We start from the raw sequence: 58,630 nt of genomic DNA, 5'->3' as shown, positions 1-58,630 counted from the left end.
GGAGCTTTTGGTTTGCATTTAAGCGATTTCATAATTGACCTAATATGACCACAATGCAAATAAATAATAAGGCTGCTGCTGGTCTTCGGAAAAAAATTAATTTCAGAAAACAGACCCGCTCAAAATTCTGTCTTCCTCTGGCTAAAAGAAAACACTTTTTCATAGCATTCTGAATAATAAAATGTCCTCGGCTCAGCTTTACAGTTGAGCTTTTCCCTTTCAATCTTATTCCAAAGCAAAGTGCCATATGTTTTATGCTTAGGATCTCAGAATTTTATCATGCTTGAAAGTCATTTGGCACTGGAGCATCTGCAGTGGTCTGAATTTCATTTTTTTCCAGAGTGAAGCGAAATATCTATTTTGTGGAAACTTGCTAAAAAGCAGCACCCCCCACCCCACCCCCCCCAAACCCCAGCAATCTAGGTTAGAAATCAGCCTGGAGGGAAATGCAAATATTTTTCTTGCAGATTTAGCTGGAAACGTTTCCTGTGCTTTCCTGGAACGTTAATGCAAAATTAGGCAGTTTGTTGGATTGGAGGGCCCACTGAACCAAATAGCTTTAAAAAAAGTAAAAAAGTTAAAAAAAAAAAAAAACAACAGGCTGACTGAAAGGACTATTCACATCCTCTGTGGACAGATGCCCTGCATTTTGTGTCACCTAATCTTACGTGGCCTTAAAGCTCTTTGGAAAGAGACTTTATGTAAACGTCTCAGCAAAGCCATGTGGGGGTTTAGCCGTGGGATCAGCCTGAAACTGGGCTCACCAGCTGGGGCTGGGCAGGGCAGTGACCCAACAGGCTCACCGCCGTCGTGGGGTGCCTCCACCGAAACCTCCCTGCCTGGGTTTTGGGGTGGAGGAGGTGGGCGGGTGTTCGGCATCCCCAAAACTCAAGGCTGATGCAGCCCAAGGGGGATGGAATGAAATGAGATGGGGAAAAAAATAAAAAATAAAAATAATTAAAAAAAAGAAGGTGTAAAACTTCTACCCTGTGCTGTCACTAAAACTTTTCTGGTGGCTTCTCCAGGCCACACTGCTCCTCTTGGAGCTGCCCAAAGCGGTGCCAGGAGCATCCCCTGCTCAATCTCACGAGCTGGCCTCACCACCTGATCACAGCCCTCGGAAATCTCTGCTGGGCACTGCCATCAGGCTGAAAATGATGGAAAAAAATCCCCCCTGAGCCAGCTCCTGCCCCAAAAGCTGCTGCTGCTTCGGCTCCGGGTGCCCACATCCCCAGTGGGGGGCTCGTGGCGCAGCCCACCCAGCCTCAGCCCCGTTCCCCCCCTCAAGGTCCCGGTGTCCCCGCGGGCAGGGAGGTGGCAGCAGGCCAGGGGATGATCTGTTCCTCATCGAGGTCATCCTGCAGCTCGCTGCTGATGTGGCGTTCGGGGGCTGGAGCAGAGAAGAAAAAAAACCTTCCCCTCCTTGCCTGGCCTCGGTTCCAGGGCTCCTCGGGGGGGCTGATAACAAAGCGTGAGATGCACGAGGCCAGCAGAGGAAACCCAACTCTTCCAGGTAACCCTCTGCACCGTCCCGTCCTGCCCCCAGCTCCCGGACCCGTGGCCAAGAGCTGCGGCATCTCACCGGCTGGGCACGTGGCCAGGGAGCTGAGGATTATTTTCCTTCTCCCTCCTCAGGCTTTCCAAGGGCCCTTTTCTTTTCTGCTCTGTCCCCAGTCACTTCAGACAAGAGGCTTTCCCCTCCCGGTGCCGTTGGCTCCCCTTCCCCGCGGAGCTGCTGTGTCATTTTAATGACCCAGCTTTATTGAGCGCAGCTGCCGCTTCCAGGCGGTTTCTCGGATTCTGGTGAAAAATCACAGCTGGCTGAGAGTTTCCTGTTGCTCTGCCTCCCCCCTGGCAGCCCCCCTAAAGAGGAGGAGGTGGGGGAAGCAGCAGTGCAAGAGCCGGGAAGCCTTCGGAGCTGGGGAGTTTTTGTCTTCCCTCCAGTGCCCTTCTTCTGCCTGCCCTGTGCCACGTGGGAGAAAACAGTGGCACATTTGGGGATGCTGCCTGTTCCCAAACCCCTCCCTCACCCAAAGAGCTGGGATCTGAATCTCTGATACCCCAAAATCTGAAAAGATTTGGCTCCAGCAGTAACTCTACGATGTCCCATTCAGTCCTGCTGGGGGGTGAATCCCGAGTTCATCCTATTCAATAATCCTTCATGGCAGCAGGGTGGCGTGAAGGAAAACCAAAAGGCAGAGCTGGGAAGCCCCCTTTTTATTGCCCAGGGCACTGTGGCACGAAGCTCAGAGCTTGGTGAAGGACAAAACCTGATATTGGGCAGCCTGCGAGCCACTGAGAGTGCCAACCCTACGAGGATCCATCACACATTGCCGCAGGAGGTCTGCAGCCCCAAATCAATGGGGCTGCCCCAGCTCCACGGGAAGGATCACATCCTCTTCCCTTCCCAGCTCTTGGGGCAGGATTGCAAGAGAAAGAGGATCCGGGACTGGCACGGAGCCACAGCGGGGTCGGGGCAGCCTCGTCTGTATCAGGGAGAGACGAGATGCCTTCAGCTCGAGATAAGAGGCGCTGGGGCCAGCAGGGGGGCGGCGGGGCCGGCGCTGTGCGGGGCTGGTGGCGCACGTCCTGTACCCAGAGGGATGCTCACAGGGGCCCCGTGCCCTGCTGGCTGGCTCAGAGAAGGTTTTTGCAGCAGGGGGGTGGATTGGCAGGGAAAGCTGCCCCCCCAGGGATGCCCAGCAGGTTTGTGGCACCACTGGCAGCAAAGTTGGGGGTGCAGAAAAATCAATCTCATTTCGTCCTCAGTGACGCCAGGAAGCTGAGGCTGGGGATTTCCCTTATCCTGACCCAAATCTGTTCCCAAACGCAGGCCCAGCTGTACCAGGAGGTGAGGGCAGACCCCTGCTCCCCCTCTCCAGGAAGCTGCCCCCCAGTTTATGATTTACAGCCCCTGGTACGCGCACGGCGGCCGCTGCGTGCTCATCACAGCTGAGGACGGGGCCAGGGGAGGCAGTGGGTGTGTGGGGCTGAATTCCCCTTCCCGGGTAGGAAGGGAAGAGGCGCAGACAGCCGCTGAGTCAGCGTGGGGTCAGCAGGGTGAGGCCGGGCAGGCTCCCATTCCCCAGCAACTGGTTTCCAGCTGGAGCCTCTCCTCTCCCCTCCCGGCACGGCCCCTGGCACAGGACGGGGTGTGCGAGGGGAGCCAGCTTAGCCCTTCACCTCCCTCTCTTCCCCCGCAGCCTTCGCCGAAGCCCTTCCCCGCAATCACGTGGCCAACGTGGCTGCGTTTCAAGGGACAAAGTGCAGGAGTTTCTCATTAACAGGGAAGGAAAGCTGCCTGCTGCGGCCCAGCTGCAGGAGCTGCTGGAGGAGGGAGAAGGAGCCCTGCGGGGGGAGAAAGGGGCAGGAGAGGAACCCAAGCAGCCACAGCCACCCCAAAACCCTGCACTGAGAGCCCTGAGCTTTGGAGTGATGCCCCTGCACCCCACCAAGCCCCAGACACGGCACGGGGCAGAGAGAGGAGCTGGTTCTGCTCCTCGGCTCCCCAAACCCCTCGGGGGACCACAGCTGCGATGACCCTGACTGCAGCTAACGCCCAGCAAAACCCCTCCGGACCCAAAGCATCCGTCTGGGGCTTCCTTCCTCTGCCCGGCCACCTGCAGCCCATCCCCGTGGGGGAGCAGGAAGGGTTTTGCCTTCCCCGGGGTTGTTCTGGAGCAGGGCACCCGACCCGGAGGAAGAGCAGGAGGAAGGGAAGTGGCCGCTGCCGTGTTTACAGCTCCCCCTACTACCTCCCCCCCCCAAATAAAAAAAAAAGAGAAGAAACTGAGATTTGATTTCCCTCAGGCAGCTCTCAGAGAAATTACCCGGCATTCAAAGGAAAAGGCTTTTTTTTTTTTTTTTCTTGCTTTTTTTTTTTTTTTCTTTTTCCCACCTACAGACTTGGCTGCAAAGCCAGCCTCTTGCTCTAGGAGAGGAGAAAACCCCACATTGTTAGCCAGAGCCCACTGGTGCTAAACAGGGAATAAAGGGTCCTTTATCTGGGGCTGGGTGCCTGGGCTGGGGGGCGAGACAAGGCTGGGAAGGTCAAGGTGCTGGAAAAAGGGGGCCTGGGGAGGGAGGAGAGGCTGATGAGATGGGTGGGTGGCACTGGGTGGCACTCGCAGGGCAGAGGGGTTTTTAGTTCAGCTTTTTACCAGTGGGGTCATCGCCTTGCACGTGGCTTTTCCGCACAGCAGGGAAAAAGAGGAGCTGGTGGGAGCCACCCTGCTCCTTCAACAGCAGATTTCTGGGCACTTGGGATGAAAACGGGGCAGAGATGGGGATGGACATGGCGCTGGGAAACTGGATATGTGGGAAAGGGGAGGCAGCACAGGGCGGAGGGGAAGCGCTGACCGGGGCACAGTTCTCCTTCCACCGTGCTGGCTCAGCACCAGGGAGGTTTCTCTGGGGAACTGTGTGTGTTTGTGACTGTTTAGGGTGAAGTGAAAGGGGCTGCTTTCCTCTCGCCCCCAGCACACGTTCACTCGCCGGGTCATTTATGCTGCAAACTCATCTAAACCGAGCACTGACCTGCTGCAGCCTCCTCTCCCCAGGGAATGTTGCAGGGAGCAGAGCCAGCCCTGGGCTTTCTCCCTCTGCTTTCCCCCAGGAGAAGGTGGTGGCGTGGGCCAGCGTGGCACCCTGGGCCCTTCCCACCTCCTGGCGGGACCCCTTGTTGAGGGTGAAGGGCAGGTTGCGAGAGACAAAGCCCCGATCCCATTGCCATGGCGATGTTAATTCAAGCTGAGTTCAAAGGAAATTGTTCCAGCTCCAGCTAACAAGGCTGGCAGGAAAGCCCGCTGTCAGCTGAAAGAGGCCAGCATCTCGGAAAAGGGGCAGGGAGGTGGGGTCAGCAAGAGGGGGCTGTGTTCAAAACACAGCCCCAAACACACCCGGACCCGTTCCTGCCTTCACACACAGCCTCTCTGGGACCAAATCCCGGCCAAACAAAACAGCAGAAGGTCCTGAGCAAGGAACCAGCAAACACAGCAAGGAGGGGAGCCCTGGCACTGGTGGCAGAGCCCCTGCCACCCATCCTGGTGCCAGGAGCATTAAACACATGTGTGGCAACCAGCACCTTGCTCCTGCGGCCACAAGGCACGGGGAGGGCAGCGCAGAGAAGGGAGATCCAGCTCGAGCTGGTCACTGAAGGCATTCGGGTTTTTATATGCTGTGCTTTCAGGCTTTTGTGGAAGCATTGCTTTTGGGGTAATGATTAATCCTGCTGGTGAGACGGAGAGAGTGCAGGGCCCTGCTGGGACACTTTGAACCAGATTTCCCCCGAATCAGGAGAGATTTCCCCCAAATCAGGAAAAAAAAAGTTTTCTCTCCCTTTCTCTTATCTTTTTCTCTCCTCTTTTCACGCCTTCCCCTCTCCTGCCACCTCTCCCTGCCCTCCTCCTGTGGCTGCCAGAGTGTGGGGCTCCTGGCCTGCTCTGCAACGTGCTCGGGCACGAGGAAAGTAAGGAAAAGGGGAAGGACAGACTCGGGCTGCTGCCAGCTCTTAGGGCAGCGAGAGAGCGAGCAGGGAAGCGGAGGAGGCAGCCCCGAGTGTGCTGCAGTCAGAAAGCATCGGTGCTTCTCGGAAGCCTCCTCCTCCGGCAGCAGGAGGGGATCTGACACAGTCGCCCTAGGAGAAGCCCTGCTGGGTGCTCCCTTCCTGGAAAGAGCTCGAGCTTCACCCCCTGGAGCAAGCTAGAGGCTGGTTTTTTTTTCAGCATCCATCTAGAAGTTGAGTCATCTCAGGAAAGAAAAACAAGTAGTTCATCCGAGGTGGCCGCGGAGCAGTTCGTTTCCCATCCACAGGCTCCCTTCACACATCTTGCTCCCAAAGTCGTCCCTGACACCCCGCTGAGGATGAGTTAGCATCTCTGTGCTCAGCTAGGCTAACCTCTCCCCACCCCTTTTCCAAACGTAGGCATGAAATTGGGTCTCTGGTGCCATGGCGGTGCTGAGAAGAGGCAGACTTGTCAGAAATCCCGGTGAAGGATCTGTGATTTCCTCCACGCTGCCTCAACCAGGGGGCAGAAGGTATTTCCCTACACCCCCAACAAAACAAGCTTTTAATTTAATTTCTACCAGGAACTTGGCAATTTTCTCCTTGATACCCTTGCCTTCACTTGCCCCACATTTAGCCCCATTTTCCCATTAATGAGTCCTTCCAAGGCGATATTTAGACATGCCTCAATCTCTACCCCGCACTGACTGCAGAGCATCACCATTTCTTCCTCCCTTGCTCACTCCTTTTGTTCTGCACCCGAAGAACTTGGGGCCGGCCGTTTTAATGCCCAGGGTGGGATTACTCATCCAGCTTTTGCCAGCCCCATTTATTCCTCCACATGCCGACCTCTGAGCTGCTGCCTTCTCTGCTGACCTGGCCTGTTTCTACATCCCTCGCAGGCATCCTGCTGCCAGCATTCCTTTGAGGTGGTTTCACAGCTAGCTGCAACTGGAAACCTCCCGGGGAAGGTTCTCCCTGCCCCCACACCTCTCACCCATTTTCGACTTGTTTTTTTTTTTTTTTTTTTTTTTTTTTTTTTTTTTTTTTATTTGGGGCTTTGAAAAATCGCAAACCTCTCTGAGCTCCCAAGTCCAGTTTTCATTCCTGTGGATTTCCCTCAGTCAACAAAGATTTGCCTATTTGAAACCAAGAGCCCGATTTGCAGGCTTTGTTTGTCTTTCCATTTCATGTTAATTGAATTAGCAGCTAATCTCTGAATCCAAGGTTGCTTTCTCAGAACTGTGCCCTCTCTGTTTATCTAAATCCAGTCCTGGGGAACCTTTCCTCACAGGTTCAGGGAACGCTGGTGAAGAAATCCACCCCCTGCCACATGCCAGAATATTCCCTACAGTTATTGGCGACCTTGGTTTGGTGTGCTGAGTAAGAGTCTTTCACTTCCTAAGTCCTAACGCACCTTCTCAATCTGTGTCAGGTAATAATTGTTGCAGGACCCTATCCATGTCCCAGCCTGACCCCAAAAACCTCCAGCACAGCCCCCTAATGATGCCAGGCTCCCCTACTGACCTTAAGCCCAATAGATTCGTTTTATGATGTGTCAAGACTTGGAGGACTCTCCCTGTAGAGCTCCGTGCTGTCTCTACCTGCAGGGAATTGTGCTTTCAGAACTCATCTCCGAGCGAAGTTTCTGCACACCTCATCCCAGGCAGACGTTGCACGGCGTGGTGCAACACATCCTCTGCCTGGAAAGCAAGGCACGCTGCGAGAGGTGATGAAATGCAACTCCCTGAATGAGGGCTCCACCAAAATCAAGGTTCAGCACAGAGTGGGCAAGGCTTTACCTTTGCTTTCCTTCCCCCAGCCCCAAAAACAGAGTAAAAAAGCAAGGGGCTACGCTTGGATTGCAGTTCCTATGAAACCTTGCTGTTAGTTGTAGCAAGGGCAGCTGCCAGGTATCTCAGTGCAAAGGGCTAGTGTGGCCACAGGGCAATAGTACAAGGCATGCCATGCACGAGTACCATGCTCTGATGCGTCACAGGGGTCACCATGGGGCACAAAAATTACCTCCGATTTTATTGCATCACCTCTGCAAAAAGAAACCAAGCGAAGCAATCGATGCAGAGCATCAGGGGGATTTTCTTTCCCCCCCCCCCCCCCCCCTTTAATCTGGATTAAGATTTCCTCTCTGCAAGCCCTCCCCTTCGTCTCCTGATGCTCCTGCCCTCCTCCACGATCCTCACAGCATGACTTCAGCCTGCTCAGGTGGGCGCCAGGCCAAGGCTGCTGAATGAGGCCGCTGGCTGAGCTCAGCGCTGGCTGCGTCAGGAGGAGCCCTGCTGGCTGAGCACACCGTCTGTGGCCATCGCTGGGGTTATTTACACGCGGAAGGGAAGGGGAAATAAATCTTTGTGAAATACGAGCTGGGAGAAAAGAGGGAGCCCCAGACAGAGCCGGGTGGGAAGGAACCCATCCGAGAAAGGCAGCCCAGCCCCGGCTGCAGCAGGAGTTTGCGGAGCTGGGAGAGCTGAAAGCGAGCTGCAAGGCTCTGCAGCAAAGCCTGTAACGGGAGAGGGAATTGGGCAGCCTTCTGCAATCGGCGCACGGAAGCTCTGCTACCAGCTGGGAGACTAATTTAGTTTCTGTTTTCTTCCCTTCACCCCATTCAGCCTCCCTCTCCCTCTGAATGGAAGGCCAGCAATGCGGCCAAGCTGCGCGGCGCTCAGCCCCTGGCAGACTGTGCCGGCTCCGACGGGGCAGGCTGGATCTCTGCAGGGCTGTAAGCAGCAGGGGAGGCTGCAGGGGCTTTCTTTGGCTGTGCTGGGGCTGAAATGCTGAAAAGCAGAACAGGAAGCACTCGAGATCCCCAGCAGGTCCCGGCCTGCCTGCATCCAGCTGCATTACCTGTTGCGAAGCAGAGCAGCCTGAGGACTGCTCGAAGCCCCGTAGCAAGTAATGAACGTGGAGACGGGCAGGGGCTGAAGCTGGCAAGAGCTCCGGCTCTGCTATTTTCCTCTGCTCTGACCAGAGCCCAGCAGCATCACTGCGATTCTCTCAGCCACAGCAGTGCCCATCTCCTCCCAGCACAGCCCATCTCAGCATCCTGGAGGTGCCCGCTTTGGAATAAGCTGTAAAACCGACTGCCTGACAGCCTGGACTGGGAAGGTTCCCCTGGCAGCTCCCTCCGGAGCGTTATCTTCCTCCCTCAGCCAAATTCCAGGTTAGAAACTGAACAAAGCAGCGGCGGTGAGCTGCCAGTATTTTAATGAGCAGCTCTCAGACACCTTCCTACCCCTGCTTGTGATGAAATTCTGCCGAGCAGGTGCACGCATGAGCTCCCAGAAAGGGAGCTGTATTTACCTCGCACTTGTTCAAACAGCAGCAGTTACAGAAATCCTCTCTCATAACCATCACTCAAGCAGGGAAGTGGCTTATTTGGCAAGGAAATTGTCATCGAGTGCAGTTTGCTGGCGATGTTTACACTGTGTTTCTGAGGGTATAATGAGTGTGCTGATAAGATAGTGAGGGGGGGACTCGCTGACTCCAACGAGGGGGAATATGCTGACGGGGAAGCTGCTAGCTGTGCTCTGCAAGGTGTTTGGGAAATACCCTGCTGACACCCTACAGAGGCAAGAGCGTTCACTCTCGAGTATTATTTCTGGGACACTTAAGGAAAAGGTCTTTTAGGGAGAGAAAAACAAGGCTGGGAGAGCTGGGATTTCCAGGAATAAACCCAATTTCCCCATCCCATCATCTGGGGCTTCCCATCAGGAGGGAGGACTCCCTGTCAGCCCCTGGCTACCTGCTGCAAATAATCACAGGGAGTCACCTGGCCAGCCCTGCTTGGGACCCTGGGGGGCAGACAGGGGCTCGGGGTGCATGATGGAAAGATATTTCAGATATTTTTGCTCCTCCTGTGCTGGGTGAGCTCAGCATCTCCCTGTGCTGGCTGCACATCACTGGCAGGGGATGCGTTTAACTTCCTAGCAGAGCTCACGTGGGCTGGGAAGATGAAACCCTGCAAAGCTCCAGCCTCATCCTCTGCCTCCCATAGCAGCACAGGAAAAACCCTTTCTCCTCTCCCCACCAGCACCCAAAGGGATGGATGCAGTCAGGCATCCACCCCACAGCCAAATCTGGGGGCTCAGCACCATGCCCCCCCCCGTGCAGCCCCCGGGGGAGCAGAGCTCTGCCTCGGGGCAGGGTGGTGAGGGAGGGGACACCCATCCTGTCCCGGGGGTTTGCCCACACCCCCACGTTTCTGGAGCCCCCGGATTCCCCGTGGGGCCCCCGACACCCGTGTGCGGCCCACGGAGGACATCTAGCGGCTGGAGAGCCCTGCCACGGGGATGCTGCCCTGCCGGAGAAGATGCTCGCCCTGCCTTGGAGATGCTCGCCCTGCCTTGGAGATGCTCGCCCTCTCCCTCTCGCCCCCCAGGAGCTCGCCCATCCCCAGCTCCCTCGCCCTGCCTCCCCAGCTCGCACACAAACCCCAGCCCTGGGGGATCCCTGGGGGCAATTGGGGCTCCCATCTCACGTCTGGGAGGTTATTGTACCAGCCCTGGTACAGTACCAGGTCCCTTACATTGAGCACTTCCCGCTGTCAGGATGCTCAGAGAGTCCTGCTCTATAAAAAATAATAATAATAATAAAATAAAATCAAAATTAAAAAAAAAAAAAAAAAGAAAAAGAAAAAGAAAAGAAAAAAGAAAAAAGTCACCAAAAGTGCACTGGGAGGGACCTCCCTGGTCACAGTTTAGTTTCCCCTTGCTGCATGAACAAGATGCGAGCACCACGTGCCCAGGAAGAGCTGGGTGCCAAAATCCCTTGGGGTAAGAGATGTGGGATCCCTCCGGCGATGCCCCTCAGACCTTCTCACAGCCACCCTGTCACAAGCCATCAGCTCTTCCCACAGTGCAGGGCAGCACAAGCTCTCCTTAGCCACACAAAGGGTGCCCTGTGTGTGTGCCCACTCTGCACAACCACCCCTCTCCCCCCCCCTGCAGCCCCACAGCCCCAGGAGAGGCACAAGCACATGGGTGAGGACAGCTCCTTCCCTCTCCTGCAGCCACGGAGGTGTCCCTGGGTGGCAACCTGTTCCCCTGACGTGTGGATCTCACCCCAAATCACTGCCCCTGCCAGCCCCAAGGGCAGGATCGTCACAGGGAGCAGGGCAGGGAGCACGAGGCACGGGCAAGCGCGCCCTTCCCTGCGCCAGGAGAGCTGCAGCTCCCCGGGACCCGCCGCTTTCTCACCCAACCTTCCTCCACCCCCTCGGCTTTCCTTCCTGGGTGCCAGCCAGCCCCGTGACGCTCCGCGGGGCTGCGTTTGGACTTGACGGAGCCTTAAAGTGCAACGCAATTAATGTAATGAAGACCAGCAGCCAGCGCACGCACGGAGCCAGGCGGAGCAGCAGGGACGGCTCCCGGCGTTGCCCAAGCTCCGGGTGCTCCCTGCCCGTGCAGGACCAGCAGCAGCTCTGCTCCCTTCTCCCCTCCCTGGCATTCCTGCGGCCCGTGGAGCTGCAGTGCCAGCCGCCTGGGAATCTCCCCCATCATTTTTTCCTCTTTCACAACCGTACCACCAAGGAGGAGGCCAGGCTCCTCCTGGGTACTGGAGAGGCAGGCTCGGGCTCTGCCAGGAGGCAGCGAGGTGGGGAGGCAGGAATGCAAGAGCTTTTGGGCCCTCTGGCTGCTGGGCACCTTCCAGAGCTCACATGCAGCTGCAGGAGAGTTTCCCAACCCGGCTGGCCCCCCTGCTCTGCACGGCAAGCAGTCACAGCCACCCAGCTGGGTGGCACATGGGGAGCTTGGCAGGTGCCTGGCCGGAGGCTGTGCCCCTTGCTGCCACTGTCGGTGTCCTTTATGCCACCCTGTGCCTCGTCACGGGCATTTAGCTGACCACGGAGAGCTGCTGACACGCTGACACAGCTGCCACCAAGTCTGGAGGAGAGCTGCTTGTGCTAGCCACACAGAAAGCCCTGCCCTGGGGTGAAAGGATGGGATGGGCAGGCAGGTATCCATGGGCAAGGGTGCAGGGGGTGGCCGTGGCCCATGTGTGGCACCAATTCTGTCCTCTGGCTGTGAGCTAGGTCCTGCTGGGGGGTTTCTTCAGCTGGAGAAGCCTTCAGAGGTTTGCTTCTTCTGCCTCTGGGCCACACAGGAGTGGAGCAAAGAGGCCTCAGTGGGGTTGGGAGGAAGGTGGGAGCTGGTTGCAGGGAGGGCTGTTATGGGATTGAGGGTGCAAGGGAGCCTTTGGGCTGCTCACAGCACCAAGGATGCAGCCAGAGGGAGGCAGGAGGCAGGACAGAGAGCTGGGGTAGCAGGGGGACGTGGGGAGGATGAGCAGAGGTGGGGGCTGAGCTCCTGTCATTTAGCAGTGGGGCTTGGAAGGAGGTGTAAACAGGTGCTGAAGGACCATGAGCTCAGTGCCGGTGATGTAAGAGCTACCACGATCAGCCTGTCCCCAGATCCTTTCCAAGGCAAACATCAGACATTTTCCAACAGGCGCTGCTCGCCCTGGATGCCAAATTTCACTCCCTTTTGTGCAAGCCAGGGCTGGCGTTTGGATCGCAGAGCCCTTCCCAAGCCCCAAACACCGGGCCACGAGCAGCCAAGGGACCGAGCTGTGTCAAGGGCTGCCTGCCCCCTGCTCCCATCCCCACCCAACACAGCCAAACCACCAAAACGCAGCCCCTGTGCTGCTGCCGAGGGAAGAGCAACCTCTCTGGCCTCCCCGGCAGCTTGCTGACCCTGCTGTTTTTCCCCTGGAGAAGGGGACGGCGTGACGCAGCCCTTTCCCAGGCGGCTGCCACCACCCTAAAACCAGAGGGTGGGATTCGGCTGCCGAGGGATACTGCTGACCAAGGACAAGCAAGTCCGGGCACGGCACGCAGCAGTGTGCTGCCGATGAGTAAGAGTGGCGATGCTCAGCCTCCTCGAGGTCTGGGTCTGACCCTGGCCCTGCCTCGGCTCCTGCCGGGTTATCCCACAGTTTTTTGGCAGTGAGCAAGGCACGCTCAGGCCCCAGGCTCACCCTCGTATCTAGATTTTATGCTTCTCCCTCAGCATTGCTCAGCCCTTTCTCCTTCCTGCTTCCCTCAGCGTTGTCCCTCTCCTTTGTCTCTCCCCCTCCAGCTCTCATTTCTCTTTTTCTGCCCTGCCATTTCCCTGTTTTTAAAGAGGAGGGGAAGGGAAGGGGGGGAGTAACCCAAGACATGCACGCACACACGCTGGATGTTTGCCGTGCTCAGTCACTCGGTGAATAAGCGTCCTTGTTCCAGCATGTTTTCCCATCTAACTTCCCAGGGGCTTTTCAGCACAAGAACTCCTCTGAATGCCCAGACACGAGAGCCAAGCTCGCCGCCTCTTCTTGCGTGTGGTGGCCTCGTTACGCAGGCTTCCCTCCATCCTAAGCTCAGGTTTCCAGGAACCCCAGCGATGACACAGACCGGGGCCACCCCTGGCCTCCCCCAAAGCCACCCTGGAGGCTGGGGAGGCCGGCTGGGGCAGCCTCCTGCCCCTTTAGCCCTGCTGGGCCCCACAAACCTCTGTAGGTAATTGCCCGAGACTCCTCTGCCCTCTAGGCACCGAGGGGAGGCAGGTCTCAGGAGGCTGAGCCTTCCGTGGAGAGGTGAGACTCAAGACACTGAGATTCTTGAAAGAGGTGAAGAGAGATTTTGGGGAGAAAACACTTGTTTTTAGCCTGGAAGTTGCTGATCCCACAAGGCCCTGAGCTTGCTGCCACCCCCAGCCGCTCACACAGACCGTGAACAAGCACAGCACCAGGAATTGCCCCATCCTGCTCTCCATCCCATGCTAGTCTGCCTGGGGACCACGCACACCAGGTCACCTCGGGAGGGACGGAGCCGTGGTTTCTGTCTCCAGGCCAAGGAGAGCTCCTTGCAGTGCCCTCTGTGCTGCCCGTGCTAGGACCAGCCATGGCCTGGAGGGAAGCTTGCTCAATGTTGCCAAATACAGAAGATTTCAGAGTATTTAGCGTGTTTGGGAAACTATTAATAACTCTCTGCCCTTTTTCTGCCTTGTCTGGCTGTCCTTGCTCTGCCCTTCTTCACCCAGCCACGTTTCTCCTCTTTCCACCTGCCTCCTCCCAGGTCAATGTCAGGAAACCCACCAGTCCCACCAGTCCCTTGACTTGTCTAGTATCTCCCACCACAATAAAGTCCTTACAGCGGTGCCCACAACCCTTTCCCAACCTGGGATCCTGTATTTTGACTCTATCAGAAATCCCTTCGTTGGCTCACTTCCTGCGGTCGTGTCTCATGGACCACTAAAATAGGCTCTGGAGGGGAAGCGTGATTTCAAGCAGTGGGACAGGGACAAAGATATCTCTGTTTGGGGATTTCCAGTCCCTGCTTTTGGACAGCTAGAAAGCTGAAGTTTTTCAGCTTTGACACGCTTTTGTTTCCTGAGGCACGCAATGGAGATGGCATTCCCCTGCCTTGCAGACTGACGGAGGGCATTTTTTGCTGGGATCCAACTCCATAGAGAATTAGAGCTGACAAAATAATTCCCAGTGCTGGGGACAATTAGCAAATTCTGCTAAAGGTTATCACTGTTAAGCATCACAGAAACAACAACGTCTGCATAGGAGAGCACAGAAAGAGCTCCTGGGGGCTATTGACCCGTGCTAGCACCTACACCCCATGACCAAATCTTTTTTCTTGGAAGGATTGGTACAATCTATTCGACACATCCAGATATGAAGAAATGCCATTCTGCCTGCAAATCAAGGAATGTTTTATTATTATTATTATTATCAAATTATATGAATAATCACTTTTACATGTATAATATCTACGTCTCCAGGTTGGAGAAAGATGGAGAACAAAATCCCAACCTCCCAAGTCCACGAAAGCACATCTGCATGGTTACTGAACCTGCCCTAAAAACAGCCAGTGACCCCAAAAAAAGTGAGTACACTAGTCTACAGAAGGCAAAGAGCTCCAGTGGTCTTTGCCAATCGACCCGTGAAACAGTCCTTCCCAATCCCAAATCTGGAGATTGTGTTTTAGTGCTGAGCAGGCACCCGAGAGGTGTGACCAGCTCCACCCAACTTCCCCATCTCAGCTTGTGCCAATCTCCAGCGCATGAAAAGGAGGTGGAAAAGAAAACAAAAACTGAAAACCAATGACACAGAAACCAAGTTAATCATCAAAGAGGGAAAAAAAAAATCCTTCCTGGCCTCTACAGGCAACCAGCAAGCAGAAGCCTTGAAACACAGGCTTAATTAATTAATTAAAAACAATATGAACATGGTGCAACAAGTCCTGTAAGCACATTGAAGGCATATAGTATCATCCATCCACTGTTATGCAACGTGTTGATGACTGCAGCAAGCTCATCTTGAAGCCACTTTGGATCCTGGTGCCCAAGAGTTTGTTTCAAAGGCCATCCCTGCACTCTGTTCCTGTGATCTCTAGAAATCTCATTTCTAACCTGCAGTTTTTACTGAAAAAATTTACCCTATTCACTCTCATGCTGGCACTGCTCTTCAAGCCAGATTTCCTTCCCGAGCTGGAATTCCCTTTCCTGTCCTCCATGTGAATTTAATGCTGAGTAGTCGTTTTCCCTTCAGCCTTTTCAAAGACAAGACTCAGCACAACCACTAGAAAGGGGTCGTCCCCTGGCACCACATATTCCCCACATAATGCCCTTGTCCTGGCTCCCTGGTGAATCAAAACCTGCCGCAGCTCGCCGAGTATCGCTGTTGCACAAGGGCCATTCTGTCCCGCCTGTAACTTGTTCCAATAATTAAGATTCCCCATGGTCCAGCTCATAGCCTGCAGGCCTGATTTAAGCCCTGGGAAGCTTGTGTCTGGCCTGCCACCGAGGAGCTATCGAGGTGCTCACACTGCCTCAAAAATCCCGGTCTTTGTTTCTGAAGCCAGGTCCCGACCAGCTTCCCCGAGCTCTCATTTCAGCACACCCCGTAAGGTGATAACGCATCCCTCAAACGACTGGATCCTCCTAATTCACTTCTCCGTCCCTTCATCTCCTCATCAGACACGCACAGCTGATTATCACATGTGCTTTCACAAGTACCTGAGCTCACGCCGTATAAATGGAGTTTATCTCGTGTCAATCACGGCTCTGAGAATCTCTGCGGATCTGCTTTAAGCACACCTGCAGCGTCGTTATTTTCTCTTCATGCCAGGGTAGCTCTCTTGATCTATCTGGCTGCGTCGCTGACAATCAGATACCCGTGAAAGCAGCACGAAGCCCTGAACTCGTTCTGCCTGCTCTGCTGTTGCACCAGGAGCTGTTAATGCCTGGATGGAGCCCGGAGGTGCCTGCACGCCTGGTGGGTTGCTTCCCTGGGCTTTCCTGAAGCAGGGACAGCCGGTGTGCATTTCAGCACAGAGTTTGCTGAGCTGTGGATATATTTTATGAGAAGCAGGGAAAAAGGACTGAAGATGTGTAGGGGAGCAGTGGGCAGAGCACAGAGCAGGCAGGTTCCCTGCTCCCAGCTCGGCCGGAGAACTGGGACCAGTGAATCACGGGCTGGTTGATCTCATTCTCACTGACTCCCCATGACTTCATCTGACACTGGTGTTTGCAACTCCACTCCGGAGCCTGTCTAAAGGAGTGCCCCAGGGTTGGCTTAACTGTTTCTGTTCTATTTTGTTTGAAATGGACCCAATTTTTTCACTTTCTCACTCCGGGGGAGGTTTTTTTTTTAGGAACCTGCTCATGGTGATTGTTGTGCAGCACACTGCACAGCAGAAACACCTCAGTACAAGCAATAAAATACATAAATTTACCTGTGTATATACAGTAAAAAAAATGAAGTTGAAATCAAGAACAAAAACATCAGGGAATAGAAAAAAATAATCAAGGATTTAAGGATCACAGTTATGAAAAATAACAAGAGGAGAATAAGCAAGCAAAGGGCTGCAGAGCAATCTCAGAACAAATATTTCATTTTCCCTGAAAAATTTCAGCCAGTTTGACAGTACATGCCTCAGTTTCCCTAATTGCTACATGGGGTTAGCAACCCAGACCTATTTTGCAAAGGTGTTGTCAAGTTTAATTTGTGAACCTTTGAAAAAGGCTCTGAGTTTTTCAGATGAAAGGCACTGCAGATGCCAAACGTGGGTGGATGCTCTGAGTCAGAGGCACAGACATGGGCATATTGTGTGATCGGCCTGACGCAGTGCACCAGATAGGAGACAGTTGTCCTCTGCAGGAAATGGAGGGATGGTCGGTGCAAAAATCATAGCTGGTGCTTACACAAGTGTGAACTCATGCTAGAGAAATCAGGAGCCACCCTCCAGGGAGGTGCAAAGATACAGCCTGCAATAAAGAGAAGTCCGGTCTGTACTTTACGTTGACTCCCAAATTGCCTGAAATAAATGTGTGTGTGCAAGCCTCCTAAACACGGCTGAGAAACACAGATTGTCTGACGAACTGCCCTCTAACTAGCAGCCTGCCCTGTCACCCCAACAGCCCTCCTGAGCTCCCTTGGCGGAACTGGCCAGCGTGATGGTGCTTGTGAACACCTCAACTTCCAGGCAGGTGTGAACAGCTGATTTCCCAGCACAAACCAGAAATAACAAGTGGGAGGTGGGCCCCATCTGCAAGCGATTTTTTGGCCATGAAAATAAATAAGCAAAGACAAGGAGGTGCGATGAGTTGCAGAGAGATGATGGGGAAAGAGTGGGCTTGGCCTCTGGCGCCGGAGCCAAGCTGCAGTCCCAGGACGCGTGGCAGCCGTGGTGATGCATTAAGTTCTCCTTGGTCACACAAGGGCCTGCCACGGTTTTGCAAGTATTTACGAGCAGGACGTGCCCAAGGCACTAATGCCAGACCTGCGGGATGGTGTGAGCGTAAGCTGAGGTTGAGCGGGGACCAGTGAAAGTGGCATTAGACAGAAGTGCCTGGCAGCAGCGGGGAATGCTCCCTGTGTACACGGAGGGACAGCCTCGCTTGCTTTCTGCAGACTCAAGGGAAATTCAGGCCAGGAAACAGGCAAACAGGTTGCTCTTAGAGAAATCCACTTTGTACTTGGCTCCATTAGTCTGCACAAGTGCATCTGCACATGACTCTCCTCCGGCATGGTGAATTTAAGTGGAGAATCCTCAAAACTAAGAAGCAAGGACAGATGCCACCCAAGCTACTCAAAAACCAGCCCAGAACCAGAGGCTGCATGGAAGCACGGACTGCCACGAGTGCCTACAACGGTTCCAACTCTGATGGGAGCAGCACTAGAGGACAGAGATCCCAACGTTGGACAGCTCAGGCATGGCCACATTTTGTCCTCCTGGAACAAACGGAGGAACTAAAGCCACAGCTGGCATCAGGGCAGAGCACAGCCCTAACCCGAGGGACTGGTGGGTGCCAGGCTTCTGTGAGCCTCTGCACGGACACTACAATCAATAACCAGCCTCGTCCTGAGCCCAGCTACTCCTGAGTCTGCCTGGGAGAGCTGCATTAAACTCATTTACTTTGCATTTGCATTGGTAAAACTGTGATGAAAAAAATAATAATCAGTCCTTAAGCTTTTGTCTGCCTTAAGTAGTCCAAAAAAATAACAAGGAGTCAGGAAAGCTAGAGAAACAAAGGCATTCCTTTTCCAAGTCAGATCTCTTCATATAGATATTTTTTGTTTCCTAGGTATTAATGGTGGCTTGGAAAAGCTCTGCTGAGCCTTTTCTGTACACGTGAGAACAGGCGCCTCCACCCTCCAGTATTTTTAATTACTTGGAGATCTCCAGGACTGTTGATGTTATAAAGATCAGCTCAGCCTGGGAAGGCAAGAGGAAAGAAATACGTATGTATGGATGTGCCAGCCAATCTCTTCCTTTTATGAGCATTGTTTTTAAAAAGTAGAATTGCCCTTTCCTACCCCAGCGAATGACTTCTGAGTCAAGAGAGACTATGGTCCTGTTGATAAAAACCTGTCCATTAGACATCACTTCAAAAGGGGAGCATTTCCCACCAACTATTACTCCAAAACAATAGTGTATTCTGAATTATTTCCCATGCAGAGCAAGCCATAACTACTATTGTCCTAACAGGCAGCAAGAGGGGCTGACTCCATGGGCCAGCATTCCAAATGCAGCTCAGTTGAAGGCCTTTTTTTTTTTTCCCTCTTTTTTTTTCTCTCATTTTTGCATAGACAAAGCCCTTATAAACCATATCTATAAGGCTGGTGCTTCCTGGATATCTCATTCTCATATCAGATCCAAAATGTACGCCGTTCCTGTTTTGGGCTGCACTTCTATTTCCTCCACACCTAAAAAAGGGCTGCAAAGCACAGACCTGGATCCTGCCCCTACTGCTTAGAGCACTTCCCGCAGGGGGGCTGCTACAGATTTCTAATGAGAAATTATTGCAGGGTAAAAATCACATTCCCCAGCAGTAACACCATTCCATTCTGGAAAAAAAAAAAAAAAAAAGAAATTAAGCACGAATCTTAAGCACAGTTAATTTACAGCCTGGGTGTTAATCTCAGAGCAATCTCACTGAAGTTCAGAGCATAATCTGTGTTACATTGATATGAAATGAGTGTAGGGTCCACCTCCTTCTTTTGAAGTTAATGGAATTCAACAGTGCTGATAAAGAGCCTTTTTCTTCTGAAATCTGTGATTCCAGTTGGCTGAATACGAACCATTATGGGGTGTGGACTTTTTTTTTTTTTTTTTTTTTTTTAATGAAAGGAACATTTCATGAGCTTTGAAATGATTTTGCTGAATCTCCCATCCAACGTACCCTCTTTTTGCCAGTCAGGGAGGTGAAAAATGAAGGGAAAAGCAGAGGAAGAGAAAAAATAAAGCCACCTAACTTGTTTTATCTGAATATATTTGTTTCGGGCAAGAAGTTTAGCATTTTCCAGGAATACAGCTAATGGAGAGAGAAAGACTTATTTTAAAAACTCTTTTGCATTTCTTTTGTTCTTGCATGAAATATTTTGGCCATCTAGTTGTAGAACATTTCATTTCCCAGGTATGTGTCTCTCAGTTCAGTGGATGTTTATGGGAAGAGCTGCAGAAGGCACACTTGAACCCGTATTTTACTGAGAGCAGGCAATGAAATAGGCAGTGGGGGTTATTCGATTAGTCACCTAAGTGGGGATCACATGGCCTGTGGGAAAACAGGACTCTGGCTGAGATTTATTTTGGGTTTGCTATGTTCCCCTAATACACGGGTTGGCTCTTCCCAGGTCCAGGTGGATGGACCTCGCACAAACCCAACATCAAAATCAAAATAAAGGTAAGAGGGGTCTTTTAAACCCGGTATTATCCATGTTTCCCCTCCCTCTCCCAGTGAATACAGTAAGCCCTGGGGGGAGCCCAGTTTAAGAATGCTTTATTCTAGGCGTTCATTTTAATTACAACCATAATTATTTTTGTGCATGTGTATGACCCAGTTAACAAACCCATCCTCGGCATCTCATGGTCTCTCCGACCCTGCCCATCTCTGCAAGGAGGTAACCTCAGCTCCTGGCAACAACGAGCAAAATTATTTTTGAAACAAGCGGTAGAACTGGTTGCTACATCTTAATGAAAATGACTTTTTTTTTTTTTTTTTTTTTTTTCCAAGCATTTCTATGTATATAAACAGCCCTTCCTCCCAAACCTGGTTAGACAAGAATGTTCCTGGGTGTGGACCGCCTTGTATAATTAACTGCACAGCTGTAGCTTCTGATCCCTGGTAACGTCTGTTTCTTTCTTCCTTTCTCCCTGCCCCTACCTAGCATAATCCGGGCGTCCTTCTCCTCCTCCTCCTCCTTGCAGGAGCTCCGGGTGCGTCACTCGGGCAGAAACTTCCCTGCATTCCACCGTCATTCCTTGCTGGGACGACCGCGGGCAGGCACGCGGACGGAGCCGCTTCCTAGAGGGCTGGGAGACGGGAATCGGAGAAGGGGCCGAGCAGCAAAGCCAACCAATTCGCCCTGTTTAGACAATGGAAACGGGGAGTGCAGCAAGGACAAATGGTACCGCCGGCAAGCCAGAGGATGTGAAGAGCCCGTCCGCCCCCAAAAAAGATGAAGAAGTGAAGAAGACCACGAACCCTGGCGGAGGGGAGAAGGAGCCAATGAAGGGCACTGGCGGTACTTCTCTGGAGACGGGGCAAATCAAGAGCTCCCTCTTCTCTGGGAGTGACTGGAAGAGGCCCATCATTCAGTTTGTGGAGTCATCCGATGAGAAGAGATCAACCTACTTCAGCATGGACTCGGCAGACTCGAAGAAGATGCAGTACGGCAGTGGACAGATAGGAGACATGAGGAGACCCCCCCTCTCCTTTGCAGATAAAGGCGACCTCAGGAAGTCCCTCTTCTCCTTGGATTCCAAAAAGAGCTTCCTGCCTAACGAAGGGGAAGGGAGGAAGCCGCTGTTCTCCGGCGGGCAGATGGGGGACATGAAGAAGTCTTCCCTGCCTCTGGTGGAGACCGGGGACCTGAGAAGAGCCACCTTCAACAAGGTGCCCGACAGAGCAGCTGGGTCACGGCCCAGGGTGAAGCTGGAGGATGTGCTGTGCGATTCCTGCATTGACAACAAGCAAAAGGCCGTGAAGTCCTGCTTGGTGTGCCAGGCTTCCTTCTGCGAGCTGCACCTCAAGCCCCACCTGGAGGGAGCGGCTTTCCGGGACCACCAGCTCCTGGACCCCATCAGGGACTTTGAAGCAAGAAAATGCCCTGTGCATGGGAAGACCATGGAGCTGTTCTGTCAGACAGACCAGATGTGCATCTGCTACCTCTGCATGTTCCAGGAGCACAAGAACCACAGCACGGTGACGGTGGAGATCGAGAAAGCGGGTAAAGAGGTAATGCTCTTTTTATTGAGTGTTCCCAGCGGCCTTTCCAACGGGTCTCAATGTTACACCTCGGCTTTTGTTCTCAAGCCTACGGTCTCCTAAAATCATGATTCAGTGTAATTTTGGGATGGAAGGGTGGTGGATGGGGAGCATTTGGTGGAGAACTGATGTGGCATAGGTTCTGCTGCAATGGGACTGTCATTCCTCTAAGACTGGTTCCAGCAGCATAGCCGTGGGGCTGTGCACCAGGTCATTAGGTGGGGTAGAGAACCTGGTTTCCTTCCAGTTTCCAAAACTCTGCCTCAGGTTTTGACAGTGTTTGTGTAGCGTTGCCCCCAGCCAGCAAGGTGGGCATCGCTCAGGTTCAGGACCCCCAGAGTGCGATCAGTGGCGGCTCCGGTTTGCGGTTACTGCAGAAAATTGCAATCTCAGCTTCTTGGAGCGAGCTCCTGCTTTCTTGTTTGTCTTTTCTGTTATGGAGATAATGATGTTGAGCCCCACCTATGGGAAGAGCCTTTTGAAGCTTAGATGAAGAAAAAAACCTGGTGCAAACACAGAGCATTTTAATTTTCCCTGAAGTGTTACTACAATAGGTTCAGAAGATGGACATCTAAAGGGATGGGACTGGTATGGGAACCAGTGCTCACTAATGAGAAGTCTCCCACCTTTGTTTGCCTAAAGTCCCATGCTGTTTGCTTTCTGGGTGGATGTAAGATTATTCCACTAGCTTCAGTAAAGATCAGGGTCTCACCGCAATTCAGTGCTGCACGCATCTGTAGCAAAAGCATGTCCTGGCCTGGAGACCTTCTGATCTCTCCAGACAGGACAGAAGAGATTACAGAAAGGAGCCCAATGAAACGGTAACATAAAACAATTTGCCTAGAGTCACACAACCAGCCCATGGCAGGAACTGGATGGGCACTGAGACCTGCTAAATCCCAGTCTTAATCACAGCCCAGGCAAGAGCTCTGATGTGGTGAACAGGCACATACAAGTACCTGTGCGTGGAAATTCTGCAGTTACCCTGAACGCAGAGGAACAATTTAACTCTACAGTGCTAGGAAGATTTAACTCATGAGGCTCGGCTGGAGGAGCATCTTTTTCAGAGCTCTTCTCTGTCTTCCTGTGCACAATTTTTGGTTTGTTCTTCCAATGCCATCTCCACCTTGCAGCCTTACTGAAACCAGACAAGGCTTCTTCCATGTCTCAGACAGTCCCTCTTCAAGACGTTCCTGCAGGGGTTGCTCGCCCGCTGTTTGTTTCATGATTGTTTGTTCTTGTGTTTTGATGTCAGCTCGGAAATACTCCGCACCGTATGCCTAACCTTCATAAAGCTGTGCCTAGTGTCTGTCAGGTTGTCCAATTCCTCTTGGCCCTTTCCTTTGAGAATTTAACAGCTGCTCCCTTGAGGAACCAAAGCTGGCCAGAGCCTTCTCCCTGTGTTTGGGTGGACCTACAACACCTTGCTTGTGAACAGGGAAGCAGATCTGGGCAGAGGAACCTTCACTGAGATTTAAATGGTGTTTGATCTGTCTCTCAGAGTATTTGCGTTACTCTCGCTAGGTCCACGCCTTTCCTGTGCTGATTCTGCTGCTGCTAAGCCTAGGGGATTTAGGGCTTTATCAATGAATCATAGACATGTGCAAGGAGTTGTGATCGTGTTGTAACCTGAGCGAGCATTCACTCAGACAAAAGCAATTCACAGGATAGCTGTTGCTTACAAATGTTTATTCCTAGCCCTGATGTATTCACCCTTAGTGAAGAATACAGCTCAGCAAGAACCACAAAGAGGAATGGGCATTTCCAAGGCCCTTGTGTGCACCACCTATTCCTTTTCAAGTCTTGCAAATCAGCTGAGCCAGAACGCAACCACAAATTGGAAGAGTGGCAAAGTGCACCCAGTGCTGCTGCCTTTGTGGAAAGAATAAGCACAAACCCCACACCAGGTCAACCCCAGCCCTGTTCTGTTTTTGGCACCCAAGCAGCTCCAGGGGAGCTTTGCTGCCTCAGTACTTGCTAGATGTACCACTCGATTGGTGACCAGAACACAGCTCTGTACTTCTACTCAGTGCCAAGGAGCACCTGGCTTATCTGCAAGGATCTCCCAGTCCCTGGCCATACTGTGATGCCACACCTGGAGGGGATTCCTGCAGAACTGGGGGATTTCCATGCTGAGATGATCTGAAACTTGGCAGTTAGCCTGGGTGCTTGGCAATTTGGTTACAGAAGTGTCGTGTAGTATGTTACATTGTGCTCCTATTCCTTCCATATTGCTGAATTAATGCACATTACGGTGTCTTTCATGAATCTATCCCTGCTACAAGCCTGTAGCAAAGATATATAAATACTACTGTATTGCAGTGTCGGGTTTGCCCCACAATGCAGACAGACAGCCCAGCTTAAGAGGAGAGGAATGCAAACAAGCCAGCATGCAGTCACCCCCTGGTTAGGGAATTTAGGCAGGCAGTACAAAGCGTGGGATCTCTGTCTGCACAGGGGGAGCACAGCAGCACCCCCCTCCAGAGGGTGACAGCCCCTCGTGCCCTTCCTGGCATGGTGCTGAGCGGCCAAGAGAGAAAGGCACAAGGGGTCAGACAGAGACAACTGAGCACAGAGGATGGAGATGTATTTTCTGAGTTTCTATCCAGCAGTATTTGTTATTTTACAAAGAAAGACTCCAGTGCCTTCCCCAGATCCACTTTGCATTTATTTCCTGCTACAGATTTAAAGGATGAGTAATGACCCCCAGAATCAGCACAAGAAACGACCACAAAAAAAAAAAAAAAAAAAAAAAAAAATCCTTGAGGCTGGGTAATAACCACACTCTACTGAGAAGTGAGAATTGTCAATAGCAGCTTGTACACTCAGATAAACCCCTCTGGCCAGCTTGATTTACCAGCAGAACTGGAGCCCCCCCTTGCAGACAGCATCCTTCATTTTGGAAGGGGATCCTTCATTCAGAACCTGTTTTACAGGCCTGTTCTCAGAAGGAGACAACTCCACGTATGCCTGCCAGCCACAGGGCTGCAAATAACCTGGCGTTACTCTCCATCGCCAGCCTCACTACTCAGCGTGTCGGGTCAGATCTAGTGAAAAGCACTTTGATTTTTTTTTTTCCCTCTTTAATTCTTTACCTTTAAAGAAAAGTTCACGCCGTGCAGCAGGTTTAAAGAGGCAGCAGAGAACCGCTGGGCAGGAACGGGAGCTGGGTGTTCCTGGCTGCAACGGAGCCACTTGTGAAAGGGGAGCCAACTTGTAAAAGGGGAGATTTCACAGGCTAAAGGAGGCTTTGAAGGCAACCATCCACAGAGATGATGCAGAGGGGTTCCCATCTGGGCCTTCTTGGCATTGTTCTGGCTGAATATGGAGCACACAGCAGCGTGCTGATGTGTGGAAGGATTTTTGACCTTTCCCACTGATGGGAACGATTTCCCACTAGGGCACGGTGTGGCCACAAGACCTTATCTACACCAGCTGTGGCTGCTCTGCGGACACAGCTGAAAATAAATGCTCTTCCCACAGCAGCAGTGCGGCTACCTGCACATCGTTCTGCCTGGCCTGGCAGAAAAATGTGATTTACAGTAGCTTTGCCCGTTTGTTGCATTAGTGCCTCTACAGTGGGAGCAGAAAGCAGGGAAAATCTGCCAGCTTGTGGGTAAGGAATCCTCCACCTCCTTCAAACTGTGCAAAGCAAAGAGCCTTTTACAGTCTCAAATAAGATGCTTAACACTGGCATTTTTGTAGGGTGTTGACAGAGTCTGCAGAAGTCAAAGCCCACCGACACCTGCCTCTGCTTAACGCAAGCTTAGACTGAAAAACCTACGGCAAATCCAGCAGAAATCATCTCAAACAAGCAATTCACTAATTTCTCAGCCATGCCATTTCCAATATAAGGCCTGTACTGGGATAACTAGTTTAAACACTTCTTCCCTGGCTTCATTATTGCATTTGGCTGTTGCTGTCGGGTAATTACCATAGCTCTCCCAGGCTGGTGACACAGGGGTGTTTCCTGATTCAGGGACTGGGTTCCCAGAGCATTAAGACATGATGATGCTTGTATTGCTGCCTTGCAAAAATGAGTTGCATCATGATGCAAGAGTCATAATCTCACATCTCCAGGTCCTGTAGCACAAGGGCTGGGTTCAGCTGTGGATGTTTAGGTGTACATTCTGAACTTTCACTTAGGCCTCATGACTGTCCTAATTAATTTAGGCTGTGGCAGGGGATCCTCTCTTAGCTCAAAGACTCTCAGTGCCAGCATTTCTCAGCTTGCTGGAGTCAAACTTAATGGTTTAAATGTGTATTTCCTAGATCTTTTTCTCTGCTATTTTTATTTCTGCGCTGTAGTGACCTCTCCAAAGATAGGTGCAGCTCCTATATAAAATTTCACTAGGAACTTCTAAACCTGAGTCTCACACAATGGGGTGGGGAGATGTAGCGGGGGATTGGGGACTATGGGCCCTAGAAAATCTGAGAGATATGAAGGAAGCCAGAAGAGAAGTTTCTTTATGGGGAATGAAGCTGAGAAGACCCTACTGTAAATCAATCTGCCATCCCACCTTATATCAAACAGGGTCTAAAACCATCATGAAATCATCTTTGCTGAATGCCTGGTTGTGCTCTGTCTCTCCTCACCGAATCTACCTCCATGCCACCAGTTCCTGTACTAGTCCATAGTCTCCCTGGACATCTTCTTCATGTGTTTTTTTTTTTTTTTTTTTTTTTTTTTTTTTTTTTTTTTTTTTTTCTGGTAATTTTGGTAAGAGTAGTTCTTGTGTTTGGGCCATCATGCAATGGAGAGCCTCCCTTCATCTCCCCTGCCTTGCCTGGTGTCTGTACTAGTATTTCCTTTTGCCCTCATTATGGGTGTTTTAACCCAAGCTGAACTTGGATGACTGTGAGATTTGCATTCTGGCTATTGGAACTATCTCTGTAATTTCCATTTGCAAATCATAATTCTTACTTTAAATTGTAGTGTGGGGCTGATCTTAAATAGTTGTTACATCCCATCCCAGAGGCACCCAAACTACCTTTCTGGGTGAAGGGGTATTATAGCTCCAACAAGCTGTTAAGAGTTAGCTACCACTTTTGAGCAAGTAATAGTTTGCAAAATTCCTTTGAGACCCGTCTTAATTAAAAAGTACCATAAAAAGTATAATATTGTTATCACCACCTTACAGCCAGCATCTGGAAAATTTTCCAGTGACATTTCCTTTCAAATTTGTTGTGATTAGGAACGTCGATGTGGCTGTGAAATGTCTGCCCTTCTCAAAAGAAAACTTCAGCCCCTCTCTATCTGATTTCATTCACAGTTTTGTCATGAGAATATCCTGATAGTTAGGGACAAGGAGGGGAACAAGTCCTTCTATTGCTCAGGAGACTTCTTTTTACTTTGCAAACAATGAAAGTAATCTGCATGTAGCTCTGTGGCTCAAGGAAAGAGCTTGCATTGTAAGATCTCAGATTGGTTACTGGAGTGGGATGGATATCTGGATCTGAAGTGCTTTTATCTCATCACATTTCCCTGCCATGCAGAGATGGTTGCACACTTTTTTGTCTTGCTGCAGTGCACATGTGAATGGACACAAGCATGCATTCCTTTGAGTCACTGTCTTGAAAATGTGGAGAGTGCAGGGTCAAGCTCATGCCATTACTTTCTTGATAAGTAGTAGAGCAAATTTTCTGATCTTGATATCCACATGGCTCTCTTATAAACCTGTGCTATGAAACCCTCACATGTCTGCCCCAAATCCCTGTAGAATATGACCTCATGGCTGCATAGAGTTGGCTATCGTAGGCTGTCAAGGTGTATGGTCTCCTAACTCTCCACAAAGAAGGGCAATTACAATGATGGTATAAGGATGCAGCTCTCCTGGCACTGAGATACCTTGGAGTGCATTTACCCTTTTTGTTTGCCCTTTCTGCTCTTTTATAGGGCAATACAACCACCATCAAACTGTTTTCCCTCTATAAATAGAGATTTTCTAAATTGGAACAGCTAGAGAGAATGGCTCTCAGCTGCAGCTGTGCTTGATTCAAGCTCAAGAGGATGTTCAGACACCGGGGTGATTGGCATCAAGACAAGAGCCTTGATGGGCTGATTTCCCTGGCCTGAGCTGGCTGACACTGTGTTGCCTGCTCCTCACGGCGTGATGCTCCTTTCTACTCCTTGAATGAAGGAGTGAAAACTTTTTAACTCCCACCCCTGAGGGCAAACATGATCAGGAGAGGAGACCCAGGTTTTCATGTTGTATTATGTTCCTGGACTGGTGGCAAAGCAGTGGGAACTACGCCTTGTGCTTTGACAGCAGAGACCTCACCATGTTAGCTGCTGGGTTTATCCACCCCTCATCTCCCCTGCCTTAACTTTTGGCCTAATATACGTGCTTTTGGGTAATGCAGGCATTTACCAAAGGATCTCACATGTACCGTGGGTTTTCAGAGACTTTCTGATATGTCTCATCTCCACTGTGGAATACACGGCTCCTCAAGAGCTCTGGGGATGTGTGCCACAGCCAAACTGCCCGTAGTTACCCTCGTGCTGCAACCAACCACACACGAAACACAGAAAGATCTCGAGACACATAAACAAAGGCTCTGGCATGATCTGCTGGGCAGGGAGGTGGTGAAAAGCAGTGATGGAGGGAGGGGCTGCCAGAGGTAACGGCGCAAGGCTGAGCTCAGCAGCTGGGTGCTGATCCAGAGGTGCATGGCAGCCCTGGGCTCCAGCTCCACCAACCCTCTCCCATGTCTGGGCCATGCTTCCCTGGGAAGGCAGTGCAAAACAAAATGCAAATGAACCCCAGTGAAGTTGCTGATCTAAGCCAAGCATGGTTGACTACGCCTCCTCCCCCCTTCCTTTTGTGTTTTTTTTTTTTTCTTTTCTTATATATATATTTTTTTCCAAGCATTCCCCAGCTTCATCATAACATGAAAGCTCTCAATTCAGAGCAAATTAATCCACAATCCTGTCTAAACAGAATTCCTGCCGGAGGCATCGTCCTCTTGTTGCAACACTCGTCAAACGTCATTCCGTAATTACATGAAAACTGTTATTGCTGCAGAGGCACACCCTGGGATGGGCCCTTCGCTGCACACACAGCTGAATTTTGAAACAGGCCTCTTCTCCCTCCAGCTAATGACTCTAAAGTGATTAAAAGCAGCACCATGACAGTAGCTGGGTAGGTGGGTGCTTCTGCTGCTGGCTTTGCTGAGGGAACTGAACCTCTTGACCCAGGCAGGAGCTCTGGGATGGTGTCCACAGTCAGCATGGTCTCGAGCAGTGCCAGGAACCCACACCTCCCAGCCACTGCTGCTCAGGGCTGGGTGCTTGGTGGGAGCATAGCACCCCTTAGAAGCAGGCCACCCTCTTCCCCTGCTCATGAGACTCCCCTCTTCTCGCAGGCTGAGCTTTCACTGCAGAAAGAGCAACTGCAGCTGAAGATCATCGAGGTAGAGGATGAAATGGACAAGTGGCAGAAGGAGAGAGACCGCATCAAGGTGTGTATGGGATATTAAGTCCGCTTCTCTGTTTCTCCTGTCCTCAATGTCTCTGACATACCCAGCTCTTACTCACTCCATTCCTCACCTAGTCCCTACCTCGTCACTCTCCCAAACTCCTTCACTCCAAGTCTTGGAAACAACAGCTCCTGCTGAGCTCATCCTGCAACACACCCAGCAGGAGACCAAGAGGCGGCAGCACAGCCTCCTTACAGAGTCACCCGGGACACATCCCTGCTTGGGTTCCCACAGCTCTCCCATCACCTGTAGCCAGGCTCATTCAGAAACAAAGGTGTGCTGCTTCTTTCTTACCAGCTCACCTACAAAAATAAACTCCAGAAGGGCTCTGGATTGCCCAGGCAGAGATAAGGCAACAGAAATAGATGCAGTTACACCAGCATTTGTCTTGTTTATAATGGAATAGCTCATTTCCGTACTGACGGAGGGCTTCTTTATAATCCTTTCAACCACACGAACGGTTAGAATATAGTAATGGTGTTTTTCTTTTTCATTTACACCCTAACTGAATAGAGCAGTGAAAACACTATTTGGAGACACCCCAGAGAATTTGCATAATATTAATAGGCAAAGCCGTTCTTCTCCCTTTCATGTGGTGCACACACACTGGCTTTCCAGTTCTGCTTTTCGTCTGCTTTATTATTATTATTATTACTACTCCTATTATTATTATGGGAAATATGACCTAGAAATTTTAGCTCTGAATATAGTTACATCCACAGTCACTCTGAAGAATATTTCAGAGGGACGTGGAGATCAGGTTTGTATAAAGTGCTTCGGCACTTTTCTTCCGTTGGAATGGAAGGAAATTTCATCCGTAAATCCTTGAGGAGCCAGAACCATGATTTAGAAGGTTAAACATTTTTTTTTTTTACATATAAACATATATATACACATATTTTTTACACCTACGAGTGCAGTTCATGAATTGAAGAGATATGCTCTTATAATGACGAGGATAGCATGCACTGTAGATTATATATATACACAATTATTGCAAGAATTAACATTATTTATTTCAGCACAGCTTTCTGGTGCTAAGACTTGCATATCCAGAGTCTCCATATTCACTGTCTTGGGTGCTGAGAATGCCAGGACACATCCCCCTTTGCATCTCCCTGTTATCAAGTGTCTTCCTTGGAAGTTTCACATCTCGTTTCTCTTGCCCTCTCCCACGTCTCTTCTACTGCCCCCTTCTTCGACCCTTTCCCTCTGCAGAACTACACCACCAACGAGAAAGCCACAGTAGACCAGCATTTCAAAGAGCTGATCCGTGACCTGGAGAGACAGAGGGATGAAGTGAAGGCTGCCCTGGACCAGAGGGAAAAGATTGCATCAGAGAACGTGAAGGAGATTGTGGATGAGCTGGAAGAGAGGGCGAAGCTGCTGCGGGAGGACAAGGAGAACAGGGAGCAGATCCACCAGATCAGTGACTCCGTGCTCTTCCTCCAGGTCAGAAACATCTCATTTGCCTTCCCTTTTCCCATGAGGGTGGGATTTGTCCCAAGGACAAAGCCCCATTTGGTGTAAGAAGCATCAATCTTCTCCAGTTCAATGCACATGGATGTCAGGAACTGGCCCTGACATTTCAAGCATGTCTGCTCTGGTAGGTGAAGAATGAACTTAGAGGCATGCCAACGCCTCATATTTCTTCTCATATTTCTTTGTCTTTTTCCTTTTATTTATTTATATATATATATATTTTTGTGGCTAAAGCTCAGAGTCAAAGCATTTGACTGCTCCACCCTCAGTCTTCACTATTCTCCTTTGCATTTCATATTATTTGGAGCCAGTCTCAGGATCTAGCCTCTGTATATCTTGTATTCCTCAGTAACATCTCTCCCTTTCTTTTTGGCAGGAGTTTGGGGCTTTGATGCGGAACTACGTCCCCCCTCCATCCCTCCCAACATACAGCGTGCTGCTTGAAGGGGAGAGCATGAGCCCCTCTATGGGGCTGCTCAGAGATGACCTCCTCAACGTCTGCATGAGGCACGTGGAGAAGATCTGCAAGGCAGACCTGGGCCGCAACTTCATCGAGAGGAACCACATGGAGAATGGTAAAGTATCCAAAGTACCCCAAACTGCCCCATCCCTCCCCGGGCAGAGCCATAGGTAGGGATGGAGCCAGCTGTCCTGCCAGGGAGTTAAAGCACCTCATGTGTAGGAGACCACGGGATCCCAACCAACATCAAGACAATGCAGTAGCTCACTACATAAATAGAGAAGGCAGGATTGACTTTATATATATATATGTATATATATATATAAAATCTAATCTATCTAAATCTATTGTCCAGCTCAGTTAACATATTTGCTGTGCTGCTACCACATACCATTTTACAACAGAAAGTTTCAGCCTGAAACATGAAATGTCCCACAAGCACCTGTCACTGAAAGTCTCGTAACAGTTTTTTCCAGTGAAAAGGTCTCCATTTTGGTTAAGCCAGACGTTGAAGAGGCAGAGCTCTCTGATCACAGCTCCGCAGGTCCCACTGGGCAGAGCTTTGCTTCCTACAAACACAGGGTGCCCAACGGGTCCTGCATTTCAGCAGTGTTTAGGGCTGAGTAATCTTTCTTATGTAAATAGAGAGGGCAGGGTCAATACCACAGCACTGCAAGGAATCTTCTGAGCCTTTGAACCCACTTTCTATCTGTCTCCTCCAGTTAGTTCTGCCTCTTCCAGTTAGCTCTGCCGAGAGGACTTGTGAGGCACAAAGCTCCCACGTAGGACAGAAGGACGGAGCACCAGACCAGGACCCCACAACCACAGTTCACTTCCCAGCCGTCCCAAAAACGGCCTTTGTAACCTTGGGCGAGTTACTTAATCCCATTAAATGACCTCTTGCACTAAAGAATAATAGGGATGGAAATAAAGCCTTATCTCACCGGGCTGCTATGAGGATATAGTCTATTAATAATTGTGGAACCTCAGATAGCAGAGCAATAAAGGTCAAGAAGCTGGATAGGTAACCCGAGGGTAAATTGCACCCTGCTGTCCAGATATGACTCAAAAAGATGCAAGAATAGCTTTCAAGTCCATTTTATACTGCACCAGCAGCTGAGGAACTCTGCTGCAAACCTGTGAGATCACTGTTATTTCATTCAGATTCACAGCACTCATTAAACAATCCTCTCCTATTAATACAGCACATTTTTCCTGGGCAACGGTCATGCAAATCTGTCCAACTTCCAGAAAAGACAAATGCACGTTACAAGATAATACAATAAATGAGGAGAGGAAGAAATAACCGAGGGGAAAAAAAAAAAAAAAGAGAGAAAAAAAAAACAAAAAACACCTATGAAATAGATGCACACAGGTCAGAACAACACAGGACCCATTACCGGAGAACAAACAACATTTTTCAGAGCCTGGGTTCTGTGAACCAGCCTGTCTGACATTCACAATTTATAGCAGTAGGAATGAAGGTGACATGGCCCAGAGTACATGTGAACGTGTAATGAAAATCACAGGTATTCATCAGGCGACAGCGTGCTGCCTTCCTACAGTACGGAGAGAAAGAACGAGTCCCTGGCCCCAAGGAGCCCGCACTGCAAACAGCTCATTAACATTTACCTAACACCATCGTTTTCCATTAGACATGAATTGGATAGACAAGGTATTTTTGGTCCATAGAACCAATGTTTGAGAAAAGTCAGGAGTCCCATTCAAAGTGCTGAGGTTTCATAGCTGGAGCCAGCTTTTTAAAGTCCCATACACTTAAACAGGAGCAGAAACTGAACATCACTTCTTTTCCAGCATTAACCACTGCAGCATACACGGTCAAATTCTCAACACTTTGTATGCTAAGGTTTGCTGAGAAATATGGCCCTAACTTAATACATGTAGATGGAAGAAAATGATCCAAAAATCATTTTTGTACATTTTTCTTTCTTCTCCTTTGTTCGCTTGGACTTTTGCAGAATTTCCAAACTACCCAACTACTCACAGCACTTCTGAAGGTTAGGCAACAACATGTTGCAGTCAAAGATTTTTGCTAATCCTGAAGCAAATACACTTTACTTGGCCATTTGTACAACCCAAGAGTATGCATATGTTCAGTTCCAGCAGCTCTAGATAAAGGCTGGCTACCTCCTGATCAGTTGATCACTTTTAATTAGGTTCCCCTCCATGTTACTGATGCTGAAATCCTCAACGGCACTTGAAATCCGTGGGAATCAAGTGCCAAAGCACTTCTGAGCAGGGCAACACTTTACCACTGCCAGAAACCTGGGCGCTTTCAGAAACTTTATGGGGGATTTAATGGACACAGCTTGGAGTCTGCCTAATGAGAAGAACAGTGGCATCCACTCAGCTGGGAAATGTTATTTAAGGTGCAGCTCCAAAACTTTGCAGCTCTCCGTTTTTCAAACCACAGTTACACTTGAAAGAGGACAGCACTCGGCATCTAGTGACTGCAAGGAAATAACTCCACAATTACTTAATGGATTTAATTAACTCAGACTCCCCCTGAGTCACTGCAACAAATTCATTTGCAGCCAGCTTGATCTTCTAGTGTAAAAAAAAAATCCCAGGAAGAAATATTATATTAATGGAATGAAACCTGCTTAATAGCAGACTCCAAAGGGAATCCACTTTCTTTCAGTTGTCATAACAGGTACCTACTTAGTAGTGTGGCAAGGAGGCAAATAATCAGAGAGCATCCAGGGAGTTTAAATAGCACAGAAATAAATTGCAGAAATAACATAAAAGTTTGTTCAGTGACTTAAGATTCAAACAATTGAACTATCTAAGTGTGGGAACCAAATTTACAGAGAACTTGCAGAGAACAATAGATTTATAGAAAACTTAAGGACTTAATATATATATATGTGTGTGTATATATATATATATATATATATATATATATATATATATATATATATAACTTTTTTCTGAGCAAGTGACCTGATAGAGCATCATTTCTTGTGGATCATTCTCAGAGAACCAAAACCAGGCTGTGTAAATGCCTGGCAAAAGGGTAGGATTCATTCACTTTGAATGAAGCTTGAACCAAACATCCTTGTCTGAAAGCCCAGGAAGCTGGAGCTGTTTGCAGCTCAGGTTTAGCATCTTTAAAACTTGGACCAACCAATGCACTGAGCCCTCCCAGCACTCCGATTTTCTCCAGCCTTGCACTACTTGCAGTTCCAGACGGGCTGGTTGAGAGCCAGCTCCGTGCACAGGCTGAGCACACAAAAGCAGCCAAACCCAAACCAGCACCTTTGAAGTGGGATACAATTTTAGCCACGGAGCAGTCCTTTGGTCGGAAAACGCCTCAGCCCTGGAGTGTCCCTGTGGATGCTCAGGAGATAGTGTATCTCAGCGGAAGGGCTGTTCCTCCGCTCTTCACACTTCAGCTGTGCTAAACCTCTTTTATCCCAGAATTTTGGGCAGCCAGCTCATTTTGGAGCTGCTCGACCTGGCAGCCAGCAAGTCCTAGGGCAAAGTTACAAAGATAGAATTACAAGGGTAGGGCAATTTGTTTCCAAAGGGCACCACCACCTCTCCCTCCGTGCTTGAGGACACATTTCCAGCCTGTTGTCCCCTTCCCCTCCTGCTGTCCCTCTCAAGGCCACTCAGCTCCTGCTCTGCTCCCACAGGCGACCACCGGTTCATGATGAACAACTACGAGTGGAACCAACCCGACAACTTGAAGAGATTTTCTATGTTCCTGTCTCCCAAAGGTAAGGCAGCCCAATGGTGGCCAGCTTTCTTCCAAGCTCAGCATAGGAAAGGAATTTCATTAGTGATTTGTCCCAGAATTTGGTTTCCTTTACTTATTTCAATGCTGTCCCTCTGGACTGGACCGCGGTCGGTCCCCCTGCATTTGTTTATGCCAGGTCTTGCCTCCAGCTTACAAAGCTTTGAGCACTTTTTGCCTTTCCATCTCAAACAAGGCAGCAAAGGCTCTTAGCAGGAGAACTGGAACAACTGAACTAGTTCAGGAGGGAAGTTTGTGAAGACAGGGGAGTTTTAACACGCGTTATCAGGTCGAAGTAAGCATTAACCTCCACCAGAAGCTCACCCCTGTGTGCTATCAAATGTGAAAGCTACACCAGGCTTTATCTGAGTTCAGATTTTACTTTCACCAGAAAACATTTTTTTTTTTACTGGCAGGGAAAAGATGCAAGAAGTGAGTAATGTGTCCTAAAAAAGCAGGAGGTTGGGGTTCTTTTCTGACTTCTTACATTGACAACAAGAGCCCTTGAGATTTGCTTATGGCCCCGCTGTTGCCTGAACACTCCCGGATGAGCGAATGCCCCTTTTCAACACATTCAGTTGTAAAATGGCAGCTGTCTACTTCCAAATTAGCATCAGGACCTCCAGAGTGAGAAGCACAGAGTGATACAGCCCTAGGCAAAGCAGCACCTGTGTTAATGACAGAGCAGAAAGCACGGCACAAAATCAGTGACCACATTTCCTCTGGTCCCTGGTGAGCGAGGCTCCACCTGGGTTTGCTCCTGGTGTCTGCAGCTGCTGCTCTGAACAACCAGATCGTGGCAGGGTGAACCGAAATGCCTGCAATTAGTGGTGGCACCCCTCGAAGGCACATGTGGGGTGTGATATGGCCTCTGCCAGCAGTAGGGCTTTGTGGGGAGAGCCCAGATCCCAACACTGAGCCCTCTGTCTGCATTTCCCCTCTGCCCTTCTCTGTTAGCAGCCCACAGCCAGCAGCTTGCGGGCAACCCTGCCTGGTGCTGTGGGGATGGGGAGCAGATCCTGGTTAAATTATCAAAATTCAAATTGTCACTTGTGTCTGGGACAAGGCTGAAACCCGACATGCTGAGAGGAGGAGGAAACCATTTGCAGTAGTGCCATGGTTCAGCCAGGCTGCTCGCTGCTCTGGGCCATGGTGCCCAAATTCCCCTCTGCTCCTCTCCAGAGGGTGAGCTGCTGAGATCCAGGACCAGGGCCACCCTGGTTCCCAGCTGGGACCCAGCATCCCAGCCTCCCGAAGGACTGACCACGAGACTGGGGAAATCAGCAAGGACTGCTGGATATGGGGTTTATTATTTCATGTTATCAGAGCCAGTGAAGCCACTTTCTGGATGCAGGCAGCTGCAGAGGTGTGTGAGCGCTGCACACTGGCTAGGAGCTCTGTGACCCATCGCTTCCTGCAATGGGCTTTTGAATATACAAATGCTGGGGAGTATTTGTTCCACCCACACACCTACATTGTCCTGAGAGCAGGCACATTTTGCTTCCCAAGCTGCTCGTCCTCTATTTGTTACCGATCGAGTTACTTCACCCAAAAATAAAAGCATGTGATTGCACACAAAGTCCCTCCCTGCTGAAATGGGGACTGAGCAGGGCTGGGCTCTCCACCAGGGTGAGGGTGCAAAAACGATCCCTTATGGGAACATGGTGATGGAAAGGAACCAGCTGCTCCAACCACACTGATGGGGACTTTGGCAACAGAATGAGTCAGTAGGCAAAACAGGAGACATGACCCACTTAAGCCTGTATGCTGGCTAGCAAAGGATTATCTGATGAATAATGCACTGTAGCCATAATCATTTAACCCTCTAGGGCTTTCTGTCCCCTAGCAGTGTCTCGTGTAGAAGTCCAGAAATGCTTTCGATTGCATCTTTTCTAAGGAATTCCATAAAATGGAAGAAAAAAAAAAAAAAAAAAAAAAAAAGAGGGCCCCCTCCACCCTTTGTATTGCACAATGTGCACAGAATCCTTGAATATCTCGTGATGGTTTTCTAACACGCCCTTTTTCTTGCTGGGTTGGATCAGTGCAAGTCCTGCCGTAGGCCACAGCAGCACGTCTGCTTGCAGTGCTGAGGAATGCTACCCGAGCAGAGCTCGGTGCTAATTGCAGTGGCCCACACCAAGAAACTGCTTGGACTTGAGCTGACCCTGTAGGTCTTTCAGTCCTGCTTAAATTTAAGGAGCCTTCCACTGCTCTTGTCGTTAAAGACAATATCACAGAGCATCCATCATCTGCAGTGATGACAAAATGAGGCATAGGGGAGATATAAAGGGCTTCTAACGCTGCCTAAAATTTGGGGAACAAACTGCTCGACGCTCCTTTCTGTCCTCTTCTGGTGAGCTTTCTTCTCCTGACATTGCAAACATTTTGGCCAAAGCCAGAGGAAGGTTGGAAAGATCATGTTGTGCCTTTGCAGGTCTTTAAATAAGCAGGAGGGACTCGGTGCGTAGGAAGGGAGAGGTAACTGCTTCAACAGAAACCTTGCTGAACTAGAAACACAGACCACAGGATGGCAGCAAAACAGCTCACAGCATTCATCACGTTTTTTGCTCCTCTGGGAGTCTGATGTCTCACAAGAGGGGTACAGCAGCACTAGGCTGCATCACGGCGCGCAGCCCTCGTGAACCCCTGCAGCACATGCCTGTCTCGGAGGCTGAGAGTTCACGTGAGCAAGAAACGTTCCTCTGCTGGTGCCTCTCGTGCTCTAAATCCAAGCCTCTGCCTGCAGGTCTCTCTGCCAAATAGTCACGTCGAGTAGGCAAACTGAAGTTGGCAATTTAATGTGGCTAAAGGCAGCTCTGCAGCATTGAGGATTTTGTTCTGTGAGTGCTGCAAAGACTGTTCAGCAGCCCCTAAAATGTAGAGAAAAAGCTCAGGCTTTCCTCCCTGAACCTGGACTTCTGCTTTGGGGCTGCTTCCAAAACGGTGGGGACTGTTTCATAGAGCAACGCCAGGCACAGGCCTTGGAGCCAGCTCACCAGGAGCCGACTGCTGAACTGGATGCTCTTGTTTTACAGCCAGTTTCAACCCACGATCATGGGAATTTTCCTCCTTCCAAGCGACTGAGGAAACACTTGGTACGGGTAATTCCGCCTTCAGTTTGAAAGGATCTAACCCCCCGTGCCACAGCTTTCCAGCTGTCTAACCGACCTCTGCTTCCCCTCTCAGCTGTCCTGTCACTGTCCCAAAAAGCCATCTGGGGTCAGCAGTGCTGCCTGCGCACACCCAGCGCCCAGGTCTCGCTGCTCTAGGCACTGCCTGTATAGGAGGGGCGGGTAGCACCGGTCCTCGTTGTTCAAACAGCAAAAAGAAGATGGAAAAAGAGTTTGTAAAGCCCCTGAGACACCTACCCAGCTGCGACAGGAGTGCCAACACCAACTTGTCCGAGGCGAGCTGCAGAGCTGGGGGCAGGAACAGGAGCTGACTGTGGCTCCCCCCAGGCAGTTTAAGAAGCACAAGGCTGCTCTTCTCCCTCTCACATACACCTTTCACGTAGCTCATAAGCTCTCAGAGATGTGGCCTGCCCCCTGTTCAGCACCAGCACGATGGGGAGGGGATGTTCAGTGGTAGCATGGTGCGGACCAGCAGCAGCGAGTCGTGCTTTCTCTGCCCAGCTCCCCACCTTCCCTTTTCTCTCCCATCTTTTCTTTGCTTTTTCACACTCCTGCCTTCATTCACTGGCAGCCCACGAGCATCCGTGGCCACTCAGCCCAAGCAGGGGCAGCTCTCGTGGCTCACAGCCACAGCTGAGCCCTCCCTGCACCCCGTGCCACAGGCAGGGCTCTCTCCCTCTCATCGCCTCTGCTCTCAGACTCCTTTCGGCAGCCAGGATCTGACCCCAAGTTGGCCAGAAGAGAAAGCCTTGCTTTAATTTCACCGGGCTTTGAATAAGGCTCAAGTGCTCAGAGGCAAGGGAGCTCTGGCAGCCGTGTAGTTTGGCCTCGCTACCCCAGTTCCTGGAGATGCAATTTTCCTGCAAGGAAGCTCTTCGGTCACACCTGCACTCTGGGTCTCACGAGAGAAAAGCTCTTCCCTCCCTGCCCGGAGCACTGGGACCTCTTCACACTCACACACTGTGTACACCGGGACCCCACCACTCTCATCTGTTTTTTCTTAAGGAAAAGAACAGGGACAAAGCCACCAGTTCCCATTTCCCCCCAGGCTGGCTGGAGGTAGTTTTACAGGGTGTGTTTTGAAGTGCTTAGGCTTCCCCAGTGCAGCACGCAGCGCCGTGGAATAACAAAACCTCTTCTATCTTCCAGTAGGCAATGGCACTAAGCTGCCTTTTCAGTTCTCCTCGGTGGGACAGAATCCGCCCGGTGACTTCAGCAAACAGTCTGATGGGAGCCTCTTCACTAAGACCGGTACTAGGCATTTGGTTTTTCCCCTCCTTCCTCCTGCTCCTCGTTTAGGTGATAAGGAATTTAACATAAATTCCTCCCGCGAGGGGGCCTGGAGCAGTCCTGCAGCTGGCCCACCTCTCCTGCCCGGGCTGTCAGCCTCTCAGATGAGCACCACACAGCCCTGAACCAGGGCAAAAGGACTTTACTAAAGTGTGGTTTTATCTAGGGAGTAGTTGGAGGGGGTTTTAATTTTGTTTGTAAGGCGTAGAGATGAGAATTTAGATGATTTTAGATGCATAGGAACCAGGGAGAGAGGGACACTAGAACGTGAGATTAATTTCCTTTACCCCCTAGCTTCATCAGGGTTTCAAAACAGCTATTACCCTAAAATAATAACAGCCATGGAGCACAAACTTTAAAATAACATGTGCTAGCTGCCAATCCTCCTTCATCTGAACCAGGGTCCCCCATCCACTGCCTCCTAATCCTCTTTCTGCACTGCCAACTAGTTCAAGGGCACCAAGGGTTGAATCCAAGAGCATCAGCACCTGCCAAGCAGAGTCAGGCCCGATTAATTTGCAGCTGGGAGGTGGTGGGGAAAGCCCAAAGCCCATCACCCGGCAGTGCTGCAGCGGGTTGTGATGCAGCAGGGCTGCTATTAGTCCTGAATCAGAGCTGAGCTGGTGCAGCAGGAGGGGGCTAGGGCTTATCGCACTGCCAGAGGTACTGTCATTAATTTCTGACATGAAACCCAGGCCGCGGCTCTTTGCACTAATTAAATAGCCTATAGTGCTCTTCGCAGCAGTCAGAGTGCTGAGTTCAGGACTTGGCCTAAATTTAATTGGACTGATTGCATTCCGCCTCCCTGCATTCCTCAGACATTTTAATTAGCCAGCCCTTCTTCACTCCCTTCTCCCAACTGGCTGGGCGGTGGAGCAGGCCCCTGTCCGATGGCTGTTGTGTCCTACCCCAGGAACGGCTGCATTTCCATGCCAAGCAGTGCAACACTAATTACGTGGCACGTCCAGTCCTGCTGCTTGCCTCGATGCTTGCAAGGGGAGGCGGGGATGGTGTCAGGGACCCACCTGTAACAGGCTCTTTTCTGTTGTCACAGCTTATCCCTCGATAGTGAGACATCAGTCTGCAAAGGTGACACCACAGACGTGGAAATCCTCCAAGCAGTCTGTATTGGTAAGAAACATACCTTTGGTGTGAAGGCACGTGCACAGCTTCAGCAAGAGAAATGCCTGTCCTCAGGATACCTGAGGCTCCAGGGACCAGGGCTGGGGTCCTTTGGAAATGGGAAAGCAGAAGCTTCAGGTCAGCAGCTTCTGCTGTTTTTCCTGTGGTTAGCTGCATCCAGACAGGGATACAGATTAATCCCCTTGCCACCACAGCTCTGGGTTGTAGGAATAATCGATATTTCAAAATGACATTTTGAAAGGATTTTGCCCTGGTCTAGAATTTGATCCCGGCTTCCAAAAGCTCTACAAATATTACAGCAGACATGTTGGGATCTGCAGAACTTTCCCTCCCTGCGTGGATATTGTGTACTCTTAGTGGTCTGTGACATCTCGAAAACACAAATTGTGTAACGCCACAGATAACCATATAAAAGGATCATACTAATTACATCCCACGGTGAGCTGACAATATCAAAGATGAGAGGTCAGACAGTGATGATAAATCACCAGAACAGTTACAAATCACTCATTTTCCACTGCTACCACAAAACAAGTAACAGTACACTACAAGGGCCAGAGTACAGTAGTATTTTAGGTCCTCTATTCTTACATTCACACAGTTAACAGATAATCAATGCATAGCCACATAACTTCATCCACTTGTTCGTAACATCCCTTTGCACCGTGATGCATTAAGATCTTGCATGATCTGAATTAAGATGATGGAGATTTTGCCCTCGTCTCCACAGCTGAGATCTATTTTTTGAATTCTCATTATACATTTGTGAAAGATTATTTACTGCTCCCTGGAAATAGGACTTGTAAGAAGGAGAGGGTCAAGAATTGATGGCATTCTCGTGCTGGAGGAAGAAAACAGAGAAAATACACGGCAGTTAGCAAGTGGCTGCTCAAGGACTGCAGCTCTATGTCTGCTAAATTTAAAAGGCCCCTCCAGCAGATGAATGCCAGCGACAGGGATGTTCCTGGACAGCCTGGAGCAGGTTCAGAAAATCCAGCCTTGAGTCTTTGAGTGTGTGACAGCAAAGCATATCTCCTAGGAACAGCAGTTTGCTGCAGTATCTCCTCTGCCTTGTGTTTGCTCCCACCTTTGTAAAAGAGCCACTGCTTCATGGTGTGTGTGCCCAGATGGAGATCCCACCCTGGGATTTTAGATGCCAGCCTGTCCTCCCTAACAGGGCTGTTACACTGGGAAATCTGGTCAGGAAAGTCAAGTTTCTATTACCATTGGTGTCTGGTGGCTGTGAGTATGGTCTCCCTAGCAAAAATATCCACACTGCCTGGCAATGAGCATGCTGTGCTCTGTGAACACAATCCAAATTTGCCTTAACCCCCCCCAGAGAAAGCCTGGCTAACTTCTCCACAACGTCACTGGCCTTTTTGTCCCTCTCATGCATACACTTGTAGTGGCCATTTTATTTTTATAGCCTCTATTCACCAGATATCCCTGAACCTAACAATTGAGTTGATAAATACGAGCATTAAAAAGTCCCAAAATAGAAATATACACTCCAGGCTGCAGGAGCTCTGCAGGAGCTTTTATGGCCTATTGGGCCAATAATCTAGCTTTAAAAATAGTCTTAAACATGTATTTAAGCAATACACACTCTAAAAGGTCTGTAAACATGATTTTTTACAAAGGACTGTGCTGTATAAGGAGGAATGTCTTTTTAGCCCACAGGGAGTTCTTTAAAATGAAGCCCCCACCTCCCTTGCATCTCTTAATTAGATTGGAAATCGAAGCCATAAAATGAAAAGAATTTCACCAAAATGGAGCATTGAGCAGGAGGTACTGGGAGTCAGCACTGAGCAGCAGGGTGGGTTGGATTTGCTCTGCCCAAGCCTCCAGGCTCCTGCCATGCCCGACATTAACTGGTGTACTGCACCCAGCCATACGGACACCTTCTGCGAGTGAGATCCAGGCAGGAGATCAAACCTAAGGCAGATCAGATGCTGCAACACCGAGGTGCTTCCTCACTGCCTTGTCTACCACCGGTGGAAGCACATCCTCATTTTCACAGATGCTTCGGGATGTTTTGGTGCTTCTCAAGGGCAGTGTCCACGGCAGCATTTTTCTGAGTTGCTTCTCGGAGGAGCAACACAGGTTAATCCTCGAGTTTAAAGCACTGCAATGCAGGGGACAACAAAGACGACGGGAGGAATCGGTTGATTGCCCCAGTATTGGTAGATCCAGGCTAAAGATTTCACCTTGAACGGTGCAAACAACAAGCACTGTTAGCTAATAAAGGGGTTTTTGTGCTCTGCAGTCATCCCCAGCCAACACCAGGCTGTACAACACACCTCTGCCATGTGTTGCTTATTTGTAATGGTGCAGATAAGCATGAAATTCCTGAGGTAGGTCCTGATGAGAAGACAGACAGCTAGGGATTGTGGTAAATAGAGCTGGAGAGACAGGAAAATGGCAATTCCTCCAGGCTCTGCCCTTGTGTCTCCTCCACTTATGCTCCTGTTTACACAAACATTTATGCAGGGCCCCGCAACATGTGGAGGTGCAAATAAACAATGCACCATTGTGTGAGAATTTCCATGCACAGGAATTCTGGCTCTCCAGCCAGGGAGCACAAATAAACACCGTGCAAGCCAGTCCATCGCTCACATAACTGTGCACGGCGTGAAGTGTGAAAACTCCCATGAGCTCTCAGGTTAGCGAGCAATTAAAAGGCACTGTCAGAAGCATAAAATTAGAGGTGACATTCCTCTTCTCCCAGAAACCTCTCATCAAGCCGTGAGTCACAGTCTGAGATTTTATATCATGCACAGACTCATTTGGCTTAGGAATGAAGTCTATGCAAAGCATATGTGCAAATCAAAAAGCAACACCGTTTGCATTTGATCGCTCCAGCAGCGAGGTGAGGTGGTGCTCTCCGCAAGACGGGAGGCTGAAGGTGTTAAGATAGGAGCGTGTTAAGATGCATACGCTTGGGTGAAGTGTAGGCGGTCAGGAAAAAAGAAGGTAGGTCAAACTCACATGCCCCAAATTCTCCATTGCAGTCACATTACCGCCCCTTTTACGTCAACAAAGGCAATGGAGCCACCTCCAACGAGGCACCTTGATTCCTGAAGATTTAGGGAAGAGCTGGCAGCACTTGGAGTGAAGACTCAGCTGCGGATTTTCGTGGATGTACCTGCTACTATATTAACCTTGCTGCTCTAATCTCTGCCAGGGAGAGGGAAGGTGCAGAAGGGAATAGGCTTTTACTAGAGGAAACACGGACTTTTTTTTTTTCAAATCACCTAATCGCCTTGAAAGCTCTGCAGGCCTTAACAACGTAACCCCTTCCTCTGCTGCCACCTCTTCGTTCCCTCTCTGCCACCACCCTTCCCTTTGCCTCTGCAGAGCTGGCTGCTCTGCTTCTCCTGGGAAGCATGCATGCTTGGGTAGCACCCACCCCTTCCCCTCGCTCTGTTTTACCAGCTGCCCTGCTGTCCCGAGTGGTTGTACGGCCACAGCTCTTATAGTCCTGGTGGAAGGTCCCAAGCTGGGGGGGGTCAGGGGTCTTCCTGGGATGGGGAGCCCCCAGCCACCAGGAGCGGTGACAAGCCAAGCTCTTCCCCAGCCTCTCTGCCCCATCTTCAGCCCTGCCTCGGGTGGGATGCACAGCTCTCACTCGGAGCAGTGCCAGTGCCACCACATGCCCGAGACCCCCACAGACCCCCCTGTCCCGTTGTGGTGGCACTCTGCCCTCCCCAGGCCCTTCATCAGCTCAGCCCTGCTCCACTTGCTTAGCAAAATCCAGCAACGGGACCTATTTCAAGCTGCTGTAGCCCTGGGCCAGCTACAGGTGGAGGGGCAGAGAGGTTTTCTATTCAATTAAAGCACCCCTCCAGCCACCTTTCAAATTAAAAAATAGAGAGAAAACCCATCCTACTAATAGAAGATTGATTAGGTGCCACAGGTGTTGGGTGGTTCTGTTTCTTTGTTTGTTTTAAACTCCCCTAAAACAAAATTGGTGGATTTTTATTTTATTTTTTTTTTCAGCAGTGGGAATTAGTTTGCCAAGGACAGTCCTTTTTATTTGTCCCCCGGATAGATGAATCACGTCAGCACCTGGGCTGCAGAACAGCCAGAGCTGGTTTAACCTTGCCGTGATCTCCCTGAGATTATTTTCCTTGCCCTTGGACAAAGTCAAGAGGTTGGGTGCTGCGCAGCCCACCGAGGGGAGCAGATGGCCCCTTGCAGGACCAAAGCCCTCCAGTGGTGCCACGCAGCTACGGAGGGGAAAAAATGAGACCTGACAGCTCCTTTGCATGGTTTGCTCTGTTCAAGTGGTTTTGGAATGGCTTCTCCCTGCCTTTCCCACCCCAAACGCTTGCAATGCCTGGCTGAGAAAGGTCACACCCATTGCTCCCTGAAAATTACTTTCCTGCTAATCCCTGTGCGATGATGCTCACTGCTTTTTAATCCTTACACCTCAGACCAAACTTCTGAGGCTGGAAGCTGGTTGCTCCAGAATACTTGAAATGGCATTTATTTTATATTCCGTTTTTTTGTTTTTTTGTTTTTTTTTGTTTTAAATGACCGGAGGGTAAGTGGGTAGCATGGTGAGAAAGGACGGGAAGGAGAAACTGGGACAGAGGATAGGAGTTAGGGGAGAGGAAAGGAAAGGATAGAAGCGTTGCTAGGAAATGCACCGTGGGGCTTGAGTGAGTGTGAGAGAAAGGATAGAAGAAGCCCCTAACACACACCCCGAAATCTCACTGACTTTATTCTTTTTTTTTTTTTTTTTTTTTTTTAATTTCCCCCCTGAGCAGGCATCTTGCATTCACTTGGGTCACTTCCATTCCAGTGAAAGCTTCCACCTCTTCCTTCCTATTTCCCAAAATGTGGGCACAATCCCTCCTCCTCCCAAACCTGGATATTAACATCCCCACCCTTCTTGCCTGCCCTAAACAAACTCTGATGCAGCACCAGCTCACATCCGAAGTGCCTGGGGGTCCCTGAGACCATGACAGGGTGAAGGAACCGAGGGTCCCTTCCTCCCGCTGCCCCCTCCCCAGTCCCGATTCCTTCACCCTGTTCTCTCCCCTTCTCCTCCTCACTTCGAGGGCCTCATTCAGATCTTGCACACACAATAAAACCCGACACGAGCGGAGCTGCTCCCCGTTCCCTCCGGGCTGGGTGTCCCCATCCTTCTCCCCACAGCCCTGCTGGCATCCCCAGCAGGGGTGCTGGGGAGGGGGCACAGCTCCTGCCCCTGCTGTCCCTCGCTTCAAGGTGTGTTCTGCATGAACTCTTTTTATCGTGTTTGTCTCGATCAGCAAAGCAAGAGGAATTCCATCTCCTCAGACAGGACACGACTGCGCTGATGTAAACCAGGCCCTTCACGTGTGCAACACATACTGCAGAAATAAAGGAGAAAGCTCCATGTCTGACAAAACCCCCTGGGGACAACGTCTCTGTCTTTGGTGTTGGCATGCTCGTAACAGCCTCATTGAGTTTAGGTCTCTTCCAAATATTCTTTATAGGAGCAAGGGGGTTGAAAAACAAAACAAAACAAACAAATCCCACAATAACAACAGAACAAAAATGCATTCTCCCAGTTTCCAGAGGCTTGGTTTTCGCTGCTTTCTGGTACCCAGCTAGACCAGCTCCCACGTACTGCTCCCATGCGAGTCCTTCCCTGCAGAGGGCATTTTACAAGCCCTCAGTCTGTGTCTGTTTGGAGTTTCGGTGCCTCTCCCTCTCCAACCTCACCATTTCCCACCAGAGGAAGGTGCTGGCTCACACGAGCAGCCTGGTCTCCGCAAGGAGAGCTGCTGACCTCTCTGATTTCTGGTCCATATGATGCCCTCTCCTGTCTATGAGCGAGAGGATAAATCTCCCGTGTGCTGCTAGATGCAGACTGTGTGTGAATGTCTGTGGGGGTGAGAAGAGGCAGGCAAGGTTTGCTCATTTACCTGAGGCACTGAGGCAGGCAGCTTCAGAGGATGTCTGGAATATTCTGGAATATTCCTTCTCCTGGGCTCGGGGTACAACCTGAACATTGCTGCCAGCCATTCCTGGACAGCGAGGGTACTGCGGATTCACTCAAGAAGCCAGTAAATCCTCCTTGTTTACCCCCACATGGGAGTTAGCAGAGAGCCGAGCTCAGCTCCTTCCCATCAATTCCATTCACTGCCTCCATTACTGTTATTACTGTGATTAAAAAGCAATCAGAGAGAAATCTCCTTCCTGTCCTAAAATTGCTGTGAACGTCTCGGTTCCACCACTTAAGCATGAGAAGAGCGAGCATCGAGCACGCTCTGCACCCCCGGCCTCCGTGATGCTGAGGAGCCCGCAGGACTGGCAGGGGGGCTGCAGCAATAAACCTCGTGGCAATGAACCCTCAGCAGGGGGAGGACAAGCAGGGAAGCCCTGGAGGCATCACGAAGAGTTTCACAGCCTGGAAGCACGGGTTGAGACCAGGGCTCCCTCTGCTCAGACCGTCCTCAGCTTGGACCCAGGGCCAGCCGTCAACTCGCCATCCCTAGGAGGTCCCCAGATCACCCAGCACCCCATAAATCGAGGTCTTCTCCCTCTTTCACCCCCAGCAATTCTGTGGTTTCCTGAAAATTCAAGCTTCTGGGTCCAGTTCCTTGGCTCTTTCTCCCCACAAGCTCTATTTGCAAATCCCCCTACCTGCCAGATCTGCCCTCACACCCAGAGGAGACATTGGAGGCTCTAAAACCCAAAAAAAACTTGCTCCCACATCCTCTGCCCCTTTTGAAATGCTGCCCCCTTGTCCCAAGCTGATGTAGGCTGCCTGGGGGCCATGTGCTCAGGAAAGGATGATTTCAAGGCAGCCAGCACCCCTTTGAATAGCATCTGCAGGCATCTGCAGCCTTGCTTCCATCATGACCCAGAGCACACAGCCTGCAAAACGAGGTTTGGTGGCTGTTTGGAGAACAGACTGAAACGGTCCCTCACTGGTAGCAGCAAGTTTGTGCTGAATTTTCCTAGCACATACACAATTCTGTGCTTCTGAATGAGAATGATGCATGATCTGAGCTAGTGCGAGGGAAAAGTAGATAAGGTGGGGACAGAGCCTCTCCCTGGGTGGATATTGGCTGTGATAGTCAGCTAAGAATCAAAGCAAGTAGCTCCCAAAGCTGATCATCTATAATAATTCATTCAGCTCACTTAATCACTTTGACTTCTGCCACCAGAGCAAGACAGACCATTGTTTTATCTTCATACATATTGACTATAAAGTTTTTTAAATGAACAATTCTTCAGGAGCATAAACAGGAATAATAAAATCTAATTGCTTGTGAACCTTTATGTTTTTGCAGTATTTTTGTGGCATAAATTTGCCAGTCTTTTGCACAAAGATAACACAGAAATAAAGTGTTTGAATTTGCAAATTAGCAAGCATATAATGCAGGGACACATTCTTAATAAAACTATTGGGATGTTCAAACCAAAGTCTATGATAGATTTGGAGTTTTTATTGCCAGGGATCTGATCTTTAGATAAAATCTAAAAAACACTTTGCAAAGTGTTGGGGCTACGGACCTGGGGCCATCACTAGATAATTTCCTCCAGATCACGAAGGAGGCAGCAGGCACTCTGGCACCAGCTGCAGGCTCTTAATCAACCCAAAACTCAGCTCTGAGTATTTCCTAGTCTAGGGAGCTAGTCTAGGACCTACCTTCAAGACATCCCTTACCACATGCCAAGTTAAGTATGGGGATATGTCACATGTGGGACCAGGGCTGGGAACTCATAGGAACTATTTATCACCTGCAGATACAACATAACCTGTAATTCTGCTACCTGAACACGTCACAACAAGAACCTTTTCCATCCTAACTCCCCACGAGCTGTCCTTTATGGCTCATGGACACTGGCAATGGCAGTGGGACTCTGGGGTGCGTGCCATTACCTGCTCTGCTTCTGATACAAACAGCACACTGCAACCTCAAATATTTTCCCTAGGTTCTCAGCAGAGTCTGGTGAAGAACACTCATGTTCTTTCTACCCAACCACTCTTTCCTGTGTCCCTCTTTCAGTTAAATCACTTGAAAGAATTGTTGCAACAATTGCTCTAAATAGAAAGAGTTGTTCCTAGGGAAAGCCTTGCAGGTTAATATTCACCCTTAACCTGCAAGTAAACATTTGAACCAGATCAAACACGCCAGGATGGTTGTAGTGATTAATTTGTGCATTTTAATACATTTAAACTGTCAGTATTATACCGTTTATGTACCTAGTCCCAGGATAGTCACCATGCGCTGCTAAACTACCTGCATGTTATAGTAATGAGGGATAAACTCTTCCACTTTTCTAGCTCTTGTCATTACAGGATCATCACTGTTTTGCAATGAGTTTTCAACACGTTCTCCCTGAGAAGGTAGGCAAGCATGGCCAGCATTTCCCTCATCAGGAGATGGGCACAGACCAAGAGGAGCAGCTTCCCTGCACTGCGGATGCTGCCCTCAGAGCTCTTGGACACGTGTAAGAGCAGGTCCTGGCAAACTTTGTACTGGAGTGGATTTTGACTCAGGTGAGGGCTGTTACCAGGGGTTTTGTCACTGTATTAGCCAGTCTCCCCTAAGCTGCAGTGCTGGACATCTTCCTATGGGAACCTTGGTGAGCTCTAGCAAGAACTTGCTGTGTCCTAGGTCCCCCTGCTAAGGCTGGAGCAGGCTGAACTGGCCAAGAGATCCCCGGTCACCAACAAGCGAATCTGCTTTGCTGCCTCGCACTCACCGGCCCCCACACATCACCAGCATCAGCTTGCACTGATGCTATGAAATAGCCAAGAGGCAGAGCTGCTGTGATCTGCGTTGGGAACTCAAGTGGCACAGGACAGCTGGCCTGGTTCCACAGGGCTGTGCTGAGAACGTCCTTTTGGGGGACTCCTGAGAGAAACCTGCCTCGAACTCCTCAGCGAGCGCATTAGCACCAGGAGCCCTGCCTCGCATTTCCCTGCTCCAGCAGTTTGACAGACCCCATTACCTTTTCACACACCATTTGGCTGCTGTCAGAAGCAAGAAAGCTTCTTAACAGGGAAACCTTTAAAGGCCACAGCCTGCATATGTGTGCTCTTTACACAGAGCCTCCTTCAAAGAAAAGATTTACTTCGCATTTTCTCTTCCCGCTCGGGACCTCCAGGGGACGATAGCTCCATAGCCATGCTCTCCTGCCTACTTACGGATTCTGTGAGTACTTTCCCATTGCAAATCCTGGAGGATTTAATATCCACTCTGTAATCTACTGGCACCAACAGGCATTATCTAACTAAACCTTAAATTGAAAATGCTAGTCTTTCCATTTTCCCCAAGCCGTTGTGAAAAAGTCAGCCTCTCGGACTCCGATGTAGTTTACTCTCCCTCTAATTAAAATACGCCAGTCAGCTGTTCCTGGCAAGATACTCAGCAGGCTGCTGCTGCGAGTGCTGAAGGCACATCAGGACCTGCGTGGAGCTGGTGGCTGGGACAGCGGGGCCACAGCCCTCCCTACCTGGCTCTGCTTTATCAGACCTGCTCCTGCTGCACCTCCGTAGATGCCAGCAAGAGCAGCACGCTGAGCTCTCTCTATTTTTTTATTTTTTTTGTCTGTGGCTCTCATCTGTCAAGTTTTGGCTCTGCCTGGGCCAGGGATTATCACTGAGAGCATCCAGCTCTGTGTCCCAACCTGTTACCAAAGCTGCAGTGAGCAGCCAGGATGCTTCAGCTGCAGGTGCTGGGCTTGGGTCTGTGGGTGCTGGGGGCTGAGCAGAGACACCGAAAAGTGCTCCATGCAGCCCATTTCCCAGACACGTGATGGCAATGACAGTGGACACCTGGCTGGACTAGCAAGCACACACAGCTGGGCTTGTGCTGATAACTTCCCGGGGAGGAAAACAGGCAAGAGGGACCTGAGATACACACTTAATGCAGACAGACACGGGTTTACGAAGCAGATTTCTAACACTGACCTTCCTGTACCATCACGTGTTTCCAAGAAAAAAGGAAACACATTTTCTGCAATTCTTCCTGTCTTTCATTCATCATACTCCATTTTGGCTAAATCACCGAAGTCTAAACATCAGCCAGAAATATTCAATTATGATTTCCAATTTATTAGAAAAAAAAACAAGCCTCAATCCCAATCAAGACTGTTGTATGTACCAGGCTTCCATGTGAGTAGGGTATAGATTCCGCTTTGTCGTAATCAATCCCCACTGACACACAGCAAATGGAAAATGCAAACTTTTAGGGAGCAATCAGTCAGGAGATGCAAGAACAAAGACAGCATTAGAGTGAATTGCAGTGCAAATGCATCTGGCTCAGTAACCCATCTGACAGTACCAGATGCTTCAGTGGAGGATGCTGGTAGACAGATGTGGGATAAGCTGTGTTTAGGGAGAGCTGTTTTTTCCTGACCCTATCAGTTCGTACTTTGCTTATGCCCTTAATTAATACCCCTATTAGTATTTTTAAATCCTGCTAATGACATAGCTGATGTGGCTCCCTGTTAGTGTAACAGCTGAGCATCAGGATCCTTGGTGCATTTATTTTCCCAGCACTTATGGCAAATGTGAATCCTCAGTTCCAAGACCACAGGGAACAAAGCCACAGAGAGGTGAGATTTGCTTAAGGTCAAAAAAGGAGTTTGTAGCAAAGCAGAGACTTGAGGCCTAATCTCTGTCGGGAGGGGATTGTGTTCCTCAAACATACCTAATCCCATTTTGAATCCACTTGTCCCTTAGCTCAGGACTGTGTGGCAGCAAAGAGCTAGTCTTGTAAAAACCTTTCTCCAAGAACAACAGTTGTGCTGACATCTTAGCACCTTCGGAAGCCGCTTGGCAGATTATGGGTGTTAATAGTGCAGGGAACACACGGTTAGGGCACGACACCACCTCCCATCTACAGTAACGTGATTGATGGAGGGATGCCCTGCACCTGCAGGTTTCTGGGGACAGGAATCCCACAGGTTCAGATATCAGCTCTTGAACAAGATTTTTGGGTTGGCAAAGGCAGTTTTTGGTGCGTGGACAGCTGGACACGTGCCATATGCCTTTTGAATTGCTATATAAGTTCAGCATGGCAAACAGAACAACTATTGATACACAGAATATGGATAATCAGGTTAATATTTTGAGTGCAATGCTTGGGAGATGATGGGAAGATGGAATAATAGACCCGATCAAAGAACTAGAGGAACTTAAACAGAATAATGCATTTTCTGAAGAAGAAAAAAAAAAATTATAAGAAAGGGAAAATTTTCCCTGTTGAAGCTTTTATTATTCGATATACTTAAAAGAAAAATAATTTCAGGGAGAGATAATGACTGAATATTCCCAAATCCATTAGCTTCTGCTGAAAGAACAGCTGTGTGGGAAACATAGGGAAATAATCAAGAAGAAAAATCTCATCCCAGCCTACTCTCATGTTCAGTAGGCATAAGGGACTTTTGTCCTTCATAACTAACGTAATAACTCTGTGTTTTCATTACTCAGAGAAAAGATTAATCCCCATTTGAACCTCTCTAGATGCTCCACTTCCATCACACCTAACGACAGCAAGTTCCACTGAAATATTACATAGGATTAAAAACAAAAAAGGTCTAGGACAGAAGACTGACTTAGATGAATGAAGTGCATGAATGAGGTCACAAACCTCCTTCTGTACAACTAAAAATGCGGAGCTCATCTCTCCAACCCAGGACAGCAATTCTGGGCACCCACCTCCTGCCGAACTCTTCATTTTGCAGTAAGACTCGCCAAGATATCCCACACTAAACCAGCCACTCGGGACTTCAAAGCCATGTGCTGTATTATTATGTTTTATCAGTATGGCTATTAGGAACACAGGGCATCACTTTTTATCGTATGCTGACAGAGTTATGGCAAGCCAGCTCCTTTATGCTAATCGTTAGGGTTTTTTTAAAGGTAATGTCTTCTCATTTTGCAGATAAGACAGGCTAAGAGCACGCACATCGTCACAGTAGCTTGGCTAATGAGCGGTAATTTGTTAAAGGAGCAATTAATTTCAGCAAGAAGTCCATACTTTCCCTGGCATGGGGAGAGTCTGGTTCCTCAGATGCTCCTGCCACTTCTCTGTCTGCTCGTGGCAAGTGACTGAAGCACGACGTGGAGAAGCCCCAGTGCCAGCCCCGGCAGCACAAAGTGCTGCAGACCAACTGGCCAGTTTCTGCTCTGACAAAACACCATGGCCACACATCCATGCCTCTGAATGACCAAGGGAATGTCCCTTTTCCCTCCCATTTCAGCGCCAAGGAAGACAGCAGCTCTGCTGCTGGACTCCCAGAGAGCTCTGCCCAACAGAGCCCAGCCCCAGCGAGCAGCGAGGCTGCCGAGTTCCTCTCCAAGACAACTGCATATCAAATAGGAATCACACAAGCACTCTTGATAAACAGCAGGCAGCCCCGCTCCTGCCAGCTAACAGGATTAATCTAAATGCACACAGACACAGCTGGGCAAAATCAAAACATCGAGCAGAGACTAAATTACACCACTTAATGGCAAAACGTCTTCGCGGCTCCCGCTCCATCCTACCTTTCCCCTCGCTGCAGCTACGGCAGGGAGAAGGTGCAGCCCTGACCCCCAGCCTGGGCAGGAGCTGGTTCTGGATGGAGTTTGGAGGTGAAACCCAGGCACCCAGCTCTTGTAGGAGCAGTGGGCTGGAGAGAGCAATGCCAGGTCCTGGAGGAGCTGGGGTGACAATTTCCGAGGGCTGAGAGATGAACTCGCAAAATGGGGGTGATGGGGAGGGCTCCTACAAAGGGAAAAGGCACCGCACCACAGGTTCTTGTGGCTCTGCAGCCAACCTGTTAATGCCAGAGTGAGCTCCCCTCTGAGCCTGTGGTTCATCAGAGCCACGGGAAGGGGTCTGTGCCACCAAAGCAGTGAGGCAAAAAGCCCATTACGATAAAACCAAACCATTTTGGTTTCAAATCAAACAATTCCAGTGACACTCCTCAATTACTTTTGCACATTACTGAGGCCACAGTGGAAGATCTGCTTCCCCTTAACAGCAGTGACAAACAATATTCTCCTTCGAGCAATTCTCCACGTAGTTGGAGAGCAGTGCTGGGAAGTTGGATGGGAGGAGCAACGGACCAGATTTTGGGAGAGTTCTTGAAGAACACAGAACCCAAAAATAGACAGCTACAAACCAGCTTTGCTGTTCCAACCTTGTAAATCTTATATTGTAAGAGGTTGTCAGTGCTATATGCCATGAAAGTTAATCAGGCAGGGCTCAATGAGGAAAGGCTAACATTGATAAAATATTACTGGTCAACATGATTAAGCCTAGTTTGTTGCTTCTGGAGGGAATCTCCTTTTAAATTCCTATTATTACTAATTGGTGAGAAATATGCCACAGGAAAAACAGACAAACAAACAAAAAAAACATGGTCATGGGGCGAATGAAACAAGTGTCCAGCTCATTGGATTTTATTCTCCTTTTCTTTTCCTTTCAGAGCATTTATAATTTTGCTTCTGGGATGCAGTTCCACTGCTAAGCATCTTCCTGCCTGGAAGTAGGTCCCTGGTGGGCTGAGGAAGGATAGCTGGAGCTCAAGCAAAGTAGAAACTCTGCTTTGTGCAAATGGAGTTTCCTCTTTCAGGATAACTAAGTCTGCCTTTCATAGCAGAAGGGAAAGATGCCTTGTATTTAAAGCAGGTGGGTTAACAGTTCAGGAAAGGAGGATGAAAAGAGATCATGGGAGGAAAGGTTCTTGGAGATGTAGGGATTAGACAGTGGAGATAGGCTAGCACTTGGCAGACACGAAATTACACAGGGCAATTTGTACTAAGAACTATTCTGACCCCATCTTAAATCAGTTCTTCAGAGACTCCCCTGAGGTACCACAGTAATTTCCTTCAGCTTTTACTCAAAGGCCAGACTTTCCTCTAGGCAACTTCTTTTTCACAGGTTGTTTGGGCAATCTCAAATGGCAATTGAATTACCAGCGTGACCAGTTCCCCTGATTTCTGCCCATCAGCATGTTACAAACTCTGTTACCTGCCACAGAACAAAAATTCCTGCCTGAGGTTGATGCTCCAGCAGTTTTTAAAGCTCCAAATCCCCTGTAAACTTGACATGATGGCCAGATCTCCAGTGGGGCTGAGGAGCTGCAGCTCTGCACACTCCAGCTCTGCTGCACAAGTCAGCACCAGCGGTTCCACCACGCTGCCCTTTCTTTGCCATCACGTGTTTACTCTCCACATCCCTCCCTTTCCATGCCTTGTATTTCACTCCTTCCCACATACTCTTTCCTCCCACAGCTTCTTCCTCCTCATGCGTGACATTTCCTAATGAGGTCCTCTCTGGAGCATTTACCCCGAGCACAAACTTTTCCAAGGGAAATGTCAGACACCAACATTGGAAGAGGTGCTGGCACAGCCCCTGTAAGATCGGTCCCTAGCCTGGAAAGCCTCCCTCTGGTTTTGGAGAGCACCCTCCGTCTGACACCTGCTTTGGCTCGTGACTCAAGACCTAGCAGCTAAAGGGAGATCGGGATAGCAGACAGAAATATGGAAGGGCCAACTGAGAGGGAACCACTGCCCTCTGCTAGCCCCAGTCTGAGCAGCTCAGCTATGTCCTGGGCCCCCTTGCCAGGCGTTATGTCTCCACCAGAAAATCTGTGTATTTCTATGGCATTCTGAGCACGTTCGTGTATCTGAACATGCAAGGTCCCGGACAAGGTCCTTAGGGACCCCAAAGGGTCACATACCCCTCCATCCATTAATCCTTGCCCCATTATGTTAAGCAGTATTGTTAAACTGTTCTTCCAAGCCAGGCATTTCTAGTTCTAACTTTAAAAATAAAAGTCTCTCTCATTGCTTAGGGTTCTGCAGATGTGGGGATGGCAGGGGGAAGAGCACCCTTGTTGGATCTATTTGAATTATACATCTTTCCCATATTATACAGTCACAACGTGTCTATGTCCACGTGCACAGTATTCAGAGAGATCAGACTGCTGAGCATCTCTGAGACCTTCTTTTTCCTTTCCCTCATATTCCTCAAGTGCTGCTTACCTGCCCTCCCTATTTGCAGCACAATATTTGAAAAACAAAACCAGACAAACACTGGTTGGCTTTGCATGTAATTTTTTTCTTTCCTAAGAGACCACAGAGATAAACCTCACAGCCCCAGTAGCAAATCAAGAAATCCTGCAGTACAAATATCTAAAAATATTTTTTACAATACTCATCTTGGTATTTACATATTTGCTCCCAGTCTCCCTATCTAATTAGACTCCGAGTCCCATATTCACTTACGCTGGCAGATAGCTCTATTGCTTCCATGGTTTGGGCCTGTGAATATCTGGAGGGCTACAGCGTAATCCCATTTACCCCTTCGATGAAGGAGGAGGGAAAAACAAAGAGGACTGAATACTGAAGCAGGAAGGAGCCTGCTTGCTGATGCTGAGGATGGCCAAGGCAATGCTAATGCCATCGATACTATGCGGCCCCTGTGCCCTGCTCAAACATGGGGCGAAGACTGGTTGTCTCATTGAATTTATAGATCTCTTGGAAGATCTTTAACGTGAGCCAGAAACTAGACAACTGGACTACAAAGAGAAGTGACAAGGTACCTGAAGAAAAAGACCATTGGCAAAGCCTGTAGGTGCGAGTGGAAACCTCAGTGACAAATGACAAGGACAGCAGAGGCAGGAGGAATTTCCAGCAGGTTGTGCAGGGACCTGGGTTATCCGTGGGCTGAAAGCTCCAGCGAGCTGCTGTCTCCATGTGCAGGAGAAAGCCAAAGGGAAGAGGATCAGTTCATACATGAGCTGTCTCCTACATCTGTGCAACACAAAGGAAGCAACCTTGAAGCAAAACTGGAGCAAATGTGTCTGTCGCCTCGCGGCGCAGATAAATGATGGGCTCACAGAGAAGCCAAGACATGCTCGGGAGGAGCAGTCACTGAGCTGCAGCCATGGAGAAATCAGCTCAGTAATCGATGCAAGGCATTTGGCACGACAGCTTCTCAGCTGGATTTGCGAGCTGGGTGTTGGCCAACCCTTGGAGCTGCAGGCGTGTTAGTGGGGATGTGGCTGTAAATCAGAGTCCTCAGCCCAGCAGCAGGTTGAGCTGCAAGGACCACACCAAGTGACACCAGTGCTCAGCAAAGCTCTTTCAGGTTGGATGGCTTGTTTTCATCAAGTGCAGAGGGGAAAGGAAAGGGAGGAAGCCAGTTTCTATCTCCTCTGGCAGATTAGCAAAACCCTGCTTAAAGAACTGGGGCTTTGGGGTTCTGTACTGCAGCACTGTCTGTGGTACCCGTGAAGTGCAAATATTCACCATCAGTAGTTAGGCCCTGCTGTAGGAGACTGCTATATTAACCAGCTCTACCCGTTCTCCTTCAAACTTCCAGCAAAAGTAGCTTTCTGATCCAAAACATTCTTTTTTTTTTTTTCATTTTCCAGACTGTGCTGCTTACACATTTTGCAAGAAAGCAGAAGACGCAGTCTAAAATCAGCTTTGAGAAAGTCCCAGCATATCCCTTTCCCTTAACACAGCAAATAAAAATAAAGAATGGAGAAGTTCACAATTTTCTTGTATTTTCTACATGAGAAGACAGCACCAAAATGGAATGATCTGAAAAGACAAGAACTGAGAAAAAATTTATTCTAACTCAGTGCCTGCTTCCCTGCCACGTGAAAGGATGACAGCATCTCTATCTGAGGGATGGAAGCAAGCTTGCTCGAACAGTGTGTGCAAAATCCATTTGCTATTCTTGCATGAAAGGGGCCATTGAGCTGTGTGGTATTAACCGAGCCTTTGTCTGATACCCTGCCAACTTGTTTGAAACCCTCCTTTTACCCGCAGCAGGGTCAACAGCCACTAGTGTGGCTGAGACAGGGCTGCGCTGCCGGCACAAAGAACCCATCCTGGCATTTTGTCTGCAAGAGAAATAAGCCTATAAGCTTAGGATTTCTCTCCTGGTGGTGAAAGCATTAGTCAGAAAGGCAGCTGAGAAGGAACCCTGATGTGCCACGGACTGACCTGAGGGGAGCTAACGGGCGAAAGAAATTAGCTAGTGGCTAAAGAAATTCTGTCTCCCCAGTCCTGACCTATTTGTTTTCTAAAATACAGAATCAAATTCACACTGATCTTTATGGAAAAGATGCTTCAGGGATGTGCATGGCTCAAGGGGCTGACAAGAGACCACAAAGCCTTTCTTTCCACCTGCAGGCTGGCAGCAGACCTGCTCTGCTTTGTTAGCAGCGGGATGTCACAGAGGAACGACAACCTCGTAATCACCGGTGGCATGGGGCTTGTAGGCTGCACAGTCCAAACCTGAAATTTGGTGATCGCTGCAAAAAGACTCCAAAGGCTTGATCAGAAAATGCTAAGCAGTGGGGAGATGGCTGCTGGCAGAGAAATCCTCTCTGTTGCTGCCTGTGCTACCAATGCAAAGCTGACTTTCTGCACAACAAGTCTTTCTGTTATGCTGTAGCAGACCAGGGAGGGATGGTGAGACCTTTGCTCAGTGTATTTGCTGCATTTTCTCTCAGGTGGGAATTATATGCCCAATTATATACCTTGCCAGCCTACTTAAACGAGGATCTTGCTGACCCTAAACAAGGAAAGGACTTTGGTAGTATGAGAACCTTTATGTGCTTTGGGACTGCAGAGGTCTTCAAGGAAAACAAAGCTCTTCTGACAGTAAAGCTATGAAATACCATCCTCCCTCCATGCTCCTCTCACACTGAGGGGAATTGTAAAGGAGTCAGCGGCATTAATTATTGATCCCAAACAGAATTAATAAAGAAAGAACATTTACTACAGCCGATGAAACGCTACATGCAAGATTTTTATCCGTAGGTCATTAGCAGAACCAAGACAATAGCGTGCAGCCCCCTTCATGCCAAACAAGATGTGATGCCTCCTCTCTGACAAGGCAGAGAGACCACAGAGCTGCTTAGGACACAGATTTCCCACCACGGATCACACACGAGGACACGGAGTGGTACTCAGGGCTTGGCCACGGGCTTCGTCCAGCTTCCAGGCAAACCTTCCTTTCCCCTTTCCCCACAATTTCAACTGCAAACCTCTCTGGGTGTTTTTTCATTTCAAAGCTGCTCCGTTCATGCACAATATTTCTCTCTTTTTTTGAGGTTAAATTGATTTCTCATTTAGATGGAGAACTGCTTCCCAGGGCAAAGCCTCTCCAGGGACCACAGTTTCTGCTAGCTATGGACATCTGAGCATGATACAATTTTCCCCCATTCTCTTGGTGTGCACACACTAGCACCTATATAAATATTGCCAGTGCACATAAATCTACATAAATTAGCCCCTTCCCTCTTGCCTCAATATCTAGTAAATCTCTAATCAGCAGAAAACCAGAAAAGAACAGATAAAAGATAAGGGACTAGATCCTCAGACTGCATCAAGTCTGTGCAAATTCTTCAACTTCTATTGAAGTTTCTCTGGTTTACACCACCTGATGGGTAATGCAAAGATTCTCCCGTTGCCTTAAGTCAGGATGGTTTATGACCTACTTCTATTTATTTGCACTCACGAACTAACCTGCAGCATAAATTATAGCAAAGGGAGGGGACATTTTTCTCCTTCCAGAAAGCTTTACATTCATCAAAGTTAATTGTAATCGGCCGTTAGCTCCCGTAAATAATCAGATG

At 49.6% G+C, this 58,630-nt stretch overlaps 1 protein-coding gene across 1 annotated transcript; it reads left to right on the top strand.

Annotated features, from left to right (window-relative positions):
- Positions 1-19,930: 19,930 nt before the first annotated feature.
- TRIM29 (tripartite motif containing 29) lies at positions 19,931-43,889 on the top strand. The gene is made up of 9 exons (XM_084495525.1): positions 19,931-21,249; positions 28,645-28,740; positions 29,977-30,210; positions 30,617-30,815; positions 34,360-34,443; positions 37,496-37,555; positions 38,741-38,842; positions 39,936-40,012; positions 43,036-43,889. The coding sequence occupies exons 1-9, from the start codon at positions 20,389-20,391 to the stop codon at positions 43,096-43,098; spliced, it is 1,776 nt and encodes a 591-aa protein (XP_084351651.1). The 5' UTR covers positions 19,931-20,388; the 3' UTR covers positions 43,099-43,889.
- Positions 43,890-58,630: the final 14,741 nt, after the last annotated feature.

The sequence above is a fragment of the Aythya ferina genome (genome assembly GCF_964211825.1).
Source record: "Aythya ferina genome assembly, chromosome: 22".
Lineage (NCBI taxonomy): Eukaryota > Metazoa > Chordata > Aves > Anseriformes > Anatidae > Aythya > Aythya ferina.
Note: the sequence above shows the minus strand (reverse complement) of the source record. Positions and strands in the feature narration are given on the sequence as shown.

Excerpts from the sequence above, each read along its gene's own strand:
- TRIM29 (XM_084495525.1), top strand. The coding sequence starts at position 20,389 with ATGGAAACGGGGAGTGCAGCAAGGACAAATGGTACCGCCGGCAAGCCA. Across the intron at positions 21,250-28,644 it reads TCGAGAAAGCGGGTAAAGAG|GCTGAGCTTTCACTGCAGAA; the intron begins GTAATGCTCTTT and ends CTCTTCTCGCAG. Across the intron at positions 28,741-29,976 it reads AGGAGAGAGACCGCATCAAG|AACTACACCACCAACGAGAA; the intron begins GTGTGTATGGGA and ends TTCCCTCTGCAG.